The sequence below is a fragment of the Misgurnus anguillicaudatus genome, chromosome 25 (assembly GCF_027580225.2).
Source record: "Misgurnus anguillicaudatus chromosome 25, ASM2758022v2, whole genome shotgun sequence".
NCBI classification, from domain to species: Eukaryota; Metazoa; Chordata; class Actinopteri; order Cypriniformes; family Cobitidae; genus Misgurnus; species Misgurnus anguillicaudatus.
Window position 1 is genome coordinate 8,801,994 of NC_073361.2, and position 72,089 is coordinate 8,874,082.

A 72,089-nucleotide genomic window follows, 5' to 3' on the forward strand; every position below is an offset into this window, starting at 1 on the left:
CTCACCTCTGTCCCTCAACAGATTTCAGACATCACGTCAAATATGCTTTATCTCAATCCCTGTTGATAAGATGTTAATGCGAACACGGGAATGATTTTTTATTCATCTTTCTTCGGGGGTGCTTGATGCGAAGTTCATCACAACATGTATGTAGCCCGTCATGTGTGTGGTTCGTAATTTCAAAATACAGTATGTGTTCTGCGCATCGAGAGATCCTGTGTGTATCACGTGTCTTGTCAAAATAAGTGCCTGCTGTAGATGCGTCTAAAAGGTTTATGATAAAAGAGGCGCTCGCGTTTGCCAGATACTCGCATAATCTCATGCGTAATCAGAGTTTCCTTAAGGGAGTGTCTTGGGAGTGTATTTTGTGAACGCGAACGTCTCTTTTATCATAAACGGTTTTGACACGTGTGCAGCAGGCACTTATTTTGACAAAGCACGTGATGCACATGGTTCACATGACAAACACATATTTTGAAAACGCAAGCAACACACATGACACTTCGAACACTTATTTTGAATTAGCGCCCCTCGGATGAGCAGGCACGAGCCACCACCGTTAATAATTTTATAACTATACAGTATTGTCATTCTTGCATTAAACCAATGGTTCTCAAACTTTTTTGCATGCACCCCCCTTGTGTAGTGTACATCCCTTTAAGCCCTCCCCCCCAAAGGAAGTTCATGCCATAAAACAATCAACAATCTCAATTTTAGAATTTGAAATAAACAAAACATATAAATGATACAATATAGTGCTGTTGTTTTTTTAGGTTTAATTACACAGAATTCATAATAAATTAATGTATTTTATCAAATAAAAACACCCCTCCCCCCTCCCGGCACCATCTCGCGTCCCCCAGTTTGAGAAGCAGTGATTTAAATATTTAGAATCTATATAGTTAATAGTTAAGATGGATTTTTGTGAAAAGATTAGTCAAAATGGCTTCTTATACATGTGTTTATATTTAAAGTCCATCTTAATTTCGCCCTGTTTATATTATTCAATTTGTATCCCTACAAACCTAATTTACCTTTGGTCAGTCTTTTTGATTTGTAATAATGGACGTATATGGGCTTTTGTTGCAAGTATACGTCTGCGACTAGTTAGTATGAATGAAAGCAGACGCGGCGAAGTCTCCAGAGATGTTGTCCATGCGGCTCGTCAATTATTGTCAGTCAGTTATCAGCGTTTCTCCCGGTATGTGGAGGTCTCAGTGGAGCAGAAGCCCACGGTCTCTACGGCTCCTCAGCATTTAACCTGGCACTACACTCTCGGCTCTTTCATCAAAAGCATCCTGCCTATTTTGTTTCCCAGCACCACTGAGAGTTATTGCTCATGACAACAACTGCAGAACTCTCTCTCTCTCTCTCTCTCTCTCTCTCTCTCTCTCTCTCTCTCTCTCTCTCTCTCTCTCTCTCTCTGCTTGCCACTTGCTGGGATTGTATTACCTTGCGATATTCTAGCACTCTCCATTAAATATGCATGAACCCTAGAGATGAAATTAATTTTGGGAATGCTCACTTTTGAATGTTTAAATATGCCATCATCTACCTTAGTATTAAACCTTGAATATGTAATTTAATTTAGTAAAGTTGTTAGATTTCAACAGCACCATTTGCCCAGTGATCAATGAACAAATAAAGAAATTAATCAATAAATATCAATACTCGTGAAAGGGGATTGGGATCAATTTTGGAGGAATTCAAAAATCACTAGCACAGCGTATTTTATTTTGTTCATTTATGTACTTTCAGTATCACAGATAGTTTTCCAACAATGTTTGAACCCAACAATGTTTCAACAAATAACATCCCTTCTCATTCTCTATTGAAAAGACTGGTTTTAGCTGGTTTAGCAAGCTGGTTTTAGAGGGGTTTTGGCCACTTTTTTAGCCGTTCAAGCTGGCAGACCAGCTGACCCACCAGCAAAAAACAAACTCTCCCAACAGCTAAACTAGGCAAGAAGCAGGGTTTCCGCTGGGTCTTAAAAAGTCTTAAATTTCAAAATCAAAATTTAAGGCCTTAAAAAGTCATAAATTCGCTAATCTAGGTCTTAAATAATTTTAAACCGGTCTTAATTTTCCTACGTCCATGTAACGCTAACTCTAATGCTGATTGAAATGCTCTCGCAGCATGTTAAAGGTGCAACGTGTAAATTTTAGCGGCATCTAGTGGTGATGTTGTGAATTGCAATCAACGGCTCAGTCCACTGCTCACCCCTCGCTTTTGAAACACATAGAGAAGCTACGGTAGCAGTCACTGGACAAACATGTCATTGTGGAGACAACTTAGTAAAAAAAGTTTGTCTGTTAAGGGCTTCTGTAGAAACAGGGTGGAACAAAATGGCGTCTTCCATGTAAGGGGACCCTCAGCGTATGTAGGTAAAAATTTCTCATTCTAAGGTAATAAACACATAACGGTTCATTATGAAAGGTCTTTATACACCCCTGATAATATAGTTTTGTATATTATTTTGCATTTCTGTCAAGAGATCCTTCTAAAAATTACACACTGCACCTTTAAAATGTTTTTTTTTTTGCTAATTTCTTTCGCTCGTCCCAAAACAAAGCAACAGAAAAAAAGAATGTCCAATCATAGCACAGTGTTTATCCACCAAATAGAAAGCGTGGATGATTGACAAGTTGTATGGCCTATCAGTAACAAGAGTCTGCAATCGACAGAACTTCGATATCCAGTGTGATCTCCTTCCATCCGCACTTTCTGATTATTATTATTTTTTAAAGGAGGCAATAGATCTGATTACTAAGGTAAACTGGTCGTGGTGCATGTGGAAAGTTGAAATACTGAATTAGCTTAGTCCTATATGAAGTCGACGGTCTCGCGGGCTCCTTTCATAACGTGCACTTGACTGCAATATGCAATAACATTACTTTGGTTTTGGAAATGAGGATCATTATAAATGAGCGCTTATGAAAAGTTACCATGATTTTACCATGCTGTATCACAGGCGCCGATTTCGCTGGTGGATTCTCACACTCAATAATGTGCACTCATATATGCAAAAGAGGTCACATAAAACAGAATCTGCCTGACATCCGAGCAAAGCAGCCTAAATGTGCTGAAGAAGACCAGCTTGGCCAGGCTGGGAGGATCAGCTTAAACCAGCTAAGACCAGCTAAAAGTGTCCAAAACCCCTCTAAAACCAGCCTGGTGCAGCGGCATAGCCAGCTAAAACCAGTGCGGGAGACCAGCTAAAACCAGTCAACCACCTCAAGCTGGTTTTAGCTGGTGTAGGTGGCTGATTTTAGAGGGGGTTTGGCCACTTTTTTAGCTGGTCAAGCTGGGAGACCAGCTGACCTACCAGTTAAAACGTGCTAACACACCAGCTTGACTAGGCAAGAAGACCAGCTTGGCAAGCCTAACCAGCTTTGCCAGGCTGGGAGGATGAGCTTAAACCAGCTAATTCCATCTTAAACAAGCTAAGCTAAACGTAGCCAAGCTGGCTGCACTTTCAGCCTTGTAAAGCTTGTTTAAGCTTGACCTTCTAAAGTGTCCAAACTAGAGGTCTTCATGGGTCCACCTAGATCCGAAAACCTGTTAGGGTATTCGGGTCTAAAAGTTTCACGTGTGCCTCGGACACGAGTCGGGTATAATAATAGTAGCATCGGGTCTTGGGTAATTTAAAATAAATGTGTTTTTTCCGAACGGACCCGAAGACCCGAACTCTCTAGCGTGTGTGCATCAATGTCCTTTTCAAACCTCTCCTCTTTTTGCCAAGAGCACTTGCAACATTGTGTGGGTGGTTATAGGTACATTTTTGTTGAGAAAGACCTTTAAAATGTACATTTTAGCGGTTACCTTGGTGTTGTCATCAGATAACAAAGTAAAACAAATGGCGCAGCTCACCAAATTAGTTGTGAGACCAGCGGGGTTTATTTCTGACTGCTGCGTTCGGTGCTGCAGACTACTCACACATCGTGTCATTTACATTCGGGTCTAGTCAAGTAAAAAAAAGCCACTGTTTCGGGTCGGACTCGGGCCTAATTTTCTCAGGTTTGTCTCGGGTCGGGTCTTTGGTTTAAAAAAAAAATATTTATGCACGTCGAGTTCGGGTATAAAGGGATTCATTTTGGGTTGGGTACATTTCTTTGGACCCTAGAAGACCTCTAGTCCAAACCCCTCTAAAACCAGCCTGGTACACCAGCTTAGCCAAAACAAGGTGGTTGGCTGGTTTAAGCTGGTCTCCCGCACTGGTTTTAGCTGGCTATGCCGCTGTACCAGGCTGGTTTTAGAGGGGTTTTGAAAACTTTTAGCTGGTCTTACCTGGTTTAAGATGGCAGTAGCTGGTTTAAGCTGATCCGCCCAGCCTGCACTGTCAAAAATAAAGGTACAAAGCTGTCAATGGGGCAGTACTATTTTAAAAAAGGTCCTAATACGTACCATAGCCAAAACAAGGCTTTGAGACCAGCTAGAACCAGCCTATGCTGGTGGGCTGGTTTTAGCTGGTCTCAAAGCCTTGTTTTCAGTAGGGTTGTGTCACCTGACAATGTCATCATGTCCACCTTATCCTCGGTTTCCTCTTTTACTGCATTAGACATCATAGGACGGTTACACTTCATCTGGCACTGTGCAGACCAATCAGCATGTGACATCAAAGTATCTCGAGATAGCTACTGTCGAGTCGCTTTTGCGATCCTTACGCTGAATAAACTGTGCAGTGCCGTATGCAAGAGTAGTAGCTGTAGTGTCTAGCACGGCACTCTGTTGGCTTACGTTATAATGTAATGGTCACAAAACTGTATTTCATTACATCATCCATCATTATGATTTGTGAGTCCTGTCGGATCGATTTCCATCCTCATTGGAGGTGAAGCCTACAACTCCCAAAATGTCATGCTACTTTATAGCGTTATTGTTTTGTAACCTCTAGCAGCGAAAATGACATATTGTGCCTTTAACCACGACCCTGGATCAAATTTTTAATATCCTTTGTGTTCTCCAGTAGAACTTTGGTTTGGAAGCAATGTAAGGATGAGCGAATGAACTCTGTCATAACTCTGTCCTTGTGGCAGTATGCTCCAGCTGTGATGCCTTCTGTAAGTCACACACTCAACAATTCATATGCTTGACTTCCAGCATGAAAGCAAAGTGTGTGATCGTCTGCACACACGCACACACAGACTCTCGTTCTCTAACTACATCTGCATAATTACATTCTGTAGCAGAGAAAGTCTCTCTGGAGCCATATTGTTTGGAGACCAGTCAAATCCCCTCTCAGGCAGATAACCCGAAGGCTAAATTCGAGCTGATTCGAAAAAGGCATTTTTTACTCTTTCCTCCCTTTAGTAATAATTGGAAATCCTGTTTACCATTTTTTATTGATGCCGAAACCTAACTGCTACCTTGATCGGGGTGGGTCAATAACGGTTGGGGTTGGATGTTGCGGGGCGCTCGTAGGCGACCCTATGGTTCTTATCAGGTAAAGTGGTTTTTGATTAGTGTTAATGGGGATTGGTAATGGCCTTTGGCTGTTACATGGACGGTCATGCTTCAAGTCAGGATGCACCGCGGGAGTTGTTTGTTATTGCGAACGCACGTGCATAATTGCTTTTCTCGAGGGCCCAAAAGCCATGCATCGCTTCTGCCGCTATATGTGTGTGCGCGCAGTCGTAAAACCCATTTATAGCGGAGAACGCACTCATATTTACTACTGAGCATCCTAGTGTGCACATTTCTGCAGTAGCCCTTCCAAAAAGCGCAGAGCTTCATCCTTGCATGCTAATGCATTCTTAATATTATTCTTATGAACTGGCATTGACTTCATATGTTAGCCGGCACTCTGTCAAATTAATGTCAATTCCATTAATGGCGCTGTCCATTTTCTCGCTCTCTCCCTTTCGCCGCTGAAAGTTTCTCTTCCCGGCACAGTCGCAGCAGGCCTTCGCCGCTCTGCAGAGATGAAAGGGAGAGAATTAACGTCCAGGGTCATTTATCAAGAACGGGACCCAAAAGTGCAGATGAAACTCTGACGATGAAAATCTGTCCTGAGAAATGTCACCGAGATATTAAGTTTAATATATCAAATCACGGAGCTTCCCAACAGTGCTGAGCAAACAACTCAAGCCGCGAGTAAACACGGCAGTCAGCCTCGTAATCTGCAGGAAGTGGTCAGCGTGCGAAAACCAGCGAGGCGGGAAAGTGTCGCGAAAGGTGACGTGATTAATGCCGAGTTTCGTAAACCTGCTATCATCCGTTCTGCAATAAAATTTGAGAATCTAAGCAAACTATCAGTTTACTATCTAGCGCATGAAGGATGAGTTTGCTTTTACAGGCGCGCTTGTACAGTCGTGATCGATGTTCTGTTTTACAAACCAATGTGGGGAACAGCAGCCGTGATTGTTTGGATGACGTTACGTTTGATGAATGCTGCTCACCTGCACACCACGCAATATAAAAGTTTTTGCCGAAGTCGAAATTAAAAGCATTTTGATTGGGGCTCGATGGCGTTGCAGAAGTCGTCCACTTTTTTGGGACTGGCACTCCTGTTCTAGTTATCCCCAGTCATGAGGTGTAAATCGAGGTCCTGGGGGGAGCTCCACAGGCCCTTGGCAAGTAAAAATACTGTGAAGAAATGCTTAGCGTTGAGGTTTGTTAATGAATATGAAAGCATTGTTTTAAGGCATCTCCAATAACAGATGAGGGAGTAGTGAAGCTTACAGTTCTGAATCAATGAAACATTCAATGTCAGATACTGTACGTTGTACAGTACGGTACAAATTTGTTCAATTTGCCTGGAAGTAAGCATCAAAACGTCTCGCATTCATCATTCACGTTTTATCGAGCTGCGAAAGCTGGAACATTACGCCAGTTTATTTCTTCATAGATTTATTCATTCATAAATATTCATCTTCCACGTGTCACGCACACGCGCGCGATTTATCTGAAAGAGAAATATTGCTTTTCTAATATTACACACCGAGATTTATTGTCTCTCATTACCATTGTTATCGCAGTAGCTTTCAAGTAATCTATTTTTACCACTACGGGCGTTCACTATTTACTGCACAGGAATATCATTCGGGATCATACATCTTTCTCCAGAAATCCATAAAAGCGCGGAATCAAAGGCAGAAATCTGCAGCACAAAGCACTCTGGGACCCCACGGAGCTGAAATTAGGAGTCTCTTTAATGGAAATGGTCTATTTGCCGGGGCATTAGAATGATCCAGGCCCGGAGTTTTAATTGAAGCGGTGTGTTTACGAGGAGTGATGTACTGTATGAAATGAAGTTAAAGTCCGGGGAGTCCACGCATCCGGGCGATGCACGAACAGGTCGCCCGTCCGGGGCTTAATCAGTGCAATGAGATCAGATTCTGATTTAAGGCGGAACGAAATAACAAGGGAGAGATGAAATGGTAATTACTATTGATTACCTATGTGCATATGACCCTGCAAGCATTGCTTTGCATACCTAAATCAACCTAAATAATTGGATTTGCTAATATTTGAATGTGTGCCGCACTTGTGTGTGTGTGTGTGTGTAGCTTAGACTATAAAATGCCTCCATGATCACATCAAGAATAAATAAGCGATTAGAGAAATTAGTTACTTGGCTGATGTGATGCATTTGTTTTTTGAAGGTTAGTTTGTTGGTTAAGTGAAATTTGGCATTGCTTTGGGTTTGGTTAAGTCGACAGTTTGTCATCATCAAACATTTTGACTTCCTCGCAAGCACGTGCAGCATACATATCATATACCAAAAACATATGCAGTATGATGCAGATCAGCGGGTACACGCGGTGCATGCCTTACAGAAGCGTGGTCGACCGTGCTGCAGAGCACGTGTGGATATCTGTGAGTCGTGGTGCACTGCTGCCCTCAACAGGTGGGAGAGTGAATTACATCACTAAGGTCAGTTTACAATTAGATGCTTTTCCCAAAGCAGTCATTAAGTTTATCAGTATGTGCCCCTTGGATCAAACCATGCAAGCTGTACATTTTTTTTTACAGTAGGTTATGTGTGGTTTTGTGTTTCTTTATAATCGAACTCACAACCTTTTGCGCTGCTAATGCAATGCTATTTTAACTACATGAACACCTAAAATCAAAGCAGATTCACATGTGCAATCAACTGTTAAATAGTCTGTACTTTTATGCATTTGGCACACACTTTAATTCAAAGTGACTTTAAGCAATGCATTTATCAGTATGTGTATTCCCTGGGATTAAACCCCATGACCTTTGCGTTGCTAACTCAGTGGTCCACCAACTGATATACAGAAACTGTACTGTTTTTTTAGTATAACTGTGCATATATAAAGGCTTACAAATTTTACCCTTCAATTTTAATTATTACACTTTGGTATGCTTTTAATGGGTAGGTAAAAAAGCAGGGCACTGGCAACCCTAAAGGAAGTTTTTAAAGATATTTCGGTAACACTTTACAATAAGGTTCATTAGTTAACATTAGTTAACTACATTAGTTAACATGAACTAATAATGAACTACACTTATACAGCATTTATTAATCTTTGTTAATTTCAACAATTAGTAATACTTTATTCAAAATCTTGTTAATGTTAGTTAATGCGTGAACTAATATGAACAAACAATTGAAAGCTTTATTTCTATTAACTAAGATTAGTAAATATTGTAACAAATGTATTGTTCATGGTTTGTTCATGTTAGTTAATACATTAATTAATGTTAACTAATGAACCTTATGTGTTATCGATATTTCTTTAGAAAATATTTAAGTTTTATTGTTAATTGTAAAGCGCTGTCATGTATTAATATATTTAATAAGTAAACAAGTAAACGTTAAACAGGTCAGTGACAAAAACGGTTTGGCAAGATGAGAAATTCTAAAATCTTTTTAAAAACTTGTTTTAAAAGCATGCATCAGGTATATGTCAATGCACATAGTGTATTTATGTTAATTTAATGCAATAAGAAATTACATTTGCACCATTTTTATGAAAGTTAAGACTGAATGGACCTGAAAATGTCAAATGGTGTAACCGCCAATTGCGTCAAAGAATGAGAAATATATTTTACCCACCTAGATATAAGCTTAATAATAATAAAAAAAATAATTTTAAAATACCAGATTTTATTAGTTATTTCTAAATGTAAATTTTAATTCGTTTTTGTAATATTTGTCGGGACATATGCTGAAAACAGCTCAGTTTTCTAAATAATCTTTGACAAATGGTGTAAAAATGTATGTAAAAAATTATATTACACTAAACTAGATGATTATATTTTATTTAAAAAAAAATTATGAATATATTTATATTTTCATAAAAAAATACTAGTTACAACAATTGACACAGACCGGTTACACCACATTGACATTTGCAATTATCCCCCAAATATTCTTTCAAAATGAAAAAAAAACAACAGAAATTTTTGACTTGGTACTCAAAAAAGAGAATGTATGCAAGTAATCTGCAAATTTATTTTGAAATTTTAACCCTTTTACATTTAATTAAACCATACGAACACAAATTAATTTATGCCAGGTCATTGACCCAAACATGAATTAAATACTGTATTTGAATATTGTCTACTAAACTAAATGTTAACATTTTCCATATTCCATTATTTTTTGTTTTGTTTAAAAACATGATTTGAATTATTGAATAAATTGTTTTCATTTGTAACTGTTTTGGAACGTCTTTATGACATCATGTCTAAGGAGGTGACGTCACAGGGGTCAGTAGTAGCAATGCAGTGCATATGTAGCCTATCCCTGAACCACAAAACCAGTGATTGGTGATGATGTATCATGACATTTAAGTATGGAATAACTGACGACGGGTTGTTATAAGAAAATAAACACTTTACTTGAAGGGATGTTTATAAGACTGACATGACACATTCATAATCATGACATGACATGTGTCATGAACATATAGATTTTATGCACGTTTATGACGACATTATGTCACATGACAACAATGTCATTAAGTGTCATTTGTTTAATTTGTCAGTTTTAATGCAAAGATGACATTGTTTGAATTGTCTTTGTTATGACGTCTAAATTTGTTATAAACATAACATAGCAGAATAATGATCAAACTTAAGAAACTACATAGCTTTATGGGTTAACATTACATTAAATTCATTAAAGTCATTTAAATGTCATTAAGTGTTAATAATATTATGTCAAATAATTTTTAATACCTTACCAAAATGTAACAGACATGTCAAAATACATAAAAACTGACAACAGAACTTGTTCTTCTTCACAAAGAGGGTTCTGAAATATTCTGACAGAAGAAAAACCTAGCAAAACATTTAATTTAATGTAATTAACTTTGCAGCGATATGAACCCAACGCTACATGGCTTAACCCTTACGTTTTTTTTAAATTAACAAACTATTAATTCAATTATTATTATTATTGAATGATTGATTTTATTTGGTAAACACATGGAGGAAACTAAAAAACTTAATGACATTTCAATGACAAATTCAATTTGTATCACTGATAAAAAGTGGTCAGTTATGTTGTCTTGGTAAGTCAAGTTGTCATGACAAGTTATAATGTATTTGTTTATGTCAAGTTGTCATAACAAAGACATCTCAAACTATTTCATCTTTGCATTAAAAATGACATAATTGAACAAATGACACTTAATGACAGTTGTCATAAAATCTCACGTGTCATGTCATGATTATGAATGTGTCATGTTAGTCTTATGAACACCCCTTCAAGTAAAGTGTTACCAAATAATGCACCGCTACACTGCGGGTGTGCATTATTTTCAATTATACCACGGGTCTGTTGAATGCTGTATTCTGATTGGCTGAGAAATGTTCCGTGGGTATGTATTAATTTCTGATAACCGCACACCTAACTTGTCAGATGTCTTAAAAATATGCACCAGAGCAATGTTTGTGGTAACCGTGGTATAAGAGGAATAATTTACTCCTGTCCTTTGAATTATTTGAAAATAATGCACACCCGCGGTGTAACGTCATTGCACCTTGAGTGTGCATTATTTCTTATAATTCAATGGCCCGTCATCAATTATTTCTTACTTATTCCAACTTATACAAACATTGCTGGTGTGCGGTTTACAGAAAAATAATCAAAACCCATGGTGGAACATTTCTCAACCAATCAGAATAAAGCATTCAACACCCCTATGGTATAAATAATTATAAATATATATATATATATATATATATATATATATATATATATATATATATATATATATATATATATATACTGTATATATACTATATATATATATATATATATATATATATATATATATATATATATATATATATATATATATATATAAACAAATAAGCTTGCTATTGATGTAGTTTGTTTAAAAAAATAAAAAAATAAAATCGCCTTGAAAGTTCGAAAAGTCCAAATGAAGTCCTTAGCAATGGCATCTACCCACAAAAATCGAGTTTTATATTTATGGTAGGGAACTTACCAAAAATCTTCATGGAACATGATCTTTCCTAATTATTTTTGGCATAATAAAGCATTCACCACCCCCGTGGTATAAAAATTATAAATATAATATTATATATATATATAAAAACTAATAAGCTTGCTATTGATGTAGTTTGTTTAAAAAAAAAAGAAAATCGCCTTGAAAGTTGTCCAAATGAAGTCCTTAGCAACGGCATCTACCCACAAAAGTCGAGTTTTATATTTATGGTAGGGAACTTACCAAAAATCTTCATGGAACATGATCTTTCCTAATTATTTTTGGCATAAAACAACAATTGATAATTCTGACACGTTTAGTGTATTTTTGGCTTTTGCTACAAATATACCTGTGTTACATGTGTGTGGGCAGAGTCACATATGATGAATTCTGTGGGGTTTTGTGGCATTAGCTGGTTTGTGTTGCTTTTCATTCTGTTAAAAATTATTATGCCAATATAAATTAATTTGACAATTTTCAAATAAGTTTAATAAATAAACTGCAAAACGTCCTGCATTACAGGTAGTAACTTAATAATATAAGAAATGAATGGTACAGATAAGTCAAATCTATTCTGAGTGTTATAAAAGAACTGTGAAAAATGATTACATTTTATTCTAGTCTTATACACTTTATGTAAGGGATAATGTAGAGGCAGCCGGTAGTTATCGGGATATAAGGCGCGAAGCGGAGGGTCTTGTATCACACTGAAGGGGCTTATTTCCCAATAACTACCGGCTGCCTCTACATTATCCCGCTTATTACACGGCTACTTGTCACATAAGAAAAAAACTGGATGAACATTTAATTGGCATATTTGTTTTAAATTAACATTTTTATCCTTCCGCGAAACTTTGCACAGATGCATAAAATTATTGTAATACCTTATTAAGATCCTCTGCTTCATACTTGTCTGTCTCCATTTTTTTCTGTTTTAGCCAGTCTTTGAGAAGTTTTAATGCCCATTCTGTATTTTTTTTGTGTTGGCTTTGTAGCTGTCATGCTCTATTTTGTCAAGTTCAGTCTCAGTAACCTCTCTGTGTCTTGTCGTTGTTCGTTCTTCTATCCGCTGTTTAAATGTTTTGTTTTTTCCATACATGTTAAAATTAATGTCAAAATTGTCCATTCTTAATTGTGGTTGTCCAGTGTTTGTCACAAGATGGCGCCAAACAGTAATCTTTATTGGCGCGGAGCGATTTTAAATCGTACAAGTAGTACCGGCTATGCGTTATTACTTTGGAGCGGTTATTATTTGAAAAGAACGAACCTGCAAATGTCTCAACTGACCAATCAGAATCAAGCATTCCAGAGAGCCGTGTAATAAGACTTTATAATAGTATGTCTATATTATGATGTTTTTAGTTTTCTCTTGAAGATGTTGTGTGGTGGTACCATGGTACAGAATGATCAAATATGAATGTTCTCATTTTTACCATGATATTTACATGCCCTAAAATGTGTTAATGCGTTATAATCACACATCAGACACAGGATTTCACACATACTGACTGTGTTCTTTATTAGTCAGGAACATGTGGACACTAAACATAATACACTCAAACATCAAACGGTGTTCTGGAAATGTAGACGTCACCACATACAACGCTGGACACCGGAAAGCAGAATTATTCAAGCTTTCTTTGTGAAGGAGAAGTTTGTGCATTGAAGCGTAACACTAAAGTGATGGGTGACAGGGAGGTCACCGCTGGGCACAGAAGTGAAAGGACATAAAACACATCAAACTATAAAGCACTGCTTCATGCGCTCTCCTACGGTTATAACATTGACTTCTGTAAAATAACAAAAGGTGACATTTCCTGAACAATGCGAGGTGCTGGCCCAAGGAACAAAAGCGCCAGAGACTTCGTTTACAGGACAGACGCGCTCGTCTGAAGCGTGACCTTTGAATGTCGCGATGGAGTTTAAATGGCGGCTGTGGCCTCAGAAGCTTTGGATCTGTTAAGGACCACGTGCTCCAGCTGTCCAGAGTCTGACACATCGTAGCTGGTCTTGTACTTGGCCAGGATCTTCATGAGCGGGCGTAACTTCAGCCACCATTGTTTCTTGGGAATTCTGTGACTGGAATATGCGAACCAGAGGGTCTACAATTATTACATTTATCATGTTTGCAGTTATTAAAGTAGGAAATGTGGTGTTGTACGTACACGAAATCGGTCTCGTCTTTTAGCTGAACCACAGGCTGGAAGACCAAAGCACGACGCCGCATACCCAGCAAACAGGCCGAGTCATCTGTGTTTGCAAACACTCTCCCTACACACAGATACAAACACACAGAGGGAACATATGAAGCATTAGAGATGATGATGATGATGAAGATGTTGACATAGTACATTATCTCTGATATGGCTCTACAGGTTGCATGTAAACACTGCCCTTTATGGATGTTTCACACGGTACGCAACAAACGGCGAAATCGCCACACGTCTACAGCTAGGGTTAACACTTGAAGGAAGGCTTGTCTGAAGCGTGGCCAACAGCCAATCACAGTGGCCGCAAAACAAGCTCTGATCTTGCATAAACGTAATTGGCAAAAAGTTATTTGCATAAGCAAATCTGATTGGCTGAAGCACGTGTTGGCGCTTGAAATGGTGAGAAATGTCAAACTTCTGCCACGAGCAACAGCAGGGACACAATTTTGATAGATCCACAATTCAGTTTGGCAACGCAGGACGTCACCCATTCAAAGGAAATGAGAAACGTGGGGCGTAAGCATAAATGTACCGTCTGCCTTAAAAAGAGCTGTTTCCAAGGAAGAAGCAGGATTTCTGCGGACTGAATCCGGTTCACCTCTGTAACCGCCCCCCTTTTGCTGCTTTCCGCACGTCTACTATTGAAAACTAACTTGACGGCTGTCGCGTACCTTGTGAAATGCCCATGTTTCCAAATTTAACATGCAATGAGGTGCCATCATGCTTAGCTTAGCTTGTCCACCATAAAATAACAAACAATTATTTTTTTCCAAATAAAACATTGAGGTATACGTAATATAACGTATAGTAAACTGTAGTAATGTGTTGTATACTGTAGTATATAACAGTAATTATTCTTTAGTATAGTATAGTTTCCATGGTATACTACAGTATTCTGTACTATTAACTATAGTAAACAAAAACAAGCTATAGTTAATATTATAGTATACTTTAATTTTTACTATAGTAAGGTAAAGTTTAAAAACATAATAACTACAATGTTATCCCTTATGTGTTGTTGAAGCCATTTTTGTTTTTTTATGTCTTAATTTGGCCACAACTTTCTGTGTTTTAGCAAATGGAATGATTTTTGGTGATTATGTCTTATTTTGACACATATTTTGAGAAAATGCGTTGAAATTTTTCAAAAACTCAACAATATACAGTGGGTAAATTCACTACCCTTTCGGGTTGTTCGTGTACAAAAACGGCCACCAAACCAAACGGCTGCAAAAATGCATCAGATTAATCATAATTCTGTTAATCACCCTCAGCTCTGATCAAAACTATCAAATGCTTACAAAATAACTCTTTAATTGCCAAGTTCAAAAGTGGTATCACTGATTTGACGAAAAAAAAACCACACACAAAATGACAGATTTTCAATACAAAAAGTGATTGTGGACTGGATTGTTTTTACTTTTTTCACAGTCTAGGGCATGCATTTGCTTTGATGCATTTTTAGTTTTTCTGCAGAATCAGTTTTTAATTGTAATTTTTATTATTAGTTGTTCATGGCTTTTTTGTCCCATTGACTTCCATTATAATGACATTTTTTGATTGCAAAGCAATGACACCTTATTATCATGCATTCTTGATTGTTGGCGGTTTTTCCTTTTGCTAAGAGGTAAAATTTGTCATCTTTACTGTTTTAATCAGCATGTGGCCAAAAAAATCCAGTCCACAATCACTTTCCACATTGAAAATTAGTCAATGTGTGCTTTTCCCCCAAATCAGTGACACCACCCATGAACTTGGCAATTAAAATCATGGAAATTTGTAAACATTTGGTAGCCTCGTACTGAGTACTGAGGTTGATTAACAGATCCATGAAAAAAAATCTACCACATCTCTACAGCCGTTCAATTCAGTGGCCGTTTCTGTACACGAACAACCCGAAAGGGTAGCTAATTTGAACAACCCACAAGGGTTAATATAGTTTACTATTGCAAATACTATAGTATAATATATTGTTTTTAATGTGGGATGTTTTTCCGATTACAATTGTGGGTCATTGATCTCTCCTAAATTTATAATATTATTATTTAAAGGGGCTTACAATATATACATTGATTTGTGTATTACTGTAAATATTTAATTGATCTTAATTAAAGTTGATATTAACCTATTTACTAGGGGTATCACGATTCTCCAAATCCTCGATTCAATTACATTTTCGATTCTAAGGCCATGATTCGATTCTCGATTTTAAAAATTTTTTGAAAGCACAAAAAATGCTATGCCATTTTTAGACTAGACTTTATGAAATATAATATCTGACCTTGAACCCGGAGATTAGTTAGAGGAGGTTGACTCGCAGCACTGAACACATGTTTTTTTTTTCTGCTTGGCAAGCTGACCGGACGTGACATGGAGGGGTGGCAGTATCGACGATTCCATTTTTTCATTTAAAGTTCGAGGTTGTGATTTAATTTCGATCGATTTCGATTAAAAATCGAAATCGTGACACCCTTACTATTTACAGTAATATTTGTCATATATTTACAATTTGTTTAAAATTCACTATAATAAATTCGCTATACTTCACTAATATTCTGAAGGATTTGACATTTAACTCTTTCCCCACCATTGACGAGTTATCATGTCAATTAAGAGAAAACATTTGCATAAAAACCGTGTTCCTGATGAGTTCCTCCACTTACCCAAAAAACTGAAGCAAAAAAATTATTTAACAATTTTAAACTCTATGTATATTTTGATATTCGTTCAGAATCTGATCTCTAACAAAATTCCTTCACAAAAATGCAATTATTTCAGCTTTTTGAAAAAAAAAAAAAATATATATATATATATATTATCCATATTTAAGAGTTTTTAAGCAAAGAAAATAGATGAAACATCACTAATGCAAGACATGTAAGTAAAATGCAAACGTTTACCTTCATCTGTTTTCAGCAAGAGGCAAGCAAAAGGAGTAAAACACACAAAATGAGCTGAAAAACGCATGGACTCTACAGTAATACTTCAAAATCAAGTAAAACAAGGTCAAGGACAGTGAATGTCACACTGTTGTTGCTTGTCGGTGTATGTTGGCTTACACATTAACAATGAGAAAGTGATTACCAAGTGTCTTATTTACTCAGTATGCACAAGTTAGAAAGAAGGTCAAGTGATGATTGAGTATGGTTTACCGCAAAAAAAGTTTAGTAAACACAGAAGCCACACAAACCTCTCCTGTAGCTCTCATTCAGTTTCTTGGAGATCCACTGCATGGCCTTGGCCGAGATTTTGGTTCCAAAGTTACGGTCGAATGGAGAAGGTGCGCCGCCCTATTGAACAAAAACAAAGCAACAATAATTACTACATTCCCTTACACTTTATACTCCCTACAGTATTTAAAACACCTTGCCATATTTGTCAGTGACCTCACTACACTGCAAAAAAATGCTTCTGAGAATATATACTGTTAAAAGATGGCTGTGTCTCATATGACCTTGTTATTTGTACACACTGTGACTATAAAAATCACAACATATAAATGGGAAAATGTTGACGTTATTTTATCACTTATTGGGAGCAGTATGCTAGCTGGAGCCATTTACTTCTAGTCTTTGTGCTAAGCTAAGCTAGCTAAGCGTCAGACAGCGTTACAGGACGCACGGAGATGAAAAAGGTATGTATGGACTTATCAAACTCTGGGGGATACGGTGAATAAGCTAAAATCCCAAAATGTCGGCGTGTCCTTTAAGAGCAGGGTCTCATAACCCTAGGTTAATTTCAGGGTTAACCCTAATCTAAATTACAATTTTAACCTAGGGTAAAAAGCAGTGTTAAGACTGAATATAACCCAGAGTTAAGCACAGTGTAAAAAGCCCTTATGTGTGTTCCCTGGAAATCAAACCCATGACCTTTTGCAATGCTCTACCAACTGAGCTACAGGAATACAGCATACTGTCCCTTTCTAGCTACATTTTTAGTCTTGTCAAAACTTAATTATAATCTAAACATTTCTGTTGGATAACTTAAGGGACTGGCTGAAAGAAATCATATTAGACAATCATAATACCCAGATTGTTTTGCGCTTGAATTAGCAGGCTTGTCTGCAGCAAAGTACTGATTCATTAGATTTGAGTGAAATGATGCCTATCGGCCATTGTGCTGTATGACTGATGAATAATATGTGCATTACCTGCTGCATGTGACCCAGAACATTCTTCCTGCAGTCAAATACTCCCCTGCCCTCTTCTGAATAGAGCTGATAGATGAAGTCTGTGGTGTAGTTCTCATTAGAGTTCTCATTCCTGCACCAACAACAAACAAAACATGTCAGGAGGGGGTTGAGTTACTGACAGGGTGCATAGGGGCTTTGCTGCCATGTTTAAAAACCTTCTGCTTTACAACAGCAAAACCTTTTTATCCAAAGGTTAAAACAGATTTATCACTAAGATTTGAAAGTAAGACGAGTAAATAAAAGCGCTAGGGCTGGACCAGAATAATCTATTTTCAAATTTTAAGATTCGAATATACTTTTTTTACAACATTACTAGTGTTAATGCAGAGCATCTGCCTAGCTGAGGGTCATTAAACAAACTTGATATTAAAGTATGATACTGTGTTCTTTATTTATTACAGTTCTTCTTTTGTTTAAATAGCCTGACTGTTACTTACTGTCTTTAGGGTGTCAGTAATTACTGTGCTGCTTCTTTCTGATATGGAAGTGATTTGTTGTGTTTTGTATCACTTGTGCAGAGTGTTCTCGGAGCATATAAGCCCTGCCCCGGTGAGGCACGCCGGCGGCACGCATTGTTCTGTACTTTATTAAAAGTTTATTATGTTTGAACATGTCACATGTCCATATTGCACAAAATGCGATACTGCACTCCTTTGGGTCTGCAGAAACACACCTGGCACGTGTGTAGGTCGATAGGATGAACGGTTCTCGACATAATAAAAATGCAAACAGACAGACACCTTGATATTTCTGCCTTTATTACAGAGAAGAATATGTTAAGCCCCCTCCCTCCGAAGCTTTGAGTATTCAGTGTTGATTACTATCGAGGCTTCGAAGCTCAAAAAATGATATTTGGGCCTGCCCTAAAACGCAGAAGGACCAGAATGATGTTTCAACATGTCAGCACCATATTGCAAGATAGTTGAATGGATAGATGGATGGCAGAAAGACAGATAGACAGACAGATAGACAAACAGACAGACATATAGACAAACAGACAAAAATAAAGACTGACAGACAAACAGATAGATAGACATATAGACAAACAGCCAGCCAGCCAGCCAGACATATAGACAGACAGACATATAGACAGACAGTCAGACATATACACAGGCAGTCGTATAGACAGACAGTCAGACTGATAAACATATAGACAGACAGACAGATAAATAGACAGACAGAAAGACATATAGACAAACAGATAGATAGACATATAGACAAACAGACAGCCAGACAGACATATAGACAGACAGACAGACAGAGATTGACAGACAGACATATAAACAGACAGTTGTATAGACAGACAGACAGATAAATAGACAGACAGACAGAGATTGACAGACAGACATATATACAGACAGACATAGACAGATAGGTAGATGGATAGACAGACAGACATATGGACAGACAGACAGACAGACAGACTGATAGACATATAGACAGACAGAAAGATAGACAAACAGACAGACATATAGACAGACAGAAATATAGACAGACAGACAGATAAATAGACAGACAGACAGACATATAGATCGACAGACAGACAGACAGACAGACAGACAGATAGACAGACATACATATAGACAAACATACATACAGATAGATTGACAGACAGACAGACAAACAAACAAATAGACAAACAGACAGAGATTGACAGACAGACATATATACAGACAGACAAACAGACAGATAGAAAGACAAATAGACATATAGATAGACAGACATATAGACAAACAGACAGCCAGATAGACAGACAAATAGACATATAGATAGATAGACAGACAGACAGACATATAGACAAACAGCCAGTCAGTTAGACAGACAGGCATATAAACAAACAGACAGCTAGATAGACAAGAAAGACAAATAGACATATAGATAAACAGACAGACATATAGACAAACAGACAGCCAGATAGACAGACAGACAAATAGACAGACAGATAGACAAACAGCCAGTCAGTCAGACAGACAGACAGACAGACAGACAGACATATAGACAAACAGCCAGTCAGTTAGACAGACAGGCATATAAACAAACAGACAGATAGAAGGACAAATAGACATATAGATAAACAGACAGACATATAGACAAACAGACAGCCAGATAGACAGACAGACAAATAGACAGACAGCCAGACAGACAAATAGACAGACAGACAGACAGACATATAGACAAACAGCCAGTCAGTTAGACAGACAGATGTATAGACAAACAGACAGATAGAAAGACATATAGATAGACACACAGACAGACATATAGACAGACAGTGGTATAGACAGACAGACAGATAAATAGACAGACAAAATAGACAGACAGACAGAGATTGACAGACAGACATATAAACAGACAGACATAGACAGATAGATAGATGGATAGACAGACAGACAGAAATATAGACATATAGACAGACAGAAAGATAGACAAACAGACAGACAGAAATATAGACAGACAGACATATAGATAGACAAACAGACAGAAAGATAGACAAACAGACAGACAAATAGAAATATAGATCGATAGACAGACAGACATATAGACAAACATACATACAGATAGTTAGACAGACAGACAGACGGACAAACAAACAAATAGATAAACAAACAGAGACAAATAGACATATAGATCGATAGACAGACAGACATATAGACAAACATACATACAGATAGTTAGACAGACAGACAGACGGACAAACAAACAAATAGATAAACAGACAGAGATTGACAGACAGACATATATACAGACAGACATAGACAGATGGACAGACAGACAGACAGACAAACAGACAGACAGGTAGACAAACAGACAGATAGAAAGACAAATAGACATATAGATAAACAGACAGACATATAGACAAACAGACATATAGACAAACAGACAGCCAGATAGACAGACAAATAGACATATAGACAAACAGACAGTCAGTTAGACAGACAGACATATAGACAAACAGACAGACAGACAGACAAATAGACATATAGATAAACAGACAGACATATAGACAAACAGACAGCCAGATAGACAGACAAATAGACAGACAGACAGACATATAGACAAACAGCCAGTCAGTCAGACAGACATATAGACAGACAGACATATAGACAAACAGCCAGTCAGTTAGACAGACATATAGATAGACAGACATATAGACAAACAGACAGCCAGATAGACAGACAAATAGACATGTAGACAAACAGCCAGTCAGTTAGACAGACAGACATATAGACAAACAGACAGCCAGATAGACAGACAGACAAATAGACAGACAGACAGACAGACATATAGACAAACAGACAGCCAGACAGACAGACAAATAGACAGACAGACAGACATATAGACAAACAGCCAGTCAGTCAGACAGACATATAGACAGACAGACATATAGACAAACAGCCAGTCAGTTAGACAGACATATAGACAGACAGACATATAGACAAACAGACAGCCAGATAGACAGACAAATAGATAGACAGACAGACATATAGACAAACAGATAGCCAGATAGACAGACAAATAGACAGACAGACAGACATATAGACAAACAGCCAGTCAGTCAGCCAGACATATAGACAGACAGACATATAGACAAACAGCTAGTAAGTTAGACAGACAGATGTATAGACAAACAGACTGATAGAAAGACATATAGATAGACACACAGACAGACATATAGACAGACAGACATATAGACAGACAGACACACAGAAAGACAGACAAATGGGCATATAGATAGACAGACAGGCATATAGACAAACAGACAGACAGATAGACAGCCAAACAAATAGACACATAGATAGATAGAAAGGCAGATAGACAAACAGCCAATCAGTCAGACATATAGACAGACAGACAGACAAATAGACAGACAGACATAAATAGACAGACAGACACACAGACGGATGGATAGATAGATAGACAGACAGGGACAAGATAAGTTAACCTCAAGATAAGGCCTCTCTGAATGCTGGTCTTCATTTTTTCTGTCAAGTGCTCCACATTAGACTGAAAAAGAAAATGAAAAAGTAATTTCTTCATGTGACCAAAAGATGGCGATATTGTTCCTTATATAACTGTATACTGTAACTTGGCCCTGTAGCCAATATTACATAACCTTATGTTCTAGTTATTTATGTATGGTTATATAATTGGATTTTATTCACAAGGACACCGGCAGTTTGAAACAACAGTTTGTGTGTGTGGGTAACCTGCAGGTCTCTGATGTCAAACGGTTCCTCATAGATGTACGCAGCATCAGCACCTGCTGCCAGACCACCGACACTGGCCAGATAACCACAGTATCCTCCCATCGTCTCAATGATGAACACACGGCGCTTCGTGCCGCTGGCGGACTGCTTGATGCGATCACATGTCTGACAAACACACAGATTTCATCAGAATATGCGGGGTATCTAAACGTCATTTCCACAGAACACTATCATGCCAAATTACATGCCATGCAATAAAACCAGCTTTATAAATACTCAAAGTCCTTTCTTACCAACTGTTATAAACACCAATCAGTGTGTAAAGATTACATTTTTACAGAAACACTGAATCACATTTATTAATGTTAGTTGATGCATTATTTTAGCATTTGTTCATTTTTTTAATCTTTACTAATGTACAGTAACTTACTAACATTAACAAATGGATATTTACTGTAAAGTGTTACCCATGTTATACAGCAGCAGGTTTTCCCCTCTTACCTCCACAATGGCATTGAGGGCCGTATCTGCCCCGATACTGAGATCAGTGCCGGGCACATTGTTACTAATGGTGGCAGGCAGCATACAGAGCGGGATGCAAAACTCCTCATAGTTGGTGCGAGCCTCATACAGCTGCATCAGACACTCTAACCCCTTTCACAGCACGGCACAGCACAGCAGGTATCACATAGGACAGGACAATTCGCACATTAGAACAGCAGGGGATGCACTGATGCAGGAGCGGACCCCGCGGACACGCGCCCGCGTGATGGCCGTCATGGCTTCCGGCTGGCAGACATTGGGGAGGGGGTACGATATGGATTGGGTTGTGCTCATACACACATACGGGGTTGTCAGGTGCGAGACGACAGGGATCAGGCATGTTTTCAAAGCCAAAGCAGTAGCAACATCCTTATCCGTCTCTCCATTTTGCATTTGGTATACAACGTGTCTACGTTTAGACCAGCATGCTGGTATACTACATTATTTCTGTATTAAATGAATTGAACAAAGTGGACATTTTCTCTATGCGACAAATACTTAATACTTCCTTGTAAAGCTGCTTTGAAGCAATGCAACATTATAGAGTAGGGCTGCTTTGGAAAAAAAATGAGTATCAAAATTTTGTAGGTGTGAGCAAAAATGCTTTTGGGTGTGGTGTTTGCCCTCGAATCGATCATAGACATTAGTGTTTATATGTAAACTGTAAACTATTATACCAGTACTTCTATTATAAATATTTGTAATTACTGTAAATAATGCATAAATAAATAAATAAATAAGAATACTGTGTGGTTGAAAAGAGCTCTTTGAAACTTATACATCAAGGTTTCACAAAGTTTTTCAAAATAGGACCCACCTAGACAGTATAATCTATCTCAAGAGTAGTTTTAATTTTCCTTAAAGGAAAACACCACAGTTTTTCAATATTTTACTATGTTCTACCTCAACCCAGACAAATCAACACATACCCATCTATTTCTCAATGCATGCACTTCCAATCCTTGTACAGCGCTTCTTGAATGTGTTAGCATTTAGGCCAGCCACATTCATTTCCTAGGATCCAAACAAAAGTTTTTTTTTGTGCCACTATACTTACTCGTGTAACTACTCATGTAAGAGTCTTTAAATAGGGAAAACATGGAAGTGTTTGGTGGCTTCTAAATTCATCCCTGTTTGGATCCTAGGGAATGAATGGGGCTAGGCTAAATGCTAACACACTCACAAGCGCTAAAGCCGTCACGATTATGAAATTTGGCTGGCGGTTAATTGTCTAATAAATTTTGATGGTTATGACAATTAATTGGCTGTTTTATTGCTTTGACATTTAATTCTCATATTTTTTTTGTTTTCTCATGAAATAATTATTTAAATTAAATATTTTGCAAGGTTTACTGGGCAGTAAATATTAATTCAATGAATATATCTTTCAAAAACTGAAAATTCTTCATAAGAAATAAACACAATAAAGTTTCTAAAAATTAACTAAAAATAAAAATGCTATAAAAATAAACAGACTATACCAGGACAGGCCTTAAATAGTAGCCAATCCAAGTAAGGTCATATTAGTCTTGGACCATAATTCCTTACATATCCTTAAAGCTCACATAACACACAATGTTTCTGCATTTCTGATGTTAATCTAGAGTACCTATAGAGTAGTATTACATCCTTTATATCTCCAAAGAGTCTTTAGTTTAATCAGATTTATAAAAGAAATATTAGCTTTACAGAATTTTCCGATAACATACGACAAAATGAAGAAGGAGGAGTTACTACCGCGGGTGGAGCGAGTACGAGTCATGCAACACTACAGTATACAACACTGTTTAACTTATGATTCACTACATGTTCGTGTCATTTATATAATATGCACGCGCCTATTTCCAACATAAGACAGAAGTCTTACTTACCGCATGCAACTCGTGACCCGGTTGGGACTTTTCAATGAAATCCAGCGCACCAAACACACACGCAAAACTCCGCTGCTAATAAACTATATCCATTGTTTTCATAAGGCTGACTTTCTTCTCCTTACATCCAAAAACACACTTCTTCATTCATGCCATTGTTGAGTTTTGAAAATAAACCAAGCTGTTGCGGGATATGTTGTTTGCAAGTTCTAGTGTCTCCTCTAGTGATTGACGGGTGGGCGGGGTTTTCTGGGGAAGTGCCCACATAAAGAAGTGATATGTATAGAAACCCCTGAAATATCAGTTGGACCTGTACTCGAAAAAAACTTTCAGAAACTTGTACGAACCCTGGCGAAGTGCATTCGGCACAGAAATACTCTGTAACACGCCCAACTGCTTTTTTAACACTTTGCCTACGTTTACTATGAGGAAACAACTCTATAAGGGCTCAGTCACACCAAAAGCGCTTTAAACGCTTGCAAACGCAAGGCGCGACGCACTGCCTTTTTTAAAAAAGAGCAGTGCAGCGCGGCTTTTTATATTGCTAAGCAACCACCGAGTCAGCTGTCTTGTCAATCAAATACTGAAGCGTGAGCGCTCTTTTGCTGTTAACTTTCATATTAGCAGAAACTTTAAAAAGAGGGCGCTTGCTCTGAACTTGTATGAGGATAAGAGGAGCACAAACACGCAGGACAGAGTGAGCGAGTGGAGTCCGCTTCTTCAAAGCACCAGTAAACTTCCTTCGCCACAACGTAAGGCCCGCCTCTCCCCTCATTCGATTGGACAATGGAAGACGCGAATGACGTCAGGCGCTCCTCCGCTCTCAGCGCTCCTTCAAAAACGCGTGCGCGGCAGGCGGCAGAAAACCGCAAGGCGCTCGGCGCGCATAAACAGCGCGCAAACGCGCCCTGCCCATAGAATATCATTCAAAAAAGGCGCCTGCAACTGCCATAAACGCTTTTGGTGTGACTGAGCCCTAACTGTGTTAATAAGTCAGAATGCTTGAAATACCATTAAACCCCCCTTTAAGAATAGCATCCTTCACTTCCCTAAAGTAGGAATTGCTGTTTTGGAAATGTACGTTTTACCTGGCAGTTCATACTACATATTTCTTTAAATGCAGTTTTATCCACTGTATTGAATGGCTTTGCAATGTATCGCATTTACACTGTAAGTTAAGGAGCGCCATCTGATACGATCTCGTTTATACAGGCGCTGCAGCTCCCCCTTGTGTTTTTTAAAGAGATGTGCAATCATTGCGGTGATCTGAAATCATCGCAATGAGGTCAAATAATCGCGATGAGACGATTATTTAATAATTGTGACAGCTCTAACAAGCGCTGTACAAATACCAAAAGTGCACTCATTGAAAAAAGATAGGCATGTATTAATTCATCCAAGTTGAGGCAAGAACATAGCAAAACATTGAAAATCTGTGTTTTCCTTTAAAACAGAGCAATGGTACAAATGTAAATATTAGCATTAAAGAGGCTTACTTAGTTGTTATTTTTAACACAGTTTGGAAGTAAAGTAACTACTTATATTTGCAATATACAGACAGACAGCAGCGACACGCATGGCCAATATGAATGCACCCCTTGCGCATCCGTGAAAGTAAAGCACAGTGAACGTGAGCTTCATCCGTGCTTTAAACGCACCGTTTAAACGAGTAAACCAAGAAACAATTGTAATGCACTGTTTAAAGATCCTCCTTTACATGATGAAGGCTCTCTCTGACTCCGACAGCGCCCACGCATATTTCAAATTTCCGGTTTACTTTCTGTCAAAGGTTTAATAGACAGACGAATATATTTTAGGAATAAGACCGTGTGGGTGTTTGAATTGAGATTGTGATCTTTTATCCATTAAGCGTGCAGCGGTAATATAGAGTTGAGTAACTGATGACAGAATCTGCTGTACTCCTTTAATACAGCAAGTTAGCAGTCCCCTGTGTGCGAGGCTTGTGTTGATTTAAGTCATTTGTATTATAAAAGTATGCAGACGAACTCCAGTCAGGGCCACTAATCTGTTATGACAGGTTAATGCAGTGTGATCACAGCACAACGCAGGCTCGGACACATCACTGCCACACAAAAGCTGGGGGTTCAAAACATGCCACCATGATCATCTCCACTTACCTGCTAGCTAACAGCTCGCCTTTAAGTTTACCAGCCAAATCAATAAAGCTTGTGATGTCAAAAACATTTATTCTATAGTTGCTCTAGCATACATTGAATGTGGCTCATATGCACGCTTTAAATGCAAAATCTGTTCCAGAAACTATAATCTATAAACAAACAAGAAAGCTCACTAGGTTTTGAGACAAAGCCCACAAATGCGCAATTTGAGATCATGCTGATCAGTCACCTTATGTGCTGCTGATAGCCAGTAGGCAGAGCCTCTAATGTGATTGGCTGGTAAATTAAAGGCGTCTGATGCGATTGGCTGTTGGGTGATGTCCCCCAGCCTAACTTACATCAGTGATGGCGTTCAGAGCCGTGTCTGCACCAATGCTGAGGTCTGAGCCGGGCACATTGTTGGAGACAGTGGCCGGAACCATGACCATTGGCACACACAGCTCTTCGTACGTTCCACGGGCCGCTAACAAGTCCATGATCGCCAGGTAGGCCTACAGGGCAGAGCCGGGGCTTTAATGTAACACTGCTGTGATCGGAACAGGAATGGAATAATGGGATAGACTGGGAATGAGACTGGGAGGAAGCCAAGTGGAGAGCCATGGCCATCACAACGAAGAGCATGAGGCAGGAGCCACTCCTTGCGTAATGAATACATACACGGTACATAATCCATACATCTTTTTTCACACTTTCACACTTGTATACTAATGAGCTGTGTAGAGAAAGACTGAAGGTGGCAGCATGAAATGACTCTAGAAAAGCAGGTGGTCTGGATATGAGATTCGGTTTTTGATCTCTGCTGTGTGAATGGGGTTCGTTTTGATCCTGCATTCAAGCAGCACAGATGCCAGATGGGCAGCATATAAAGTCTGATGTGCTTTTGGATATATATTACAGTATGAAAAGACCAAAAGTGGAAGGAAGTTCGGTAAGCTTTAGGTGATGCTATATAGGAAAACATGATGGAGAGGGTAAGCAGGTTATAAAATCCATAAAACTCGAACTAATTAAATGCATGGTGAGATAGCAAATACATGTATTCGTTTAATTTTATTTCATAAAAAATAAAACATATATAGCACACGTATGTGTTAAGAATAGCATATAAATTAAATTTTTAAATGATTTAACAAAAAATTAAAATGTAACACATACCTCAAATCCTCCAATGACTAACAGTGCATTAATGTTATATTTCCGCATCTGTTCTGCAATTTTGTCGAGGTGTTTTGCAGGTAGGGTACTATAAGGGGACAATACAAAGAAGAACTAAAAAACCTGATACTTTACATTTAAAGATGTACTTTTAAACGATATTCCCAACCCATACCGTTTAGTTCCCAGAAGAGATCCACCTTGGCCAGTCCAGCCACCAACATCTGCCCAATTGACCTCTTTTATCTGAAAAAAAATGATATTAAAAGGGGACATTTACATTTGTCCAAATCCATGAGTATTCCCAATTGGAAATGTTTTAATGGGATTATTACTTTACATTTTTTGGCGTCATGGCTGCTTTCACATAAGTTTGTAATTCTCATTTCATTTATTTGGGCAGGTAATAAGTGATCATGTTTTAATCTATGTCCCATGAAATGTAATTAATTACTCTGTTTAACTCAAATTGCTCTTGGCCTAATGGGTTTTACATGTCGCCCCCTATCAACTGAGAGCAGTACTGCAGCAAAATTGCTTTGTTTTATATGCATAAGAGATTAAAAGCATAAGGGCTACTGTTTAACACTTCTGCTTTTCAATTTAACTAACCAAAATCTTTGCTGTTGAGTACCTGAGTGCTCTTTAATGCAATTACCAAAGCAATACAATTATCACAATTGCATTCAAGTGGGCCATTTAAAGGTACAGCACTAAATTAATGTAACCTAGTGGGCTCTGTAAGCAGTAACACAAATCTCTTTACCAATAACTAAAACACTGCTTAAAATCGTCAGCTGCCTATGTGGGTGATTCTCACGAAACTATTGAAACACCAAGGCACTAATGATTTTAGCTTTAAAATGTGTAATATAGTAACATTAAAAAGCATCAGAATTAACACAATACTGTGTTCTACCTTGCACAATGTGTGATTTCAACATAAGAATTTATAATTGGAAATTTGATCTCATTTTCTGCTGAAATTCTCATTACCGCAATGTGTCCGGCTGTGTTTGAACATGCGTTATGTTGTACTTTAATCAAATTAACACAAAAATATTAAATAAATGGATGTTTTGCTAGACTACTTTAGATGACAGAAAAAATATTTACTGAATATTCATGTATAATAATAATGAAGAAAAATGAGGAAAATGATGTGTCCATGCCTGATGTTCTCATCCTCCGCAACACTTTTTGAGAACAGTTTAAGCACACATACAGAATTTTAATAAAGTTTGATTTTGAGTGACCAAGCACATGGACCAGTTACTTCAAGATGGCTACCAGGTAAGATCATTTTTTTTACAGTTAATTTGAAATATTGTCTTGTCAGAATGCTTACACGGCATTTTGATTATCATTACCGCAACAGGTGCTTATTAAATGTTAATTTAATTAATAGAAGCATAATACTTTGATTTTAAATGCATGTGCAGAATCTCCAAATTATGTTCTTTCAGGTTTGTCATGTCATTTTAAAAATATGTCAGTGTTGATGTTTTCTGACTGTTGCGGTAATGAGATTTTTTAGGACTAATTTTTTAAATTATGTTACAAAAAGTGTTAAATGATAAGTAAAAGTTTTTAAATTAATGTTCACATTTACTCCAGACTTTGTTTTTCAATGTCTGGTGGGAAAAAAAGTAAATTTAAGCAATTTTTACATTTTCATGCTTGACATTTTTAAAACCAAGTTTTCGTGAGAATCACCCATGCACTGAAAAAAATGATTCATTGAATTTAATCAATTTTTTTAAGGTAAGTGGTTGCAATCAATTTATTTAAGCTACATTTAAACAAAAGTTTTATATTTTACTTTACGTTACTAATCTTTTTTGTTTAAATGTAGCTTAAATAAATTGATTGCAACCACTTACCTTAAAAAAATTGATTAAATGCAATGAATCATATTTTTCAGTGTGTAGTCTGTAATCTAAAATGCAATATCATAAGTAACCGGTTTCGAAAGCACTACAAAGGTCTGAGCATCACATTAATAATATTCACATAAAGCGCACAGAAGACTCGACTCACATCTGAATTTAATCGAGTTTGCATATGACATATCTGAAGCAAAAAACCTTTGGTTGTTTTCTTAAGATGGGAATGTAAAGACATATATTTATCTGTCCCTTACAGAATCCTTCAAAGCCATCGTTGACGGCGAACATTTTGTGTCCTTCAGAGATGCCCACCCTGACAGCAGATCGTACTGCGGCGTTCATGCCAGCAGCGGGAGCTCCAACGTTCAACACAGCCACATTAAAATTGCTCTGAGAGAGAAATTAAAGCATAACACATCACATTTAGGTCAAAATAGGTCAGTTACGTTTATAAATATTTTTTAAGGCTTCATTTATATTGCTGACTTTATTGGTTTGCTTGTCTGTAATGAATACACAGACCGTTCGCATGGACTATAAAGTCAACTGGAAATGTGGTTAAGGCTATGTATGTACAGTAGGGACATATAGACATATGAGTCCTGTTCTTTCTAGGTCATTTGCTGTGTTGTTCAGCACGCATGTCTATTAAGATTTAACAATGTTTCCAGCCTGTTGCCAGTATTTATCAATGTTTTCCATTTCATTTTGCACAGGTTAATACTGTAGGCCTTCAGTTTACTCAACAGCTTAGAGCAACATTAAACAGAGATGGATTATTGACTAAACACTTCTGGACATGTTGCCCTTTGACTTTCAAACTGATGAAGCAACTAGAACATTCAGATCAAACAAATCTGTCTATATACAGAGAGAGAGAGAGAGAGAGAGAGAGAGAGAGAGAGAGAGAGAGAGAGACTGTACATATTTACACATTAAACACATTCAGCAGTGTAATTAATCTATAAGTATAGTTCAGTTTTTACGCGTGGAACCACGTTCAGTAGGGATGCACTGGTTGACCGGCCAGTGATCGGAACCGGCCGGTTTTTGCGCGATCGGCAAACCGTTTTTTTTTTGTATTTTTTTCGGCCGATTTTTCCGGAAGTGCACCCCCGTGCAAAGACTAGATTTTTATCATTCGCAAACATGTGTTTTGTGTAAAAGCATTTCGAAATCTGTGCGCAGGACATTAAGATTGCAAGCTGCAATGTCTGTAAAGGACAAGTTAATCGCAGAGAAACAACAGTACATTCGCAGGGCTCTCAAGTATCACGCATTCACTGTTAGATACACGCATTTCAGTCAGTTTACACACTCACACCTTGTATTTCTAAGAGACTGATAACTTTTCCTGCTATATACAATTAACGGACGAAGCGCAGGGAAGTTATCTGTCGAGTTTTGCTGTCTCGAGTTTTTTCTCGCGCTCCTCTGATGTCAATCACGTGGATGCGCGGCGTGTGCATGCACAGAGTGAAAGTTAGGGCCGATTCACAGCGGCTGCGTGGCGTGTGCGCCTCAGCTGCGTGGCGTGTACATTTTTATTTATGCTCCCATGTTAGCAGGTTTGACAGTTCACACCGCCTGCATGACACGCACGTCTCAGGCGCAGCTCGAGCCGCGCCGAAAACGCGTGCATGCTAGGAATAGGACCGACGCCTATTTTTCACACCGCACGCAAGCGTCTTGGAAGCGTTTCAAGGCAAAATATATGTCACCTATAGAAGCAGCAGCGCGTCAGCGCCGCGTCAGGCACGCTTCTGGTATGTACAGACACAAAAAACGCAACGCAGCTGCCACGCAACTGACACGCAACAGATACGCCACGCAGCCGGTGTGAATTGGCCCTTAGAAGAGCAAGATCCGATAAATGCTGTAAATAACGCAGGTTTCTTGAATATAGCCAAATACGTGTTAAACTATGCTTGATTTATTAAAAAACTCTCCACCTGCTTTGCAATCAGAAGCTTTAGCTTACCTGAAACTGAAATTAATGAAAGGACTGGAGATGTATTTCATTATTATTGCCATGTAGTACTGAACATGTAACCTTATCTCTCTCTTAAACACAGCTTAAAATACACGCTGATGGCAAGTGCTGCAATCCTACTGTATATAATACAGATTTCATTTTAATTTTGATACATTTGTATTTTTTAATATGTAGAGCAATTTATTTAATTTGGAAAAATTTGTTTGCATTCACCACAACAAACTTGGTCAGACATTTAAGTTCATCACCTGATAGAACACAATAAGTATCAAAAGTCTGTTGATAATGCAAAACAGGCAAGACCATCAACCCCTCACTCAACCATCCATGTCATGGTCTCATTTAACCACTTATGTTTGTATTGAACGTAGACTACTGCATAGTTACTGCTGTTAATTTTAGATGGTTACAGTTATTGTTTTCCATAGCCAAACCAAGTTTAGCCTGTTAAATACCAAATAAACATATTGTTTATGTATACTTTCATTCTTTCTTGTTTGTTGCTTGATAAGAAAAAAAAATCGGAAATCGGATCGGAATCGGCCAATTTGCTTGTTAAGAAAATCGGTATAAAAACCGGCCATGAAAAATCAAGATCGTGCATCCCTAATGTTCAGTACACGCACGGTCGAGCACACTGCTTTGCAATATATAGTTTATTTGACTCGTATACACAGACATTTGATGCATGCGCATTGCAACACAATGCAATGCATCTCCTGAGCTACATACTACATTCTGCTGTGCGCGCATGCACAACTATTCTGATGACAAAATTTGCATCACGCGCACTGTACGTGGACCCTCGCATATGCGTTAAAACTATTATATACTTTCGCATAGGGCTGTGCAATTAATCGTTTTTCGATTTCAATTTCGATTTTTGCACATTTCGATTGCAAAAACAAGATAATCGAGGGAGATCGATTAGTGTGGCGCATTTCTGTTATTTCGTGTTGAGTCATTAATCCAGCGCGTCATAAGCAGCTGCGCCTCGCACACAAAGTAGAAATCCTCATGTATTTGTTCAGTTTTATGCTTTTCAAGCGAGCGGAGGCAAACTATCACTCACGTTTAAAATATTATCAGCTGGATCGTGGCGCCGATCTCTGTCTCTCTCTCTCACACACGTGCAGAGAGCTGCGTGCTCAGGCATCTGTTTAAAGTCAGACCACTAGGTAATAATCCTGTTTATTTTTGTAAAGTTATATGCATTTCAAGCGATCGTGTTTAAAACGTGAATCGCGTTCTGATGGCACTTAAACACTACTGCTTTGACACGTGTAGCCTTCTGCAGCATAACTAAACAATGCATTGAATGTATGCAGGGCTTGACATTAACACCTGCCAAATGCGAGTAGATTTCGGCTGCGGCGGGTAAGACAATCTCACTAGCCACTTTGGCTGGTTGAATATACATTTTTGTAGTTTTCTTAAAAGTTATGCAAAATGATAACCAATGCGCAATTCGACACTGGAAAACTACAACTCCCATGATCACTCCCTGCACCGAGCGCAACACACAAAGACAGCGGAGCGTTGCGGACCAAAGCGCCACCTCCCAGAGAGCGCGCCAGAGGTGATGGATTAGCGAATGCACAAGAGGACGCAGTCTGAGCGCATACACACTTCAGGAAAGACAAAACAATTGCATGGAAGTGATTAGAGAGATATATATTGCGTGCACATTCTCAGGGCAAGAGCGGAGAGAAATTCAGCGCATACCTGAATGCACACGAAATCAAAGGAAACCCGCCAGCTGAGAGGTTCGAACTTCGCGCATGATTTTAATGTAGGCTACTTTGGGCAACAATAATGCCCTCTCGACAGTAAGTCATTAAAAGTCTTAAATCACTTTTAACAGAAAACATGATCAAGCATATAAAATACAATCTGCATAAACAAGTTGAAAGTAAAATTCATGTACATTTCTTGACTGCTGTTGTTAATAAATATTTAAAGTGGTTGTCGAGGGGTTTTGTGTTTATCTTTTCAGTTAATCTTCTACACCCCTGCTCCACTTTTAATATATTCATTCTATGTAAATCTATGAATGCCTTACTGGACTGTTTTTATGCACCTAAATATATGATATGATCTATACTGATATACTGTACCTGGTATATACCAGCTAATAAATGTTGTCCTAATTTGGGTAGTCAGACTGCATTTGAAATTCATTCTGCATCTAATTTAGCTAAACCAAGTAAATTTGCTCAAATTAAAGTCATTTTAGGATGCCAAAGTCAAGTTTAATCATATAAAATGTATTTTACCAGCAACAAAATTGTGGCCTGTGAAAATGCTGAGTGGCTAGTAACTTTGGAAAACAACTAGCCATTTTGGCTGGTGAGCAAAAAAGTTAATGTCAAGCCCATGTATAAATGCATGTTTTTACAGTCATTTAAGTAATCGTGTTAAATAATCGAGATTAAGATTTTTATCAAAACAATCGGGATTATGATTTTTCTCATAATCGAGCAGCCCTACTTTCGCATAGACGTAAAAAACAGACTAGAGCCTATAGAGTTTAGCCAATATATAGCAGAGCTTGTTTGGATATACTGTAAAGGAAATTTAACATGTTAACATCTTACCTTTGTAATATCATGTTTTAAGTGAAATACAGTATTTAAAGAAATGTAGGGACTTGATTTTATCCATGAGAAACATATTGTGATTATGTAAAACTGTTGTGTGGTGTTTGTTGGAAGAAAGAATAAATAAAAAGAAATGGCGTAATGGAAAAAAATATTACCCATTTTCTTTGAGCTGGAGTGTAGTGTTAAATCTTACTGACTTATAAGTGTTAAGTGGTTGTAAATTGCTATGTATGGTCAAACAACGCACAGGTGTCAGTCAACAGAGGTGTTGTGTGTGGTTTAGATTACCAGAGCAAAACAAACACAATATGAAACTCACCACTGGAAGGTCGGACGCTGGTTTGCGGTGAGCCAGAAGTTTATAAGTCCTCAAGTTGTTTTGAAAACTCCTATAAGATGTATAAGAAAGATGTATCTTCTTAATTATGTATTAGTATATATAATCTAAAAATATAAGCAGTATTTATACATTATGTGATAAACCGCTACATTTTATATAGATAAATATTTACAAACGGTACTTTAAAAGCTTAAGCTGGACTTTAGGTTTTAAACACTTTGAACTGTTCCAACAGTTTTATTTTTAACTGTGTGATTTATTATTTATTAGTGTACTTTAAAAACACACTTATTAAATAAACAAACACACCTGCCACGCAGCTGCACAGCATCCTCAAATCTCTTCTCATCCATAGCCTTCTGCACCTCCTGAGTCTATGAGACAAACCCAAGACAAGCAATGATTATTGTACTTTAGTTACACTGTGATTTGGTTCTTACAAACATACAGTATGTTCTGCTTAAATTTCACCCTAAAACCAAAAGTCTGTTTTAAAGACCAATATGAATTTTGCATTGTGACACTATGTTGGATGAATTGCATAAGAATCAGTACTAAAAAAAGTTTTTTAAATTTAAATCAGCACATGAATTCAATAAAACCATTTTAAACCAATTTTAAAATTATTGTTTTTACTTTCTTTTGTTAAAATTGTTTTAATTTCTAAAAAGTATTGGTTTTGAATTCTATATATATAAAAAATTTTCACATTATAAAATATTTTTTTCTATATTGTAGTAGCACAGATTCTCCAACCCAGGGGCCCTTCATGCATACCTAACACATTTAAAAAATAAAAAAGGTCAAAATATGTACCCCAGCTGTCACATGGGTAGTACCCTTTAAAAAGGTTCTTATTCATGGGTACCAAAGATGTCAATTCCACCATGCCCGCCGCCATATTTGTGTCCGTCTTGGCAGTGAACACAGCATATCTAATGCACTAAATGGTCACATTTATTAGTTAAATTGAGGGCTACCCAGAGATAAAATACTGATTTTACAATCTGTAGTTAGATGTCAACTGCCAGTCAGTCCCTCTAGTTGTTTGTGATCGTGGAAGAGTGCAAAATCAACAAAATGTTGAATTTTTGGTATCCTGCATTATTTGTCATATTCTGTATTAAATATTTCCAGAAATTAAAAATGTCTCATAAAAATACATTAAATGTAATATCTCTGTCATTATAAATAAAGTAGACAACTTGGTGAATATTTTTGGCTTTAAATTTACTAACGTAAATGAACAATCCCTCTCATAGCACGCTGTATCCCGTTATCATAACAGTCCTGCACCCCACAGTTAACAGTGAATCACATCTTCTGAGTACACATAAAACCATTATCTCTACTATATTTCTAAGTTTAATGGTAAGTTATAATGCATTATTTACATGACGGTACACACGTGAAAAGTCCTTGTGAAACCTGCTTGGCGTACCTGCTGTCTCATATGCAAGGATTTGGTAAAGCAATATCATAATGTATGACAATTTATTGTTTTGTAGTCCTTAAAATAAGTTGCCGGGACACAACAGAAAGTCTGCTGTCCATAACATCTCAGCGGGAACAAACGTGCACATGCAGAACTGCGATCTTTCAGGCGACCTTACATACAGTACGCTCATAATTAAGTCCAAATGTCCATTGGCGTATATACATGTGTATAAAAAGTTTATGTGTAAAGTTTAGGGGAAAATTGGTTTAGGACGTATGAATCCATTACTGTAAGCTTTTAAAGTGACAGCTGTATGTATTACTCAAAAGACAATCTGCAACTGAATGTTATATTTATTTATTTAATAAATTAAATTTGTTTCTCTGTTCTTATATTATTATCACTTACTGTTTACTTGATTATTTAATGACTTGAGAACTTTTTACTATTAATTTAATATTAGGCAAGCATTTAAGTTATCCTTGATCACTTCTGATGGAAGGCACTCTGCCGATTAAACTCATTTGGAATAGAATAAATTGTAGTTCGGGGTTCCTTGGACGACTGTTGTTACAGCCAACATCGCAATATATCCCGAGGAAATTGTAATCTTGTTGTGAACCTCCTGGCAGTGTTTTATTGCTCTTTATCTGGTAGTTGTGGCTGCTATGACCATAGAATAAAGCAGGGCGCGCAGCTGTGACCGGACGTCACGTGGTCCGGTTGAATATGTATGTATACATTAAGTACCAATAACTTGTACCTTTGAGATCCCAACATGTATATTTGATGTATTTATATGAACTATTTACCTGCTTTAAAAGGACACAGAACCAGTGACAGCTGGGGTAGATTACTTGACTGTTTTTTTGCAGGACATTCATGGACTGGTTGAAAACAATATGGAAAATGCTTCCTTGCCAATTACAAGTTTTTCCGGCAATCCGTATTTCCGCTATTATCCACCAGGTGGTGCTCATACCCAACTTATAAAACCCGGATGCAAATCCTTAGGGCAAACAGTAAAAACTCTGTGTATGTTTGGATCATCGCTCTGAATCCGGTCTCTATCGAAAATCCCTCAAAAAAATTCATTTATTTCAGCTTTTGGTTCAAAATATGCTACTTTTGAAGAAACCTACCCATATTTGAGAGGTGATAAAAGAGAACAAATAAAGGTAGGATGAAAGTTTTTTTTGTTTGAAAGCAGAGGGTCTGTTCTTTCATTTGATATATTGTATGTTTATATATTCAAAGAAGAACATTTTCTGGAAGGCATTAAACTTTTGTGAAAATCTTAAAAATGCTGGCGCTGACTGGCAACTTTTTTTTAAAACGCTGGCGGGAAAAGAGTTAATAAAGTTAATAAATCATCAATAAAAATCATCATTACAAAATAATTAGAATTAAGAAACGTTTTATCAGTGAAGCGGTGATGCTAATGTTGTCATTCCTCTGCTGGAATGAATGACTGTGAATCTTCTCACTGTGACAGTAAACTCAGGCTTGTGTGTTTGTACTGGCATCTGTCCAGCTCTTACCATCTGCACACACTCCATGAGAGGCAGCCGCACAGACTGGTTTCCACACAGAGACACTACACAAGCCGGTGTGTTCGCGTTGGTCTCGAGCAGCGCCAGAACAGCCTCTACACCCATACGACTGGCCTGAGAACAAACACAGAATTCTGTTCTATAAGCATTTTCTGTTTATAGATGTTTACATGCAAACACATACAGTACATTTTTCTTTATTATTTCAATGTAGAATATCGTCGCTGTCCGATGAAAACCACGCATGTCCATTTTGCCGATTTTGAGATTTTTCGACGGATTGAATGTCCAGGTTCATTTCCGATTACAGTATGCGTCACATACCTAAATGGTCAATGAAAAGTTGTGAAATCATGTCATCTGATTTTCACGTATATCCATTTGGTGTCAAAGCTGTCAATCACGCCGCGTATCTCCCGCCTGTGAAGCGTCTCGCCGGTCTCGTAAAGTTTCATTGAAGCGCAGCACTGTATATAGCCGAATAAACATAGCCTGGTGAGACAATAACTTTCCTTCATCGAGGTAAATGGTCCCCCTGATGCCAGACGTACGTCTAGGAGTGACTAAATTACGGTAGGACTGTGCAAACAAAGTATCTGTCTAGCATAGTGTTATTTACACTGGGGACATCCCACCGCTTTTTGAAGGCGTTTGGTTAAAATGTTCTGAAAAATCAAGCGATGCTTAAGACTGGTTTTGTGGTCCAGGGTCACATATGTTGCGTTGTATGCTTATGGTGTGTTTTCTTGTACATATGTAATGAAATTCATTGTAATCATTTATTAAACGCGCTGCTGTTTTCTACGGTATGGTGCTTTTGCATTGTTGGTGAGGGACTGTTACATGTGTGCAGTCGACATTGTTGAGGGTTTTATGCTGAGTATTTTCTTGTTGTTGACTAGCCTACGCTATGCCCATTTTTGATGCGCCGTTATTCAATATTTTTCCCATCCTACAATAATGTTTATTATCTGATCTTTTGTCCCCACCACTTTTCAACACAAACTGACGCCCCTGTTGTGTAGCATTACCATGTCAGTGTATTGATTCATTGTCCCTTCATAACTTGCAAGAGACATTTAATACACTTATAATTAATATTAAATAAAGTACGCGTATTTAACTAAGACGTAGGCTATTTAATAAACTGAGCGTATTCATCTGTCAATACGAAAGGCGACTTGGGCATTCTAATTAATGATCGGAAGAACGCGTATCGATCAAAGTTACTGTAAAATATGCACGTATGTCCGTTTAAACTCAATTTTGGTCAAATGTGGATTATATCATTACACTGGCAAGAATATGGTTACATGTAAAGATGCCGTACCAAGTATGACAACGCTACATTTAACTGCTTTTTATATACAGTGTTTTTTTTCACTTCCTGAAAAGTAACTGTTTTGGACATACGTGAGTTTCATCGGGCAGCGACGATATACAGCATATGAATCCATTATCCTCTTTGAAAGGAACATCATGGCATCAAATCTATTTATGTACTTATGGTTTGCTCACTCCCCACCCTTCTGTGTCTTACCAAAATCCTGTCAAATGCTGAAGGTGTCCCGCCTCTCTGGACGTGGCCCAAGATGGTCACGCGTGTATCAAAGCCCAGGCAGCGAACCACGAGCTGGAAGGATAAAAAAGAAGATTTATCCTTGACTTGTGGGAATGAAAGGTTTTTAAAGGGACACTCCACTTATTCCGAAAATATGCTCATTTTCCAACTCTCCCAGAGCCAAACATGACTTCCACCGCCCTGGAATCCACCCAGCCGATCTCCGGGTCCGGCAGCACCACTTCCAGCACAGCTCAGCACAATCCATTGAATCTGACTAGACCATTAGCATCGCGCCAAAATATAACCAAAGAGTTTTGATATTTTTCCAATTTAAAACTTGACTCTTCTGTAGTTACATCGTGTACTAAGACCGACGGAAAACGAAAAGTTGCGATTTTCCAGGCAGACACGGCCAGGAACCACACTCTCACTCTGCCGCAATAATCAAGGACCTTGCTGCTGTAACATGGCTGCAGGAGGCGAAATGATATTATGAACTGCCCGAAAATAGTCCCCTGCTATAGACGGTTTCATCGGACGCACGTGCGCTGACGCGATACACGTCTGGATCCGAACTTTACTTCCGGTTTCGTTTTTTTAATGGTCTGATTAGTTGCTAAACTGATCTCTTGAACAAATGCCTCATCGAAAATAACAAATGTTTTGGTTTCCTAGGTAATCTATGTGTTGTTTTTTTGCTTGTTATATAAAAAAACTATGTTTAAAGAACTTTGTTGTTATTATTCATAGCGGAGTTTACCGGAAGTTACGTGCAGACCACGACAGCCGCTTGTTTATGTTGTTACTGCTGAAACTGTCTATTGAAAGAAACCAAGGGGACTATTTTTGTCCATGCATAGTCCTTGATTATTACACCAGAATGAGAGCACAGCTCCCAGCCACATCAGCCCAGAAAACCACAACCCCCAATTCCCCGGCGGTCTTAGTACACGATGCAACCACAAAAGAGCCAAGCCTCCAATTGAAAAAATATCGAAACTCCCTGGCCAATCTTCTTTGCGCGATGCCAATGGTCCAATCCGACTCAATCGACCGTGCCAAGCCACGCCAAAAGTGATACCGCCAGATCCGGAGACCGGCCGAAAGGACTCCAAAACTGCAAAAATCAAATGTTCAACTCTAGGGGAGCTGCAAAATGAGCATATTTTTCAAAAAAGTGGAGCGTCACAAAAAAAGTGGAAAGTCACAATTTGTAAACCTTTTCATCCAAAATAACATTTAATACCTAGTAAGCCGGAAGCTTATTCATTTGAGTAAATAGTAATGATTATTTAATTAAGTCAATTCATTTTTGATTCATTATTATTTATGTTAATTACAAATATCACCATAACAATCATTTGTATTTATTACACACTAAACAGAATTGAAATCATTAAGTTAGCTTAAATGTAAATTTCACAGTGCACAATATTTAATGATCAACCAGCATAAGCAAGAAAGGCAGGGGGGTGGAAATTTCCCATAAAATTGCATGCATTTAGCAGAAAAAATTTAAGAAAGCTGTATTGCACATGCAGAGAAAAGTTGGTGAAACCATAACAGCGCTCCATGCTAGTCAGTAACTTGGAGCCCGTTTTCAGAAGTGAGTCAATGTTAAGTTCAACTCCTGCAGGACCTGTTAGATGGCATCTACTTCTGTTCACTCATAACAAGGCAACATGTCTAAATCAAGCATTTCACTCCTGAAAATGTTTTATTTTGCATGCCTGGGCATAGTTAGCTTAAACATTTTCTTATATTTGGACTTTATTGTCCTTATTTTACTCCCTCTTTTACGGCAACATATTTGATCATCTAACATACTTTATGAAAATTCTTAGTTCAATTACTTAAAATAAAACAAAAGGAGGCTTTTTCTTATCAAGCCATATGTTAGAAGGCTCTTATATTATGAATAAATAATAGCAATAGCGATGACTGCTTTAAAACGCACCGTATCCCGAAATAACACCGACATAAAACATTCATGCCCCTGCTTTAGATGGTGTACAAAACATTTACTGCATGCACTGACACAGTGTGATAGTTAAGATAGTCAAGATAATAGTCAAAGCAGATTACAAAGCGTTTAGACGTTTAAAGGATGCCTTACCAGAAAATATGTGTGCATTTTTAAGCAAACCACACAAGACAAAGCCAGAATGGGAGTAGGGTCAGAGAGGTCAATGCAGGAGCTGGACCTAATGGGCCTGATGTACTTACATCCTTTACATGTTCAGAGGTAATGGGCTGGTTCTTACGATCAATCGCACCTTCAGCTACTATTATGATATTCAGCCTTTTCATCCCTGCCCGTTTCTACGAGGGGTAAGAGACAAGTCAAACGGATGATCTAAAATGTCGGAAGAGATTCAAAAAGCTGGAGTACGAACTGCAGATGTGGTTCAAGAAAAAGTTGTTGTTTTTTCCAGGGACATTCATCCCACAGCAACTTCCAGGACTGCATGGTGGAAACCTGCACCCTGTTGGTTAACCAGCCACATCTTTAAAAATTGCAAGCAATTTTGTATTTCACATTTTCCGTTCTGCAGTTTTCCAGATTTTTGCTCTCTTCCTTCGGAGGCATTCAGTACTCACATCCTTGACAATACTAGAGGTAATAGCTTTTCCATGTCTGTCAATGGCTCCTTCAGCAACTATGATTATGTTCAACCTTGAACCTCTGGATCGAGTCTGGGGCGGTGAACACATTTGTTTCACAGACAAACATAAGTGTGTTACAAACAAAATATGTATAAACAGTGAATTTTAGGGCAAGTGGACAATCGATTGTCTTAAAGGAATAGTCTACTCATTTTCAATATTAAAATATGTTATTACCTTAACTAAGAATTGTTGATACATCCCTCTATCATCTGTGTGCGTGCACGTAAGCGCTGGAGCGCGCTGCGATGCTTCGATAGCATTTAGCTTAGCCCCATTCATTCAATGGTACCATTTAGAGATAAAGTTAGAAGTGACCAAACACATCAACGTTTTTCCTATTTAAGACGAGTAGTTATACGAGCAAGTTTGGTGGTACAAAATAAAACGTAGCGCTTTTCTAAGCGGATTTAAAAGAGGAACTATATTTAATGGCGTAATAGCACTTTTGGGAGTACTTCGACTCGCCTGAAAAGTCCGCTCCCCTTCTCACTCTCATAATGGGAGAAGGAGGGTGTTACTGCGCAGAGTCGAAGTACTACTAAAAGTGCTATTACGCCATAAAATGTAGCTCCTCTTTTAAATCCGCTTAGAATAGCGCTACGTTTTATTGTGTACCACCAAACTTGCTCGTATAACTACTCGTCCCAAATAGGAAAAACGTTGATGTGCCCGGTCACCTCCAACTCCACCTCCAAATGGTACCACTGAACGAATGGGGCCAAGCCAAACGCCACCGAAGCGTCGCAGCGCGCTCCAGCGCCCACGCGCACGCACACAGATGACAGAGGGATGTATCAACAATTCTTAGTTAAGGTAATAACATATTTTAATATTGAAAATGAGTAGACTATTCCTTTAAAATTATCTTGTTCCACAATGTCAAAATCAATTGAATAAATCGGTATGTCAAACTTGGCTCTTTTGGGATGATATAATCTTATAATTCTCTGTCTAGAAGACTTTGCCCTTCACATAGCTTTACTGTGGTGATCTACTTTCTGTAAGTAGCAGATACTTTAGCTTAAAACTTTGTTCAAAGACATAAATCATGAACAAATAAGTAACTATGAGGACTTTAAAAGTATATAAAACATGTTGCGTGTTTTGTGCCGAGGCTGTTTTTCTTTTACCGCCGAGAGTTTCTGACACATTTTCTCTTCCCATCCGTCCTCAGGGGGCATTTCAGGAATCAACACCCAGTCAGCTCCGCATGCCAGCGCACTCACTAAAGCCAGATAGCTTCACACGGATATACAGAATACAGTGTCTGATTTGACAGTAAACAATAACTATTATGTGTAATAATCGTGCCATTGGTTTGAAAGGATTTGAAACTTACCCGCAATGTCTGCCCATCACTTCAAGAACAAATGTCCTCTGGTGACTGTAATGGACAATTGAATTGTTAGCAAAAAGTAGTTTATAGTTAGCCAATAAATGTTAAAGCTGCAATAAGTACTTTTTTTTGCTAAAAATGAACAAAAATAGCTTTTACAGTGTTTCCCACACAGTGACTTTACTTGCTCGAGCCGCACAGGTATATTATCTCTTTCCCCGCCATTGACGAGTTATCTGGTCAATTAAGAGAAAACACTTTTCTGCCAATGACGAGTTTTTATGGCAATTCATATTACCCTATTATCCACTAGGTGTTGCTCTTACCCAACTTATAAACACTAACTTTTGTGAAAATCATAAAAAAATGCTGGTGGGGAAAGAGTTAACTCCCAAGTATATCATGAATCAAATGTTGTCTTTTTATTTGTACTTCTGTGATAATGAGACTCTTTGATGACATTTTGCGTCCGAGCACATCGTGAGTTCGGTGTGCGTTCGCATGCTTTGTTTCTTGATGAATTGGTTGTGACCGAGGGGCAACCTTCCGATGAAGCCAAAACGGAAGTGACTTAAACTGCAAATCATCGATGGGCCGCTAGAGGCTGGCTCCAAAAGGGAGTCAATCCCCATAGACCCCCATTTTAAAATTTATAGCAGAAAATAATATGTTTACAGCCTGGTACAAAAAGTACATCGTAGTTACATCGTGTACTAAGAACGACGGAAAATTAAAAGTTGGGATTTTCTAGGCCGATATGGCTAGTAACTTTACGGCTTCATTTCGGCGTAAAAATCAAGGACTTTGCTGCCGTACCATGAGTGCAGCTGGCGCAATGATATTACGCAATGCCTGGAAATAGTCCACTGCTATTGAAAGTAACCAAGGTGACTATTTTCGGGCAGAGCATAATATCACTACGCCTGCTGCAGCCATGTTACAGCAGCAAAGTCCTTGATTATTACGCCAGTATAGTTCCTAGCCATATCGACCTAGATAATCACAACTTTTAATATTCTGTCGGTCTTAGTACACGATGTAACTATAGAAAAGTCAAGTTTTAAATAGGAAAAATATCGAAACTCTTTGGTTATTTTTTGCGCGATGCTAATGGTCTAATCGGATTCAATGAATTATGCTAAGCTATGCTAAAAGTGGTACCGCCAGACCCGGCGATCGTCTGAATGGATTCCAAAACGGTAAAACTGAATTATTTACCTCTAGGGGAGCTGGAAAATAAGCCTATTTTCAAAAATAGTGGAGTGTCCCTTTAAGCCTTAAAGTTCTGCATAATTAAGGGCGTGGCCACTTGAGTGAGAAGTGAACTGCCAGTGCTGTCACTACTGTCAAGCTAGGCGGGTGTGGTTTCAGCAACCATCCACCTCAGCTTCACCCACGTCCCGCCTCTTTACCCATCTGCAAGTGATGCGCGGTGACGCACTGCGAAGATGGCAACACAGGCTCTGCCAACTATTGGCTTCAAAAAAGCTCTTCACAAACCTATGGGTGACGAAACAGACACTAGGTCCAAATTTTTTACAGTCTATGGGTGTGACGTGAAACGTGTCACATTGTATGCTTCCATGTATCTTAACTTAGACGAGTTGTATGCATGATTAGAGGTCTTCACGAAGGACTCGGGACCCGTGCAATTCCAGGTCTATATTTTAAATTGGCAGTCGCAGTTCAATTACTTCGGGTCTCGGGTCTGATATACATTGTGTGTAAAGCCATGATCAGAGTCAGAAAATCTAATTGCAAATGTAAGCTTATAATAATGATTTATAATTTGAGCTGTCAGCTATGATTTTCCAACAAAATAACTATTTAGGTAAGTTGCAAGTTTATCTTCCAAACAGAAATAGCAATAGAGAGACAAAAATGACTGATTGCAGCTTTAAATGTTTCACATTTGGATTAGTTCTAATGTGCCTTTACTGAAAACTTGTTAGTTTATGTAACTTGTAGATTTATGGAACAACTTTCTTTCATCGCAGCTGTGTTTTGAAGTACCTCTGAGCTGTGGTCATGATGGCATCCACCACTTCAATGATTCTGTGCAGGGCTGAGTCTGTTCCTATGGTCATGTCTGTGCCACAGAAATCATTATCGATGGAGCCCACCATCCCAACAATGTGAAGGGCGGAGTATTTCTGAGTTGCCTCTTCATCAATCAGACCTAAAATACAACAAGAACATTTAAACAATATTGTGTATTGTGATCGTACATCGACTTAAAATAGGTTGAATGACATGTCCACCATAGCCTGACGGGGTCTGTATTGCTTTAACTCGTACTTTTAAACTTGGGGTTTCGGGTAGTTACCCGAGCACAAAACAAAAAACTACAAAAATTATATTGGCACAATAAATAAATATAAATAAGTGGCACAAAACAAAAAGTGGCGATTTTTTAAGCGGATAAAAATGAGAACTATATTGTATAGCGCAAGAGCACTTAGTTTGCAGCACTTAACCTTGGGCGCAGTAATATTGACGAAAGTTTGCGCAAGAGGGGGAATAGTGAGGAGTGGTCGAAGTGCTGCAAACTAAGTGCTCTTAGTCTTTAAATAGGAAAAACATGGAAGTGTTTGGTGGCTTCTAAATTCATCCCTGTTTGGATCCTAAGGAATGAATGGGGCTATGCTAAATGCTAACACATTCATGATGTGCTGTACAAACATTAAGTGTACGCATTGAAAAAGATAGGTATGTATTAATCAATCTAAGTTGAGGCAAGAACATAGTAAAATATTGAAAAAATGCTGGTGTTTTCCTTTAATAAATAGCTGTCACGTGTACATATATAATAATATCATGAATATTTTAGACGAGTATGTTATTGATAAATTGATAAAAATCACTAAATCCTACAACCTAAACACACATACACAAAACATTGCACCATTCTTCATTCCAGTATTATTTAAAGCACAGACCCTGTTGAAGCAGCTCTGCCAGCAGGCCGCTCCACTCCTCTCTGAAAAGATTGGCCCCGGTTAAGCTACCATCTCCACCAATCACACACAGGTTAGTGATGCCCTTCTGCACCAGGTTATGAGCTGCCTTCAGACGGCCCTCGTGTGTACGAAAATCTTTGCACCGTGCGCTGCCAATAACCGTACCGCCCTAGGATGAAATCATAGAACATGTTTACCATCGTTTTAATGTGTGACCCTGCTTGTGAAACCCAGCTTAAGTCATTTTTTTATACAGAAAATCATCATAGACCATTCTGTATATTATATTTAATATTGACTACATGTCAATGAGTCAAAATCAAACTTTAATGCTCCCATATTTGATAAACATGTATTTACATGAATTAGACAATTGTGCAATCATGCATTTGGCAGATATATATCCAAAGTGACTTTGTGTGCATTCATGCTATGCACTTTCATCAGTGAACTCGACACAATGCTATATCAAGTCAGCTACGGGAACATTCCTGGAAAATTCCTAATTCCTGTAGTTTACACTCTCCTGAATATTGACATGCTGACCTCGAAGGTCATTAAAGGTCAGGGTGACTCCTAGAATTTAACCCGAGCTCCTTATGTAATAATGCTTCGTCACCATAGGAACTGGCAACCTTGTAGCAGTTGCGCTCAGATGAGCAGTAGTGGTATGCATAAGGGCTTTAAAGAGTCCTTGGGGGCCATCTGCATTTCGTAATACTCACCACTTGCAGCATGCTGGACACACTCTCCCAATTTGCCTCCTTGATGTTGTCGCCCCCATCCACCATACCCTGATATCCCTGCGGGTCAACAAACACGCAATTAAAATCTCTTCTGGTGTCCTTAAGCGACCTCCTGGTTACCAGAAATGAATTAAATTCTCCAGAAGGTCACATGAATCCGCTTATTGAAATTGGCAGTGTTCTGGCTTGCCAAAGGAATGGTATGTGCTTAAATATTTAATAATGCCATTGTGATTAGATATCACAATGCCTATTATCGGAGCCTCCAGTAGCACCAAAAACAAATAACTAAAGTATATTTTCACATATTAACATATAGATAGTCGAAATACACGCTCTTATACTTTAAGAAGAGAGGTAGGGAGGTAGAAAATGGTTGTGTGGGGTTTCTTCTGTACCGATGCAATAACATAACGGTAGATAAAGACTGCTGGCCTTTCACAACACATCTAATATGTCTGCACTGTGTCACAATAAAATGTGGATGCTAATAATTACAAGGCACTGTACCACATAGAAATAGACCAGCCATGCCAAGAAGACTAAAAATATACCAATATTTCCATTAGTTCTCGAACAGTTAAACAAATTTTACATTGAAAATAACTTAGTGACTATTTGGAAAGGATGACTGCAAACATAGACAGCCATTAGGCCCATTTGTTAGCAAAGGAATGTTGTAGGTATAGGTTTCGTGGCTGTTTCTGAACCCGAAATAGGGTATATTTCATATTTTCAACCAAAATAAACTTCAGATTTACTATAAATACCAACCTCATGAATAAAATAGACTTTGGCTCCAACATAAATTCCCATACGGACAACAGCCCGAACAGCAGCATTCATACCTGGTTACACAGGAGAAAAAACAATTACGTCATACTAGTATGGGATTTATTACGAGTAGATAAACAGGTTTAGAAAGTGCTAGGTTGTTTTGTATGTTTTGGTTGACATATTACTTATGAGATATTTGAATGCTTTGAACAGAAACAAATTCTGCCATGCCTGATTAAATGCTGCCAGGCATATTCCTTTCGGAAGGAGGAATAGATTTGGTTACAAATAGAAATGGATGGCTAGATTAAGATAAATACTTGCTCTTATGTTCAGTTTAATCTCACTATACCCTGGAGTGTTGTCCTAAGAAGGCATCAAAAAATTAGCCCTTAAATTGGCAACCGCTCAGCTACTGTTAATAAGCAACACATTACATAGACCGAAAAAGAAGAAAAGAGCAAGACACGTTTTCAATTTGTTTAAACAGTAGTTTCAGGATATTCAATTAATCTATGTGATTGCCAGCTTGCGAAAGATGTTTTTCAAAACATTTCCAGGCACATGATAGCAACCAAAAACCACATTGTGCAGAATATGCTTGCTTGTGCAAAACATGCCACCGTGATCTTACTGTATAGCTGTTGTGGGTGGCGTCAAAAGCATTGATATGCAGCTGCTATGGGGTTCTGAATGCTTGACCAGTTGGTGACATATTGGTCCAGGTCATGGGAATCCTTCTCGAATCTATAGTATTCTGGCCCATAGATATGCCTATGTCACAGGTCCATATATATTTGCATTATTTTTCATTCACTAAATCATGATTGCATAGAAAGGCACGCAAAGAGTCGGATAAAAGTCATTTTAGAGCTGTGTCCTTGTGGGAGCATTAGAAATCAATAACCCAATAAATCACAAAGCCTTCTACAGGTCAACGTAAACAAACGAAGTATTCCCGTCTGCTATATTGGTCCTACAGCTGCTTTAAAGTTTCAAAATGGTATTTTCATGTACTGTAACATATGGAAACTGAATGAATGAGACAGGTGCAGGTAGTCACAGAGGTGAATAAAGGGGCATCCAGTTACTTAACAAATTTTAAGGCCGGTGAGTATTGATGTGATGCGGTAACTAGCAGCAGGAGTGAGAACAGCGGATCAATTATCTGGAAGATACAGTGCTGAATAACTTGACCAAATATGAAAAACAAGTGGAGATGAAAGATCAATTCTTGTAAAATTGTGTGACATGCATATAACTGTCTTTGTTTATGTTCGTGATATTTCCCATATTATTTCCATTTAAAAAGGAAATTGGTGAGGCCGGGATGTATGGATTTTGGTACACCTGTGAATGCAAACTGACAGCATTTGTGGTATGCAGAGGAGACTAACTAAGTATTTTATACTTTTATTTTTTACTTTAATACTGTGCTGCTCATCTTGGCCAGGTCACTTCTGTAAAATAGATTTTTAATCTCAGAAAGTTTTTACCTGGTTAATTAAATAAAGGAATAATAATAAATAATAATAATAATATAACATGATAAAAGTAATGTATATCTCCTAATATATTGCAACTGTTTAAAAAATGCCACAGCATACAGAAGGTCTCAAAAAATAAAAAAAAAAAATCAAGAGATCTTAACAAAGTTGGTGCAATTTGATGCAAAAAATGGAAAGAATGACTAACAGAAAAAGAATGGGATGAATTCAGGTTGTTTGGGAAAGTTTTGACAGTCATCTCGACTGTAAAGTAACCCAATTCACATGAATTGAACTACATTTTTTATATAAAGACAAACGTGACATAAAAGTCAGTTTAGTCTTGCGCGTGCTGGGTGACTCAGTTTCCTGTGACGTTACGCAGCAAATGCGCACCGGCTCACGTACGCATCCCAGCCGGTATAAACCCATAACTTCACCTACAACACGTTTTTCCTTAAAAAACACATTGTAATGAATGAACAAACATAACAAATCTCTTTAGGCAACTGCCTTAAGAACAACTACAAAGTAAACGAAAGTAACGGAGAAACAGGGAGACTTCCTGGTTGAAGGAGACGCAAATCGTCATATCAAAAATTGAACGCCGAATAATTACGTACATACATATATTTATACATAGGAAAATATCTACATTAGGCCATATTATACCATACGCTTTCAAGGTGGATGAAGGTACATATATAGTGATGAAATGCTATACGTGCGGTTTCGTAAAGGTCACGTGAGTGAGGATGAATTCCGCAATGCAGTGACATGAACTCGTGATGTAAAACACTTTTAAGTCGTGCGTTCATAACAGATCTGCGTCTTATTACATAACAGAGTACAGTACCAATCTTTTGGACATCTGAAAGCATTACGATGGCTAAAAATCGAAACGAATAGCTCTCTCTAGTGATCTGTCGTGGTACTGATCTCTGGATGAGCTCTTCTGTGAATAAGCATCATAATCTTCACCATGATGTTAACCTACATTTCTTCTGATATTATCTAGCTAATAACCTGCGGTTGTGGATCAATCCTTAACATTACTTGTCTAAGTTATCGATCTTCAAGCTGTGACCTTGTCAGTCTGATGGCATGATGGTACATTTCCGTCCCCGGCGGATTATCTAACCCAGCGAGATGTAGAGATGGTCTCATCTGCTAATACCTTTATACATATGTTTCCACATACATTGTAAACTTTAATAACAGTGATACAACGTACTGTACCATTCACATAGTTAACACTGACAGTCATACTGATGCGACTGACAGATCATAACCGATGATCACATTTCAACACTGACTACGTTACAATAATACGTTGTAGCTGTATTATAATAAGATGTCAATTATACAATATAACCGTATACATGATCACAGATACATTATTAGAGACTGCTGGTCGTGTACCTTGCGCATCTCCTCCGCTCGTGAGCACTGCTATGGCTTTCCCAGCGCCTGAGAGGCTCTCGAAGAATTTCTTATTGTCTGGCATCTTTACCTCCTTGATAAAAATCTTACAATATAATAATTTATAAATTAAATACTATATAAAATTGTGCCGGTTGGGGGACGCTATCAGTCCCTATCCTCTTCTCTCCTGCGCTCTCTCCTCCCGCACGTCCTCTATTTCCCCTCCTGAGCTCGCTTTAACGATACTATGACTGACTGTTTCCTCAGCCAATAAGCGATGAGATGGCGCATTCTCGTCAGAATTGTGACCAATAGGAACATTGGCGGCAGAGTTTCCGTGTAGGCGGGACAACAACTTTGCATCTGTCAAATATGGTCCGTCTGTGTCCGGCAACTTTAAGATGCAACCAACACAGCACAAAACCGTCGTTTACACAGGCAGACATAAGCATGTATCATTATGTTTACAGGTTTGTATTTTACTTATTTACCCCGGTAGTTGTTTTTGAAGTGTTTGGATATCGCATTTTAACACCTGGACCTGGAGAGCATGCCGCCCCCTGTTGGTTTGTTTAGGGACTTCAGGGAAATTGACTGGAGGAGCATCCTTCATTTCCCGTATACTGTCATTTTCATGCAATATTTTTGCTTATAAAAGAATGAAAGATTTTACACTTGAAGGATGCTGGCACATGTGTCGTATTGAGTACAAATACCAACGTACAGTTTAAATAGGTAAGCTGAGGATGTGTTTACATTTGAAGAGTTTCGTTGCAAAACGAGATAACTCCATTTTTTTAATGGTTCAGAAATCTCGTTTTTTGGTTGTGCATTCATCAATTCAACTGCAATTGGTTTGTTTTGATTTAAACCTTCATAACTTAAAAAATACAGCTAAGTAGCACCATAAAACAAAATAATAACACGATAACATAATATAAACATGTTTTGACAAAATGTTAAAAACGGAGTTATCTCGTTTTCCAACGAAACTCTTTATTTGTTTTGTTATAACTATTCACAGAAACTGTGAGTCATCTTTGTGCAATAAAATAACAACTTTACAAACAGAATATAAACATAATATATTTTATTTATTCATACAGCAAACATGACATGAAAGTTTTTTTTTTTTACATTTCTCTGTTTGTTCAAGAGCAAAAGCAAGTTAAATTTGAGAAATACAAAATTAAGGAAATAATTCCAGCTACAGGGTAAAAGAAAGCTGCAGCGTTGCAAAAACTTTTGATTAAATATGTAATGAAAGTCAATTCAACTTATATTAGGTTTTTAAATAGTGATGTGTTTAAAAAAAGTTGAAATCGTTTAAGTTAAATTAACATAAAAACACATTACTGATCATAACTACATATGGATAAATACACACAATCTCATACAGTACAATAATATCTTCTTGTCCCATGAAACTTTTCAAAGTGTCACACATCATAAAAAAATATAAAAATATAGCATACATCTTAAGTTAAAAAAAAATAGTAGTGACTTTGTTATATCATTTCCATTAAATACATTAAGTATTCAAGTTTCCCATTTAGACAATTACAGTAAAATACATAAAAGTGTTTCTAGCGTCTCCTAGCGACGACTGAACGTTTCTCCAGCCTCTGAAAAATCTCCTTCACTTTAGAGTTTACGATTTCCCATCCACACTGCGAGTGGGACTGAAAAGAAAAGAAAATAAATAAAGATTATAAGATTTGAAGATATTCAGACAGACAGATAGGTAAATTGAAACAAATCTTACCTTTTTCTTAAGAAAACTTTCTAGTTTGTTAAAGCATGTGGTCACGGGCTCCTTTGCCACTTCATGAGAGTGATGAATCTAAAACAAAAATAAGGCAACATGATGATGATGATGATGATATTAGTGATGTATTATTCCAAAAAGAAGCACTTTTGTGGTTCTTACACAAGGGCGGATGGTATAGCGAGTGTGTTGCAGGGCCTCAATAAACATCTTTGGGTTTGGATTCTCTCTGTACAACGTTTCTGCTCTGTTGATAACATCGACCAGAAGAACTGCATTATGGTTCACCTGAGGATATAAAAAGTTTTTGTTTAATTTGACCTAGATATTTAAACAGCAAACGTAGAACATAATGCAAAGAGTGCAGATGTACACACCATATTGACCAGATGACGTGGATTACACAGACTGTCGTCATCATAATCATATGCACAATCAAGAGATATCGCAGAGCCCTTTGAACACACAAAGCACACATGTTTCATTACATTACATCTATGTTAGATTCATTGCATGCAATGACACTGTTAAGATTGTTTACCATTGAATTCAAGGACAAAGTGAAAAGTTCCCATTTCACATGTCCCATGCACTCCTTGTGAGCATGCAGCAGACACACTAAAGTACAGATGACGGTGATTCTGATCCAGATCATATTTCTGAAAATGTAAAATACATTTTTATTCCCACTGTATTTAATTAACATGACACAAAATAACCATCATTAGACATTTATGTCACATTTTTTATATATATTTAACATTGAAGTGAAATAATATTTAATATAAAAATTAAATATGTAATGTTGCTCTCACCTTTTCTTGTTGCACTGTTTTCTACTCGGAGCAGATAAGATGCTGTGGGATGCTGATGTGACATTGCATGAAGTCTTTTATACTTTGAAAATGTATGCCTGGCATACCACACCTGCCGTGGTGGTTCAAAATGAAACTGGCCATAAGGACTGACCACACCTGTCAGGTAGGCTAAAAGTGAAACATCTGTCTTGGGATGCCCACATTCTTTTAGTCCTCGAGGAAGTCCCTAACAATGAAAAGTGTGGGGGTGTTTCTGATACTGAACTGTTATTGTAACTGCTATTTCCATTGCTTAAATCTGCTAGAAAGTTTTTTAAGCTTATTAGGCAATATTTTTTTTAAATAAAGCACAAATTATCCCACATTGTGTGTAAAATGTATAAATAATGAGTGAAGATGAAAAAATTGTTTATACGTTTAGTATAAAGATCTGTATTTTATGTTAGCAAATTAAAAAAATTGATTATCAAATATTGGTGCATTGCTAAAACTGCAAATTCAATTAATTCAATAAATAGTATGATCAATATCTACGTAAAATATTTGAAAAATACAGTACGTGACCACAGAGCGATTACAAGAACCGTCAATCAACGGTGACAGTAAAGCTAAACCATATTGTTTTGTCAGAGGATGTGTAGTTTTCTGTTGTGGATTACGTAACTGGAGTTCCCTTGGGCACATGTTAAGTGAACCCTGTGACGTGGTGTTATGGAAGTTTCTGATCTAGAAATGAAAGTAAAATTGTTTCACTTCTTATGCTGACATGAGAAATTTACGTCAGTGGGGCTAAACAGCGGTTGATGCAACACATTTTCCATTTGAAGCCACCTGGTTTGGTGGCCTCTAAAATGCACCATTGTGAAATATGCACAGCACTTTAAATAACTTTTATTTATTAGGTGGATTATTGTTTACTGTCAACTTATGTCACTGAAAACATGGGGAATGTAAACATTTTAACTGTAAAAGCAAATGAATAAAAACCTAAACAAGTCATGAGGAGTTATAACAATTGTTATGTCATAAAAAGTATAGTGTATATGTGAGGAAATCTTTGCATAATGTTTCTTTACCTATTTTACTAATGCAACTTTGCATGGAACATTTTGTAACAATGCACTGATCCATTGCTCCGCTTTCCGGATTATTGGAAAAGAAAACTGAATCCATTCGGGCCGTCAGTTGAAGAAAACAGGCTTTTCCACACACAAAACATCACCGGTATATAGAATGTAACCTGTCCTAACATGCACCTTAAAAACTTTGAAACTAACACTAAATATTTCCACTGCTCATTCAGCAACGTGATGCAACTTTGCTTGCAAATTGTAGGTTACCGTCAAGTGATTGCACAACATGTGGGAATGTAGCATCCACTAAATATGGCTCACCTGATTTTTGTGCATGATGTCCTCGGGGCAACATTATGTTGACTCTGGCACACATTTCAATCAACTAATCAGATTTCAGTTTACAGTCTGTTTTAAGTTTAAGCTTACAATCAGAATTAGCTGCTTCTACACCATTGTTTTTCACTTTCATCATTCAATCATTTCACTCTGATTTTAGCACGGCCGGATTATCCATAGACGGGATTGTGCGAGTGCACTGGGGCACCAGGCAATAGGGGGGCACCAAGGGCTACAGACTGCAACCAAAATGTTTTTTGCAAGTAGGCTACTCGCTCCCCTGTATCGATCCCTGTTTCGCTTCCTCTGCCAGCCGCAGCGCCCCCTGTCTTGGTCCCTGTTTTGCCTCCGCTGCCAGCCGCAGCGCCCCCGTCTTGGTCCCTGTTTCGCCTGTCTTGGTCCCTGTTTTGCCTCCGCTGCCAGCCGCAGCGCCCCCTGTCTTGGTTCCTGTTTCGCCTCCGCTGCCAGCCACAGCGCCCCCTGTCTTGGTCCCTGTCTAGACTCCGCTGCCAGCCGCCGGGCCCCCTGTCTTTTTCCCTGTCTCGCCTCCGCTGCCAGCCGCAATGCCCCCTGTCTTGGTCCCTGTTTTCGCCTCCGCTGCCAGCGGCAGCGCCTCGTCTTGGTCCCTGTTTCGCCTCCGCTGCCAACCGCAGCGCCCCCTGTCTTGGTCCCTGTCTCGCCTCCGCTGCCAGCCGCAGCGCCCCCTGTCTTGGTCCCTGTCTAGACTCCGCTGCCAGCCGCCGAGCCCCCTGTCTTGGTCTCTGTTTTGCCTCCACTGCCAGCCGCAGCGCCCCCTGTCTTGGTTCCTGTCTCGCCTCCGCTGCCAGCCGCAGCGCCCCCTGTCTTGGTCTCTGTTTCGCCTCCGCTCCCAGCCGCAGCGCCCCGTCTTGGTCCCTGTTTCGCCTCCACTGCCAGCCGTAGCGCCCCCTGTCTTGGTCCCTGTTTCACCTTCGCTGCCAGCTGCAGCACCCCCTGTCTTGGTCCCTGTTTCGTATCCGCTGCCAGCTGCAGCGCCCCCTGTCTTGGTCCCTGTTTCGCCTCCGCTGCCAGCGGCAGCACCCCCTGTCTTGGTCCCTGTTTCGCCTGTCTTGGTCCCTGTTTTGCCTCTGCTGCCAGCCGCAGTGCCCCCTGTCTTGGTCCCTGTTTAGCCTCCACTGCCACCCGCAGCGCTCCGTCTTGGTCCCTGTTTCGCCTCCACTGCCAGCCGCAGCGCCCCCTGTCTTGGTCCCTGTTTCGCATCCGCTGCCAGCCGCAGCACCCCGTCTTGGTCCCTGTTTCGCCTCCACTGCCAGCCGCAGCGCCCCCTGTCTTGGTCCTTGTTTTGCCTCCGCTGCCAGCCGCAGCACCCCTGTCTTGGTCCCTGTTTCGCCTCCGCTGCCAGCCGCAGAGCCCCCTGTCTTGGTTCCTGTTTTGCCTCCGCTGCCAGCCACAGCGCCCCCTTTCTTGGTCCCTGTCTAGACTCCGCTGCCAGCCGCCGGGACCCCTGTTTTGGTCCCTGTCTCGCCTCCACTGCCAGCCGCAGTGCCCCGTCTTGGTCCCTGTTTCGCCTCTGCTGCCAGCCGCAGCTCCCCCTGTCTTGGTCCCCGTTTTGCATCCGCTGCCAGCCGCAGCGCCCCCTGTCTTGGTCCCTGTTTCGCCTCCGCAGCCAGCTGCAGCACCCCCTGTCTTGGTCCCTGTTTCGCTTCCTCTGCCAGCCGCAGCGCCCCCTGTCTTGGTTCCTGTTTTGCCTCCGCTGCCAGCCACAGCGCCCCCTTTCTTGGTCCCTGTCTAGACTCCGCTGCCAGCCGCCGGGCCCCCTGTCTTGGTCCCTGTCTCACCTCCGCTGCCAGCCGCAGCGCCCCCTGTCTTGGTCCCTGTTTCGCCTCCGCAGCCAGCTGTAGCACCCCCTGTCTTGGTCCCTGTTTCACATCCGCTGCCAGCCGCAGCACCCCCTGTCTTGGTCCCTGTTTCGCCTGTCTTGGTCTCTGTTTCGCCTGTCTTGGTCCCTGTTTCGCCTCCGCTGCCAGCCGCAGTGCCCCCTGTCTTGGTCCCTGTTTCGCCTCCGCTGCCAGCCGCAGCACCCCCTGTCTTGGTCCCTGTTTCGCCTTTCTTGGTCCCTGTTTCGCCTCCGCTGCCAGCCGCAGTGCCCCCTGTCTTAGTCCTTGTTTCGCCTCCGCTGCAAGCTGCAGCACCCCCTGTTTTGGTCCCTGTCTTGTCTTCACCATCTGCTCCACCCTCGTCATTTAAAACATAACAAAAGTATGGGCAAACACATTACAAACTATTATAAACATTAAAGGATAATTCCGGTATTTAACACTTTAAGTCTCATTTCTGGTTTGTTTAGGATGAACTACAGTGATGGACACTGAAATTTTGACAATGGGTCATGTCTTGACTTTTTTACTTGTTTAGAAGTGTCTCTTGACTGCTTCAGAATGGAACAACACTTAACGTTCATTTTCAAAACTGTGCTACTCGCCAAGTGTTTTGTGGTGTTTGTTGATGATTACAAACATATATATTGGCGCAATGTATGATTTCAATCCGTGTTATTTGCTATAGTGGAGCTATTTTTTCAGATACCTCACAACCGTGTATATACTTCCACTCTATATTTGAGTCTTACCAAATGCCAAATAAAAAACGACAGAAATCGTATTTCGCTACACTACTTGTTTTTAATCATCAACAAACACCACAAACTACTCAGTGAGTAGCACAGTTTTGAAAATTAATGTTAAGTGTTGTTTTAATGACATGTTTGTGCATGGCCCTTGACTTCCATTCTGAAGCAGTCAAGAGACGCTTCTAAACGAATCAAAAAGTCAAGACACGACCCATTGACAAAATTTCAGTGTCCATCACTGTAGTTCATCCAAAACAAACCAGAAATGAGACTCAAAGTGTTAAATACTGGAATTATCCTTTAACTAAGCAGATTATGTTGTATATATTCTGTACCGTAATCACATTTTTGTAATAATATATAGTAGCAGAATAAATAAATCAGCATATTATTTTATCAGCATAATATTAGTTGTTTTTAAACAATTATTGTATTTATTGTTTACTGGCAGTTTCTATGAAAGGTTTACTGGATGGATTTGTAAATACAGATCATGATGTGCGCCACATAAACATTCAGTTCTTGTTGATGTATTATGGTTAAAGCAAATGTTTTGTAGAGATTTACTGGATTTGTATTAGCTATATGGCAACCCCTAACTGCACAAATTATGTCGGTCTTCCTGGATTTCATAATAAACATTAAACAGCCAGTCAACACTGCAAACTTGTGTCCTTCGCAATAGACTACACTGTAAAAATACTTTGCTGCCTTCAAATTTTTTGTTAAATAAACTCAGATTTACAAGTCATGTTAACAGAGATGAGTTGTCACAACTTATAAAATTAAGTTGACTTTTCTCAACTATATTTTATAAGTTATAACAACTCACCTGTAGTCATAACAATTCATCTCTAGTCAAGATAAATAATAGCAAGTTGAAATGACAGCAAAGTATTTTTTATAGTGTACCATTAGCTTTAGTGGTTCACTGGAAGTCAGGAAAGCTCAAAGATGGCAGCACCCACATTTATGTCAAGAAACAGGTGGATAGACCAGTATGCCTTTATTTGTCATGTTATGTGCAATGTCATCTGATTGAAAATCAAAAAAGCATTTCTTGTAAACTGTTTACAACTGAATTGTTTTCACATTCCCCAGTCCAATTCAACATACTTCTTTTCCTATATTTTTTCCTATAATAAACTTTAAAGAATCTCAACATTTCATGATTCACACAGAATCCAAATTTACACCAATAAAAGTTATTGATTTTATTATGTTATTAATATTATTGAATGAAATCACTTCACAATAAGGTTCCATTCATTAGTATCATTTAATGCATTAGCTAACAATTAGCAATACATATGCTTAATACTGTAAATATGTATAATACACAGCATATGTGTTAGTATAGTTATATCAATACAACAGTTCATTGTGATTCAGGTTAATTTATTGTACATTAACCTTGTACACATTAGACTTTTTTGTTCATGTTAACAAATGGAACTTTATTGTAAAATGTTAATGAATTAGTAAGATAAGATTAAGTTCTAAAAAGTGCATTTAAGTTTTGTGACTTTCCAAAATGTTCAAACTGTAAATAAAATAAGCACTGTTCGTATCCTGTATTTTTAGGAAATCGCTGTAATTGTAGTTTCATTTCCAGATCCAAGTAGTGGAAAACTCCAGCAAGTGGTAGTGACACCAGTGTGTCAGGAATTAAATCCCAAAACCCGTTTGGCCAGGACAGCCGTATTTATGGAAGATGTCAAAAACAAGTCAGTCTAAAGTGAAACAATGTCACATTGATTCCTGTACACACTTAACAATGTTTGGTTAAAATTAATCATACAAGTAACTCAACTATGGGTTAGTATAGCACCGTCCCAACTGTGGGTTATTTTAATCCAATGAATTGGGTTACTTTCTCTACTCAGCCAGTTGGGTTAAAAGTGACCCAACAGTTGAGTTATTATTATTTTTTATTCATTTACATTTTTTCATCATTATTTTATTATGTCATTATTATATTATTTAAACAATCATTATTTATGAAATATAAAAATATTTCGTTTTTAAATTCAGATGTTTATTGAGGTAAAATAAACAATTTCAGCAGTATATTTTAAATGAAAGCAGCAAAACAGCACTGTAAATCAATTCAATGCATTCTGTTCACAAATTCTTTAATATTACATGAATATGTTTGTTTAATTAGTACAGAAAGATAATATATCATTAACATAAAATCAGTACAACAACATTTCAGTACACTTTATGGGCTCTATCATACACCCGGCGCAATGCAGCACAATGTGCGACGCAAGTGTCTTTTGCTAGTTTCAACCCGACGGCATGATAATTTTCACGTTTAGCGCAAGGTTGTTTAAATAGCAAATGCATTTGCGCTCAATTTTGCGCGCATGGGCGTTCTGGTCTGAAAACGAGGTGTGTTCAGGCGCATTGTTGGCGCGTTGCTATTTTGAAGCAACTCAAATAGACTACGCCATTGACCAACTCAAACCTGGCCTAAAGTCTAAAGTCTATGGCGCAATATTGTTTTTTTGTTATTTAATGAGCGCATCAGTAATATGCGCCTATGACAACACGGGTTTGCTTATCACACACATGAATGTGGAGCAGCACAAAAACGCTTTTAAATATAAAAAATTAAAGGATTCAAATGTAAAAGATTATTATTGAGTCTCTTGGACATAAATAAGGACTAATTATGAGACGTTAGAAGGCGTAAAGAGCTGCTTCACCTGTAGCCTAAATAAATGCTTTGCTTTAAACAAATGCATCTGTTTTTAAATGTTTTGTTTAAATGTCACCCCACGGATTTATTGTATATGATGACTCTGTACCTGTGGATATGGTGAGATGAGAAACATTTTAAGTAATGCTTTGTAAAAATCCCATGGCACTGTCTGAGTGCTGAAACGCTTCAGCTCTCCGCACGTCTGTAAATTCTTTATCTCTTGTTTGTATTTTTAGAATACAAACCTTTTCTTGCATATTTGCAAATTATTTTATGAGATTACAATGATTATGTAGGATATCAGTACATTTACAGCAATTAAAGGCCTGCTATTTTTTACTTCCATGACTGAAAGAAAACGTCTTTTGAAGGTTTTAATCCAAAAAAATAACAATTTCAATAAAATGAAAATTAAACATTTGTTTTAACATTATTCTTAAACTGGTGGTCTTTTTCCTCCACTTAGTTTTTCAGTTTAAGTCCATCATCTAAATAGGGATTAGACATAGTGCCAGCACAACTGGCTTTTAAAGGGGATAAGAGCTGAGACTCTCATTGGTTCATTGCACGTTACGCCCAAAACACACACATTACTCATTAGGAGAATATGAACAACCCTTTTCGACCGTGTGCTTGGCACACAAACCATTTTTCCCATCGTTGAATTATCAAAAGTGGAATCTGACACGCCCGTTTAGACCGTGCGCAGTGCGCTTTAGATGTAACAAACACGCTGGACCATGGGTGGTCATAATAATACTACTAATAATAATAATAATAATTTGTTACATTTATATAGCGCTTTTTTGCAGCACTTAAAATGCTTAAAAGGGGGAATCTCCTCAACCACCACCATGTGCGGCATCCACCTGGACGATGCGTCGGCAGCCATATTGCGCCAGAACGCCCACCACGCATCAGCTTATTGGTGGAGAGGAGACAGAGTGATATAGCCAATCAGTATATATGGGGATGATTAGTAGGCCAATGGGCAAGTTTGGCAAATAATGAACCCATCCTATAAAAAACTTGAACGTACAGTAACTGAAAACAAAGTTCAATGCAAACACGGCAGGCAGATTCGCATGTACATGTATATGCAACGTGTTTGACGTGACACTAGTCTAGTGTAAGGTGTCTATCGACTTTTATACAATGGGCCTGTTGAATGCTTTATTCTGATTGGTTGAGAAATGCTCAATGGGTATTGGTTATTTTTTCTTTAAAATGCACACCTAACTTGTCAAATGTCTTAATCAGTGAATCAGGCGTTTTTATTGTTTATACTGTTGTCTAGAGTCTACTTATGACGTTTGCATTTATTAACATCAAAAGCAATAAGTAATAGGCTATTTTGTACCCTGGTTGTGAGGCTGGCCGCATTGAAGTAAATTTTTGTAGTAAACTAGCTCAACTCCTCTGTCATTACATTTAAGCCATAAGATGTTCTATTAACAAGACATGATGCACATAAATGACAATGCGTATGGGTGAAGTAGAAAACACCAAATCTTCAAAGCAAAGGGCCTAGAAATTACAGATAACAACGCGGATAAGCGTGCATCATCGCTTGACGGCTGACTTGACCACAGACACAGTAATACCAAGGATGCTACAGCGTGGTATTAATTATGTTTAGGACATATCAAGTGATCTTTAACAAAGCAATAGTGATAAGTAGTACTAAAATGTCTTATATATTCCGGATCCAATATTCATGGAACAGCATTGCTTTGTATTTGCAGTCTCTCTGCTGTAATATGTGCTGTAATAACATACATGCTATAGTAAATAGATTAGATTTGGTCCCCAAACTAAAATGTAATTAACCTAACACATTAATATTGAGATAACTCAGTCAAAGCAACTAGATGACAAGTCATTTTGCAACAATCATTGCAGAAGATTATAAAAAGTTAAACTAAACATTCCGTAAGATTAATACATGTTGTAGAAGTCTTTTAGTTCACGTTAACTAATGTTAAAGAAATATTAATTTATAAAAGTCATGCCATTCCCAAAATGTTCAAAATAATTAAACAATTAGTAAGCAATGTTCTGTTTTTATGGAAATGGCAGTAGGTGTAGTTTCATTTACAGATCTTAGTAGTGGATAACAGTTTAGCAAGTCGTAGTGTTTCCATTGTGTCAGGAATTAAATCCCAAAACCTGTTTGGCCAGGACAGATGTATTTATTGAAGATGACAAAAACCAGTCAGTCTACGGTAAAATGACGTCATATTGATTCCCGTGCAGAGCTCATGATTCTGAACAATCTAACAAAGCATGTAAAGTTTAATTTATATTTGCTATAATAACAACACATTGTTTTTTTAAATAATTATTAAATTATTTATTTTATTTTATTTTTGTTTTATTTTTTAATTTAATTGTATTTATTTCGAACACGAATAAAACAATAAAAAATTATTATTTCATATTTATTACATATTACATATTACAATACACACACATATACATATATGCATGCATATACTTACTTGCATTCATACACACATAATCATAGCTAAAATAAAACAGCACACCAAGGAAAAAATAAAGAAGAAAAAAAGAATATCAATATTTACTTAATACTTAGTACTTAAGTACTTCCTAAAAAATTAAACATTTACTTTTCTCATCATTATTTTTACTTTCTCTTTTCCGCTTCTCCCTTCCCTCTTTTTCTCTCTTTTTTAACAAAAAAATGTCCAAAAAGGAGCAGGATGAAGCTGAAGCTTGTATGTTTATCACCCCTCAATATTTATAAGGTGTTATTTTTCACTAGGGATGCACCGAATCCAGATTTTTTGGGTTTGGACGAATACCGAATCCACTGTTTAAGATTCATCCGAAACCGAATACCAAATCCTACTCGCATCCTTATTCCATTAACACAGTAAAACACATTAATGAAGTAAAAAACGTCCAAAGCAGTGTATTTTTCATTTTATTTGATTTTAACTGTAAAAAAAGATTATGCAACATTATGCCAGGATGACAAGTGGAAAAAACTATTTTGACAATTACCATAAGCCTATCCATAATGAAAGCGATGCGGTGCGACACATTCGTTTTTTCCAGGTGTGTCTGCGAAATGTGAACCGCCCTTAAGGTTCACCAAAAAAAAGCTTATCTCCACCTCAGCACCCGATGTGTGTATTCAACGGCCGAGTGACGTTGACCAGCGATTCGGTGCAATCCCTATTTTTCACTGTGTATTTTTTCACAGTTTCAGAGCAGACTGTGGGAGAATTTATGCAGAATTCTGTTATGAACTTAAAGGAATATTCCATTTTCTTAAAAGAAAAATCCAGATAATTTACTCACCACCATGTCATCCAAAATGTTGATGTCTTTCTTTGTTCAGTCGAGATGAAATTATGTTTTTTGAGGAAAACATTGCAGGATTTTTCTCATTTTAATGGACTTTAATAGACACCAACATTTAATACTTAACTCAACACTTAACAGTTTTTTTCAACGGAGTTTCAAAGGACTATAAACGATCCCAAACGAGGCATAAGTGTCTTATCTAGCAAATCGATTGTCATTTTTGACAATAAAAATAACAAATATACACTTTTAAAGCACAACTTTTCGTTTAGGTCCGGTCCAGCGCGACCTAACGTTAATGCGTAGTGACGTAGGGAGGTCACGTGTTACATATATAAAACGCACATTTGCAGACCATTGTAAACAATAAACTTACACAAAGACATTAATTAGTATCATTTGACATACAACAACGTAGGAACGGTCCTCTTTCGACACACTTGTAAACACTGGGGTGGAGTTTCGCGTTCGTCCTCTGTGACCTCTTGACGTCATGACGTATTGCGTCGGGTCACGCTAGCGCATGACGACCGGATCTAAACGAGAAGTTGTGGTTTAAAAGTGGATATTTGTTATTTTTCTTGTCAAAAATGACAATCGTTTTGCTAGATAAGACCCTTATGTCTCGTTTGGAATTGTTTATAGTCCTTTGAAACTCTGTTGAAAAAACTCTTAAGTGTTGAATTAAGTACTAATTGTTGGTGTCTATCAAAGTCCATCAAAATGAGAAAAATCCTGCAATGTTTTCCTCAAAAAACATAATTTCTTCTCGACTGAACAAAGAAAGACATCAACATTTTGGATGACATGGTGGTGAGTAAATTATCTGGATTTTTCTTTTATGAAAATGGAATATTCCTTTAAAGTCAAATGTATAGTTTTCGTTTCTTGTAACATTGTATATGTTTTTTTATGTTTGGACATACATGATGTCTTGCCCCAAAATTGCCAGAATTGAATGGTACAAAAATTTGCACAAAATCACTTTGTTTACATTTGTGAAGATCAGTCCATGAATTGCTTTTTTACAGTCATCTCCGCATTCAAGCTATATAGAGAACATTACAAAATATTTTAGTGTAGATATGATCAAAAATTTTTAAATGCATTAAGAATGTCATTTTATTATAAGCAAAAGCATTGCAAAGAGCAAATGAATACAAACAGGCCTACTAGAAAACCCCTACTGTACTAGTACACTCTTTAAACGGATGTGTTAAAACAACACATGGTGTGTCTAGTTAAGGAAAACACATTTAATGTGTTGTCCTTAACTAGACACATATCTGTGTCATTTTTGGAACAACACACTTTGTGTTGTCCATATTATTTATTTGAACACAAAATTAACAAAAATGACACTTAATGTGTTACATAGAATAACACAAAACAATGTGTAAAAAATGTACACATCCTTTGTTAGAGTGAAGTTTTTGTTATTTTGAGTTTCACATTCCACAGCTAGGATTGCCAGCCTCAGGAAGTGGTGAAATGGCACTCGCAGTTTCTTTTTTTAGGAAAATAAGGGACACCCACACCGTAAACTTCCCACACTGTTACTCTGATGCTTGTCATTAAATAGATTAGGGAGTGTAAACTCAATGAAAATATGTTATAAATATTTAGTTCCTGTAACTTTTTCTGCATTTTAAGTTATTTAATTACCATTTTATTAACGACTTAACCGACAAAAAGTGTAATTTCACTTATTTTTGTTTCTTGTTGCAAAATAATTGAGCCTTCAATAATAAAATAATTGTGCTAATTGTCCAGTTTACAAGTGACACAAGTTAATTCAACAACAACAACAACAATTGATTTTATCATGTTTAATCAACTAACTTGAATTATTTGAGTTGGGACTGCATGAATGATTCAGATCATTGGATGGATCATTACAGTTCCCAGCATGCTTTGCTGGACTGCATTAAGAGAGCACAGTTTTATGTTATTTTATGTTTTTTTTTTAAAAGAAAGACATTTTAGTGTTTAAAGTTCATCTATGTTCATATGTGAGTTTATAATATTTGTTACATTTCTTTTTTTTTGTTACCATTGTGCCGAAGAGTGCTTGTGTTTACGCTGTGGAACACTAAGAAAAGATGTGTTCATTTTAACACATTGTTTTGTGTTATCCTATTTAACACATTTTTTTTATTTGATAAGCAATAAGTGGACCGATGCCAGTATGGAAACCGCTGTTTTTTCACTTTCTAGAGTTGTAAAAGCTACAAGAAAGCTGTTTGATTTTAATTTGAATGTAAGAAAGAAAGTACAGTAATACCACACATACCCTTAGTTAAAGGTTAGTCCTTGACTTAAACACATGTTTAAGCAGTCTCAACTGAAAATAACTTGCACTGACAGATCTTAAAATATGCCAGTGTCATTGATTTGTCAGTAATGCGTCTTTCTAAGACATGTTTATAAAAAATGCTTAAACATCTTAATTTAACTGGATTTACCAGTTTAGTCAACATAAAAATGTAAAACATTAAAATTACACTTTAAAGTGTAATTGCAATTTAATAACTTAATGTCTAACTTAGAAATTTCATACGTACATATATATTTTTAACCCTAAAGGGTTGTTGAGGGTCATTTTTGTTTTTTTATGTTTTAATTTGGCCACAACCTTCTCTGTGTTTCAGCAAATGGGATGATTTTTGGTGACAAATCTTATATTGACACATATTTTGAGAAAATTGGTTCGTTTCGGGTTGTTCGTGTACAAAAAAGCCACTAAATAAATGGCTGTAAAAATGTATCCGTTTTTAATTTATCATTCCTCTTTGGTTTAGCCACCGATTCATTTTTACGTTATTAAAACAGAATGGCAAGAACTGATATCACAGTTTCGCAAGTGCATTAAAAATCTACTTAAATAAGTGACGACTTGCCTAGTTTAGGTCATCTTTTGGCGGACCACTGGGGGGGTTTGGCGGACCACTAGTGGTCTGCGGACCACACTTTAAGAATTACTGGTCTAGGGCATGCCAAAGATTGGTAAAAACATTGGCTTTGATGCATTTTTAGTTTTTGTACAGAAATCAAGCTCTGCTTTTTGCACAGGCCTCCTAAAGGGTTAATGGTGCCACATGGTGATCAACAATAAAAAAAATGACAAATTTTACATCTTAGCAAAAGGTAAAACCACCAACAATCAAGAATGCATGATAATAAGGTGTCATGCCTCTGCATTCAAAAATGTCATAATAATGGAAGTCAATTGGGCAAAAAAGCCACGAACAACTAATTAGGGAGAAAAAAAACTGATGCTGCACAAAAACTAAAAGTGCATCAAAGCCAATGTTTTACCAATCTTTGGCATGCCCTAGACTGTGAAAAATGTTTTTTTAAAAATCCAATCCACAATCACTTTTTATATTGAAAATCGGTCAATTTGTGTTTTTTCCACTTATAAACTTGGCAATTAAAGAGTTAAAATCATGGAAATTTTGTAAGTTGGTAGTTTTAATCAGTTCAGAGGTTTATTAACAGATTTATGAAAAAAAATAGAAAAAAAATAATAATCTGATGAATTTTTACAGCCATTTAATTTAGTGGCCGTTTTTGTACACGAACAACTTGAAAGGGTATTGAACAACCCACAAGGGTTAAGTTGGTATTTTAAGTAAAGTCAACTAATAATTTCTTAGAGTGCACCATTTCTTTATCTAAATGCCTTTTACTGACTTAATGATAAGATCACTGACATACGGTATGACATCATACGTGTGTCTCCAGCCTATTCTTATGAAATGCGTATCATGTCATTTTATTTTTCTGTTTTTTTAAACCATTGTCGCTAGGATTTGTAGTTGGAACAAGTTTTTGTTACATAAAATGACATCCAAACCCCAATTCTAACCCCAACTCCAAGCGACCATGGTTTATAAAAATAGAAAACAAATGAGAAACCAATAAATAAAACAACACAAGAAGATGTGGCGTATAAGTGAACAGGAAGGACATCATATGCACGCAAAATTGGAATTTGTGATGAGGCTTTTCCTTAAATGAAAAAGTATCCCAGAAGGAAAACACAAAGACCCTTGTTGTATAATCTTGTACATCATGACATGATTTAATGAAAGGTCTCTTATTTTTGTGTTGCAAACCATCAAGCATGTTTAATGATTTATGCGTTGACAGTGTCTTTTCTGAAATCTTTACTTTTCCTGTAGAGTGAAACTGAAGCTTTTAAGCATTGAAAGCACATGATGTAAATTAGATCTCCCTTAAGTGACAGTGTGTATTTTATGATGCAGTGTAATTTTGCATTTGTTTGGCTAATGAGCAGCGTCCTTATTGACCAACCATCCGCAGGAACTTACAGGCCCATTAAATAAACTATTACTTCATGGTAATAGAAATCATATTACTGCAGCGTGGGTGTCTGATAGCAGGACAATGAGCTGGTTATTTTCACATAGCAAGCTTGCTTACAATATCATGCTGGTAAACAGAATTTAAGCATGGTGTGAAGAAGATTTTCTTCATAAATTCCATAATTGTGTTTTAATAACAATGCACATGTGTTGATTCTCAGAGAACAATATTTGTTTGATTCACTTAACAGTTAATGAGTGATGAAATTGAATTTAATCATGTAAAGGACAAATACCAGATGAATACATATTAAAAACATTGTTACATTATTATGGTGTTTTCCAGAGCGGGATTAATTCTAGCACACGACTAAAATGCTTGTTTAAACTGAAAACAGCTTGCACTGACATTTTTGAAATATATCAGTGGCATTGTTTTAATTCAAGATGTACGCCAGTAATGTTTTTATAAGGTATGTTTGTTGAAACTTAAATGCCCTATAACTAAGGAATACACTGTAAAAAAATCTGTAGAAATTACAATATTACTGGGTATTACTGGCAACTAGTTGCCAATAACTTACTGTAGATTTTACATTGATGATATTTACTGGCAACAGTTGGTCTTTTACAGTAAGTTACTGGCAACCAGCTCCATAATAAAAGCAAATTTTTCACTGTGTAGTCCTGGCTTAGTCTAAACCCTGTTCGGGAAACTGCTCCTTAATGTTTACAGTTTTTTACAGACGCTAGGACACATTTCTCAATACTCGCTTTTGCAAAACTCTTCACACAGTGAGCACAACAGAAGTCTATTTGGGCCAACTGAGGATCAATTTTTATTGCTTTGGCACAAAATGCATTCATTGACTACATCTCCCAAATTTCATGAATTCTTTCATGAACCCTCAGACACAACAACTGCCCAAACTCTTTATACATACAGGCAAATTTGCACATGCTGTTTTCAAAACTGTTAAACTTATGTTTCAAACAATAACATAAAACAAAACTAAACTAAACTAAATAAGACAGCAATTTGCTACATTTATACAGTAATATTTTACAGTTTTTTACAGACGCTGCTAGGACACATTTCTCAATACTTAGGTTACTTTTGCAAAACTCTTCACACAGTGAGCACAACAGAAGTCTGTGTGGGCTAAACTGAGGATCAATTATTATTGCTTTGGCACAAAATGCATTCAGTGACTACATCTCTCAAATTTCATGAATTCTTTTCTCACTCAGACACAACAACTGCCAAAACTCTTTGTACGTACAGGCCAATTTGCACATGCTTACATACTGTTTTCAAAACTGCTAAAATTCTGTTCAAAACAATAACATAATACACAACTGAATAAGACAGCAAATATTCTACAGTAATATTTTAACGACATATATTTTAAATCTTAAAAATAAAGGCTATAAAAACAACTGGCCAAATGGAGAAGACTTTACTATTGAATCTGTATCGGTGGATGGTGTGTATACAAATTCTTGTATTTTGGAATTACTCACTGCAAAAAAATAAAAATAAACTACATAAAATGTTGACGAATTCTGCATCATGTCTGAGTCATTCCAGTAACATATATTGCAGTGAATTATAAACAGAGAAAATGTTGTATAATGCTACATGTTGTTAGTGTTTTTTAGGTCATTGTTTTGTGGGTGACAAAGTGTGTTTGTCGGCTGTCAACCTTTTGCTGGTGTTTTGTGAAATGAACTAGTACTTTGCCAAGCTAAAAGTTTGTTAGGAGAACTGTGTGAAGAGTTTTGCAAAAGTGACCTAAGTAGCCTATTGTGAAATGTGTCCTAGTGTCTGTAAAAAGTGTAATCTATTCCCAATTGCTTTCTCAAAATGCAGACTGATGATACAACCCATTCTCACCAAAAAGCTTACAAATGACACGCAGTGTGATTATCGTATATATACACCAAATTCCGATTTTGCGTGCATATGATATGCCAGTCCTTCCCATTCACTTATATGGCGAATCGTTTCGTGTCGTTTTATTTATTGTTTTCTCATTTGTTTTCTGTTTTTTTACCATTTTCGCTTGGGTTTAGGGTTAGAACAACTTTTTGTTATACAAAAAAATTATGCACTATATATTATTATTATTTTTTTATTAAATTCAGCATATTATTTTTTCAGTGTGAGGAATAATTGACGACGGGCAGTTGAATTATTTGAAAATAATGCACATTCAATGTTGTAATGCTGTTAAACCGCAAGTGTGCATTATTTTCAAATAATTCAAAGGACCGGAGTCAATTTTTCCTCTTATACCACAGTCACCACAAACAGGCCCGGAGTGGGTAATCGGGAGAACCGGGAGAATTTTCCGGTGGGCCGCTTCACTTTTGGGCCGGTCGAGGTTTTATTTTTATTTTTTTTACATTTGTCACGTTAGTGAGTCTATCTTCTCTTAAATGACACTTCACACGTTTCGCATTGACACTGCAGCGCGCAGCCTCTGCATGGGTTGTACCATGTGAGGGAGTTTCCCCCTCCCCTCCCATAGAGTTGGTTCGGTCCATAGCACGTCTTTTCCAAAACTTTTCTCGGTAGGCTGGGCCGGCCCTACCGTAACAATACGCGTCTGAGAGGAGAAGGGCGTAAAAAAACAGGTTGAAGAATAAAACCATTGTAGGAGGATGCTGCCAAATGTGCCAAACTTACAGATTTATTTTCAAGAGGACAAACAAAAGTGACAACAGGTAACTTAAAGAGAAATAAGCCTAGTAATGGTTAGCATTAGCAACGTAATTATTCGGCTAATACCGTTTTCAAACTATTTACAAGCCAATATTTTTTTAGTTAAAATATTAGCCTTTTGTGTATGCGATTCATAGACTTTGCAGCTTCTGAGCAGCATATAAGCCAGTTCGCCGCTGAAACTGAGGCAATGAGTAAACAATATGAATTAAAGTTATTTAACCCTCAGGTTGTGTTCAGAACCATATAACCAGGGGCGTCGGACTGGGGGTAAAACCAGTACTGATTACCAGGGCCCCAAAGAAAGAGAGGGCCCTTGAAAAGTCTGAAATATATTATGGGGTGGGGCATGGGGGTCAATCAGGACTGCCTATGCATAGGGCCCGAGATCTTGTGCAACGCCCCTGCATATAACACCTCTTGTGTCCCAGTCAAAAATGACCAGCCTAAAAAAAGCTTATAAATCACTTTTTATGCTATATATTTACCCAATATTGGATTCAATATTTTTTGTCAAACTGTTTTCTTTTTTAATTAGGACTGGGTTTTATATTTCTATTTGCATCTGATTAATCATAGCCCTCATAGCATTAGCAATGCTAATAATTTATCAACCTTTTCTTGTGGAATAGACTCTAAAAAGAGCTGGGTTATTTTTGACCCATAATGGGTAAATATTGGACAAAACACGCTGCTGGGTTAAAATTGACCCAATGCTGGGTTGTTTTAACCCAACTGTTGGGTTATTATAATCCATGGTTGCATAACAACAACCCAACATTGGGTTATTTTTAACCCAGCATTTGTTCTGTCCAATATTTACCCATTATGGGTAAAAAATAACCCAGCCTTTTTTAGAGTGTAGAGGAATATTTTTGTTAACTTCTCATCTTAAGTGAAATATTATTTAACTTTTACCTTGTTTGTTGAACCATGATATTAATAAAAACTATAGTAAGAGCTGAACTGTTGCTTTATTTATCCAATTTGAAAAAAGTGCTAATTTGGAATAACACTATGGAAAAAGAAACTCCCGGGCTGAAAAGTGGCCCCACTCCGGCCCTGACCACAAACATTGCTCTGGTGCCTATTTTTAAGACATTTGACAAGTTAGGTGTGCAGTTTACAGAAAAATATTCAACACCCATTTCTCAACCAATCAGAGTAAAGCATTCAACACACCTGTGGTATAAATGTATATATTTACACTACAATTGATAAAATTAGAAACACTCATTCTTTTTTTTCCCCAAATGGTAAAATATTACACACATCAATGTGGCATGACACACGTGCAACTATGGGAATTATGTTGTGAAAAAATGCATCCAATATAAATAAAAAATGTGTTATATTTAAATACTTTTAAATTTGAGTTAACCCCGAAAAGCTTTTCCATTATAGTTTTTGAATGAAAGAAATGAACATGGGACAATTTTATATAATTTTTTGCCAACAAAAAGTTTTAGGGCTTTTCCAAAATTCTGACATAGCACACAATATATGGAATATAGTGTTAACAGCCATTGCATATACTGTATGGGTCAAAAAAGGAAGGTTTTACATTGTTTGCTGATTTTGCTTGACTAACATTAACTTTAAGGGTGACTAAATGCATGTTGGGGATACTATAAATAAGTAATATTCAGTATTACCAGCAGAGGGCAGCAATGACACACAAAAATGATTTCTGCTTTTTCTTAATAGCACTGCCATTTAGTGTTCACCCGTAGCTGAATGAACCCTGACAGACTATGTGAAATGGTTAGAAAGAAAAAAAACCCAAAGAAAAAATAAAGTCTGAAACATAAACTTTATAAATATAAGGTCTTATGGGTTATTCTGATTTAG

General features: G+C 37.7%; 2 protein-coding genes across 6 annotated transcripts; both read right to left on the reverse strand.

The window, feature by feature from the left end:
- Window positions 1-12,922: 12,922 nt before the first annotated feature.
- On the reverse strand, window positions 12,923-50,772 carry pfkpa (phosphofructokinase, platelet a). 5 transcript variants are annotated; one of them, XM_073864071.1, is made up of 23 exons: window positions 50,525-50,772; window positions 47,613-47,686; window positions 46,818-46,895; window positions 46,072-46,261; window positions 45,146-45,311; window positions 43,136-43,180; window positions 42,927-43,035; window positions 41,353-41,448; window positions 39,103-39,195; window positions 37,551-37,676; window positions 34,881-34,945; window positions 34,551-34,620; window positions 29,871-30,022; window positions 27,919-27,984; window positions 27,744-27,831; window positions 26,927-27,079; window positions 22,538-22,690; window positions 22,037-22,201; window positions 21,772-21,833; window positions 17,790-17,901; window positions 16,830-16,929; window positions 13,595-13,700; window positions 12,923-13,508 (listed from the first exon to the last, which is right to left on the reverse strand). In XM_073864071.1, the coding sequence occupies exons 1-23, from the start codon at window positions 50,607-50,609 to the stop codon at window positions 13,352-13,354; spliced, it is 2,511 nt and encodes an 836-aa protein (XP_073720172.1). In that variant the 5' UTR covers window positions 50,610-50,772; the 3' UTR covers window positions 12,923-13,351. The 5 variants fall into 5 exon arrangements, with proteins under 5 accessions (XP_073720172.1, XP_073720169.1, XP_073720171.1 ...); XM_073864068.1 differs by lacking the exon at window positions 26,927-27,079; XM_073864070.1 differs by lacking the exon at window positions 22,538-22,690.
- A 940-nt stretch (window positions 50,773-51,712) lies between these two features.
- On the reverse strand, window positions 51,713-53,255 carry ifnu (class II cytokine, IFN-u). The gene is made up of 6 exons (XM_073864073.1): window positions 53,111-53,255; window positions 52,837-52,954; window positions 52,673-52,750; window positions 52,458-52,583; window positions 52,293-52,370; window positions 51,713-52,209 (listed from the first exon to the last, which is right to left on the reverse strand). Exons 2-6 carry the CDS (start codon window positions 52,948-52,950, stop codon window positions 52,114-52,116), a joined length of 492 nt encoding a protein of 163 aa, XP_073720174.1. The 5' UTR covers window positions 52,951-52,954; window positions 53,111-53,255; the 3' UTR covers window positions 51,713-52,113.
- Window positions 53,256-72,089: the final 18,834 nt, after the last annotated feature.

Excerpts from the sequence above, each read along its gene's own strand:
- pfkpa (XM_073864071.1), bottom strand. The coding sequence starts at position 50,609 with ATGCCAGACAATAAGAAATTCTTCGAGAGCCTCTCAGGCGCTGGGAAA. Across the intron at positions 30,023-34,550 it reads CAGCGTCCGACCTTCCAGTG|AGCAATTTTAATGTGGCTGT; the intron begins GTGAGTTTCATA and ends TTTCTCTCTCAG. Across the intron at positions 22,691-26,926 it reads CTCTGAACGCCATCACTGAT|GGGTTAGAGTGTCTGATGCA; the intron begins GTAAGTTAGGCT and ends GTGCTGTGAAAG.
- ifnu (XM_073864073.1), bottom strand. The coding sequence starts at position 52,950 with ATGATCTGGATCAGAATCACCGTCATCTGTACTTTAGTGTGTCTGCTG. Across the intron at positions 52,751-52,836 it reads CTTTGTCCTTGAATTCAATG|GGCTCTGCGATATCTCTTGA; the intron begins GTAAACAATCTT and ends GTGTGTTCAAAG. Across the intron at positions 52,584-52,672 it reads CACGTCATCTGGTCAATATG|GTGAACCATAATGCAGTTCT; the intron begins GTGTGTACATCT and ends TTATATCCTCAG.